The sequence below is a fragment of the Prionailurus viverrinus genome, unplaced genomic scaffold, assembly GCF_022837055.1.
Source record: "Prionailurus viverrinus isolate Anna unplaced genomic scaffold, UM_Priviv_1.0 scaffold_35, whole genome shotgun sequence".
NCBI lineage: Eukaryota > Metazoa > Chordata > Mammalia > Carnivora > Felidae > Prionailurus > Prionailurus viverrinus.
In genome coordinates this window covers 4,163,441-4,234,488 of record NW_025927605.1, presented here as the reverse complement: position 1 = coordinate 4,234,488, position 71,048 = coordinate 4,163,441, and the positions used below count along the sequence as shown (strand labels likewise).

Genomic DNA, 71,048 nt, shown 5'->3' with positions numbered 1-71,048 from the left:
CTGGAATTCCTCACCTGCTGACACTTTTTTTTTTTTTTTTTTTTACAGGGGGCAGGGTTGGAGGGAGAGGAGGCAGTGGAGAAGGGGAGGGAAGAAGCAAGGAAGCAGTAAGGAAATTTGGAGAGAAGGTGGGAGAACTGGGGGGGGGTGCCCTTCAGGCAGTAGGCAGGGCTGTTGAACCCTGCAGTCACTGTGATATCAAGTGTTTTATCCAGTGATATCATTCAGATCCCACTGAGCTCTCAGTCCACACCAAACCCTTCCCAGTTCTGATAATTTCATCCTCACAGAAGACCTGAGGTAGGTATTCCTGGTATCCCCATCTGGCACTGAGGAAACTGAAGCACAGCGAGATTGGTAATTTTCCCAGAGTCACACGGTCAGCTAGTAGTGGAGTTGGGCTTTGAATCCTTCCATCTCCAGAAACCACACTCCTAACCCCTCTTTTGTTCTTCCCTTTAGTCTTTGTGTATGTCTCCCTTGTAACATCTTGTGAGCGATGTCTTGCGATGTTCATACTATATTCCCAAAAATAGAGGCCCAGAGAGGTTAAGCCACTTGCGTGGGGCCACACAGCTTCTAAGAGACCGATCTGAGATTGGAATGGAACTCTCACGACTGCATCCCATTACATTTCTGATGAACCCACTGTGTATAGGGACCTCCATGGGGCAGGATGGGAATCCTTACTTTCCCATATCTTGCGGATCATCCAGTTCTGTTGTTTCTATCCCTCTAACATCGCAGAACTGGCCCCACATCTGCCCTGACATAAGGGCATTTGACTTATTGGCCTCTGATGAAAATTGTTATCCCTGCCACATCCCGCATCCCTGTTCCTCCTTGTCTGGTTTGGTGACGCTTACCCACCTTTCAAAACCCAACCGAAATGCCCCTCTGACCCATGCTCACTATTCTTTTCTTTGAGCTTCCCAAGTGCCTCACGCTTGCCCCATCAGCTTTGTATCTCGCTCTGTCTCAGTGGCTTGTTGACATATGTGTCTCTCACTCCACGAGACTTGTCATGCCCCAATTCGCCCATCAGTGATAGCCGATGGAAAGAAGGTGCCAAACCAAGAGGAGAGATTCCTCCAACAGCCCCCTCAGGCTGTACCATTCCCACCCCCACCCCCACCCAGCCAGGCCCCCAAAAGGCCGGGAGGCGTTGGCCCTGAGTTCCTTCAATACCCCTCTGCCACCATTTCAGGTCAAGCTATGAGAGAGAAGTCTCTGATGGGCTCATTTTTTTCTTCTCTGCTTTGGAGAATTCTGAGGTCTTAAGTTTCCTCCCTCGAAGGTGGGGAGGATGCTTGGAGTGGGGGGTGCTCATTCAAATCGTGAATCAAAGACCAGTTCAGTCCTGCTTCAGTGTTTTCATTTTGTGTAACAGAAACTCTGTCTCCTCACCCACCTCTTGCTCCCTGCTGGGCAGATGAAGAGAGAAAAACAGATCCTCTGTGGCCCACACGCCTTAACCAACCGTCCAGAGTCCGTTCTGAGCAACGCTTCTCTCAGTGGCTTCCCTTCTTACCAGCATTTCAGGCTTGGCCGTTGGGGCTCTCTCTTGAGTTGAGTGAGGCAGGCAAGAACATCCCTTTCTCCTAAACCAGAGGTTGCCCTCCTTCCCCGCATCAAAGCCTGTGAGACTAGCTCCCCAAACCTAGGTTGGGGAGGGGTGGGGGACCCTCAGTGGTGGACTAGAGAGCTGGTTCTCACAGGCCCAGGGAGCTAGTTGTGTACAGCCTTCCCTGACTCCTGCTCAGCCCTTTCATCCCTTGAAATTGTCTAAGGCTTGAAATTAACCATGGCGGGAGAATTTACACAATGGAAATTGGCAAGAACTACCAATCAGAGCCCTTCCTCCTAGGGGGGTCGGGGGGTGGGGAGCAGGTTTTCCAACATTTCCCATCACACCACTGGGACCCTGCTTGGTTTCCCTTCACAGAGGTCACACAGAGAGTCAGGGACCGCTTCTTAGGGGGTGATGCCTGCGTTCTGTGATTATGGTAAGTGGTGGGGTCTGGGGAGTGGGATTAGCGAGCAGGCTGCTGGCAGGAGAGGAGGTTGGAAGAGATTTTTAAAAACTAAAATCAACTCAGAGTTCTCGATGTCATTCATTCATTCCACAGATACTTTCTGCTCACACCCCCAAAGCACCTGTGATGGAGAGGTAAAGATCAGACCCCACCTTCCCAGGAGCCCCAGGTGGTGGGGTGGGTGGCTACTTTAACCCCTTTACAGCTGATCGCTCTGTCCGCCCAGGGTTCCGGGCAGGTGTGGGGGAGGTAGAGTAAAGGCAAGAAGCTGTGGTGTGGTGGGAGGAGTATGAGGACAGCACCAGTGAACCTTCACTTTTTAAAGCCAACCTCTTGCGGCTTTGAGGCCGCCGTGGTGCTTCGCTTGCTGGTGAGAATGAACCATCCAGGAACCTGGCCTTTGTAGCCTCAGCCGGGTCTGACTTCACAGCTGAGATTTACAAATGGGGTGTCTGGAGCTGGACGTACCCCTCAAAACCCTCTCAAGAGCTTCGTTCCCTCTAGTTAAGACTGAGGTTAGACCAGAGGACAGGCTTTTTAAAGGGAAGACTCATCTGCCAGGGCAGAAAAAGCAATGAAGTGACGCAGAGGCTGTGCTGGAGGCCTGGGCTCTGACTTCAAACTGAATGGCCCATTGCGGTCCCATCTCCCCTAGCCCACCCAGCCTTTAACCTGCAAGAGGCGGCGGCAAAGCCAGAGAGGTGGGCAGCCGGCTTGCATTTGCACCGCCTATACCACTGGCACAAGGCATCATCTCCTATTCACTCCTCCTCGCAACCCTGAGGTAACAGAGCTTCTGATCCCTGGTTAGCAGGTGATAAAGTGGAAATCAGAGGGAAGACGGGAAGCGGAGGGGCCCAGAGCCCTCTGGGGAGACTTTGTCCCTGATGGAACAGGTCCTAGAGAGCCTCACCCATCACCCCGAGCTGAGATGAGAACAGGTGCCGTCCAGATCACCACCAACCCTAGCCCTGCAGCCTTCTCCCGTCCCTACTGTTCTAGAAAGACACAACCTCACTCTGCCTTGTCTTTCCTGGTACCGATGGTTACCCCCTTCCCCAGGTCTGACAGGTGCATCCACCATGCCTGGGAGAACAGGGTGGCACTCTCTGGGAGCAGACACCAAATTCAGAACCTGATTCCTCAGGAGGCTCCTCCATACCTTCCATCCCCCTCCTCCACCTCCATTCCACAAAGTCAGGCTGGATGTCAGAGTGACCCCAGTACTGCTTTTTCTCACATAGGAGGCTCACTCACCCAGGTCCATGACACTCTCTGGGCGGCTGAAACCACACAGGAAGGCTGTGCCGGGTCTTGAGCTCTCACTGTCTGGGGAGGAAGTGCTTTTAAGTTGTGAGAGCAGCCACCCTCTTCTCTGCCCCTCCTACCCCCGCTCCTCCCTCCAATCCGGCCTCAACCCTATAGTGCTTTCTGGAACCAAGGGGAATGAGAAGGTGACAGTGATAGCCCACTCATTGGTCATAGGATCATGAATCATCAGGTTATTTATATTCAAAAAGCCCCCTGTATAGTCCAACAGACAGATCCCAGCCCAAGGCAGGAGAATACGGGCCAGTTATAGATTTGACACGTGTTTATAGACTGAATCTCACGGGCCAGAGAATCAGAGGTGAATGAGGGGTTATCTCCATCCTTCCTCTGCCCTGCTCAGTGTCACAGGGAACTACATTTCCCAAACAATTTTGCCCCCCAGCTTCTTGGATAGGTTTGGCCAATGGGAGGCATTGAATGAATGAGAGACATTGTCAGAATGTTTCTTTCTTCTTTCTCTTCTCTTCTCTTCCTTTCCTTTTTTTTTCTGACACCTTTATTGAGCTATAACCCACATATAAATTTAAGATTCACTCTTTTTGTTCTTGTAGATTCACAGAGTTGTGCAACCTTTACCACAATCAATTTTAGAACATTTTATATCACTTTCCCCTGCAACCCTCCCCCTATTCATTAGCAATGACTCCCCATCTCCCCTCCACCTTTGCCCCCTGCCCCTGGTAACCGCCAATCTTTCTATCTCTATACATCTGTCTATTGTGGGCATGTCACATAAATAGAATTATATAATATGTGGCCTTTATATCTGGCTTCTTTCACTTAGCATAATATTTTCCGGGTTCATCCATGTTATAGCATGTCTCATTTCCTCATTGCTTCTTATGGCCCAATAATATTCCATCGTATGGATATACCACATTCTGTTTATTCATCATCAGTTGGACACTTGGGTTGTTTCTACTTTTTGTGTTTTATGAATAATGCTGCTATGAACATTCATTTACAAGTTTTTGTGTGGGGCATATGCTCTTATTTCTCTTGGGTACAGACCTAGGAGTGAAATTGTGAGGTCATATGGCAATTCCAGGTTTAACATTTTGAGGAGCTGTCAAACTATTTCCCAAAGTGGCCTCATGATGTTACAGTCTCATAAGTTCTATATGAAGGTTACACATCCTTGACAAAACCTGTTATTGTCTTTTGAATTCTAGTCATCTAGTGGTTATGAAATGGTATCTCACTGTGGTTTTGATATGCATTACCCTAATGGTGTTGATCATTTCTATATTTCTTTGGAGAAATGCCTATTTAAATCATTTGCCCAGTTTTGAATTGGGTTATTTGTTTTTTTATTGTGAGTTGTAATAGTTCTTCATTATTCTGGGTATAAGTCCTTTATCAGACATAGGACTCAAAAATATTTTCTTCCAATCTAGTAGATTGTCTTTTCATGTTCTTTTTTTTTAAGATTATTTATCTACTTTGAGAGAGAGAGAGAGAAAAAGAGAGTATGTGTGTGTGTGTGGGGGGGGGGGACAGGGGAGGGGCAGAGAGAGAGAGAGGAAGAGAGAGAAAATCCCAAGTAGGCTCTGCAATGTCAGAGTGGTGGCTGACACAGGGATCAAACCCATGAACCATGAGATCATGACATGAACCCAAATCAAGAGTTGGATGCTTAACTGACTAAGCCACCCAGGTGCCCCTGTCTTTCACCTCTAACATAAAATTTTTAAATTTTAGGTCCCAATTCATTTATTTTATTTCATCACTTGTGCTTTTGGTATTCTATCTAAAAAACCACTGCCTAATTCAAGTTCAAGATTTAATTTGTTCCTATGTTTTCTTCTGACAGGTCTATACTTCTAGCTCTGACATTTAACTCTGATCCATTTTGAGTTAATTTCTATATATCATGGTCTCCTCTATTCCCAATTTGTTGGAGTTTGTTAAATGCTTTCTCTGTTTCCACCTTGGTTTTTGTTTTTTTTGTCTTTTATTCTATTAAATATGGTGTATTATGTAGGTTGATTTTTGTATGTTGAACCAGCCTTGGATACCTGGGATAAATTATTGGGTTATGGTGTATAATGTTTTTTTTTTTTTTTCAAAAAAAATTTTAAGTTTACTTATTTATTTTGAGAGAGAGAGAGAGAGAGAGAGAGAGAGAGAGAGAGAGAGAGAGAAGGAGAGAGCAGGAGTGCAGTGAGAGAGGAAGAGAGAAAATCCTAAGCAGGCTCCTCGATGTCAGCACAGAACCCACGGTGGGGATTGATCTCATGAACTGGGAGATCTTGACTTGAACTGGGATCAAGAGTGGGATGCTTAACTGACTGAGCCACCCAAGAGCCCCTAATCTTTGTTATATGCTGCTGAATTGGGTGTTAACATTTTGTTGAGGATTTTTGCATATATGTTTATAAGGGATAAAGGTCTGTAGTTCTATTTTCTTGTGATGTTTTTGTGTGGTTTGGGTATCAGGGTAAGTCTAGTTAGAGATCTGTCAATTTTGTAAATCTCTTCAGTATACCAGTTTTTGGTTTTATTGATTTTCCCTACTTGTTTGTATTCTCTATTTCATTTGGTTACATTCTTGCCTTTATTCTTTCTTTCCTTCTACTTGATTCAGGTTTAGTTTGGTCTTCTTTCTCTGATTTTTCAAGGTGAGAGCTAGGTTCTTTATATGAAATATTTCTTCTTTTTTTCCCCAATATAGTCATTTATAGCTATAAATTTCCAAGCACTGACTTAGCTGCATCCCATAGGTTTTGATATGTTGTATTTTCATTAGAAATATTTTCTAATTTCCTTTGTGAGTTCTTTGGTCCATTGATTATTTACAAGTGTGTTATTTAATTTCCACATATCTGTGGATTCTGAAATTTTCCTTCTGTTATTGTTTTCTTTTAATTGTTTTAATGTTTATTTGTTTTTGAGAGAGAGACAGAGCACGAGTGGGGGAGGGGCAGAGAGTGAGAGAGGGAGACACAGAATCCAAAGCAGGCCCCAGGCTCTGAGCTGTCAGCACAGAGCCCAACGTGGGGCTCGAACTCATGAACCATGATATCATGACCTGAGCTGAAGTTGGATGCTCAACTGACTGAGCCACGCAGGTGCCCCATTCCTTCTGTTACTGATTGTGATCAGAGACTATCATTTGTGTGGTCTTAGTTCTTTTATTTTTTTAAAATATTTTTATATGTGTAGTTTTTTTTAATGTTTATTTATTTTGAGAGAGAGCAGGGAAGAGGCAGAGAGAGAGGAAGAGAGAGAATACCAAGCAGGCTCCACACTGTCAGCACAGAGCCCAACACAGGGCTCAAACTCACAAACCATGAGATTGTGACCTGAGCTGAAATCCAGAGTCAGACCTTAACCAACTGAGCCACCCAGGCACCCTGATCTTAATTCTTTAAAATTTGTTGAGATTCATTTTATAGCCTAACATATGGTCTATTTGGAGAATGTTCCATGTGCACCCGAGAAGAATATGTACTCTGCTGTTGTTGGGTGAAGCAGTCTATGGACATCTGTTGGGTTCAGTTGATTTATAGTTGGTCAAGTTTTCTGCTTCCTTATTGATCTACTGCCTAGTTTTTTAATCCGTTATTGAAAGTAGGGTTTTGAAATCTCCGATCATGATTGTTGAATTGAATATTTCTCCCTTTGATTCTGTGTTTGCTTTATGTGTTTTTGGGCTCTGTTTTTTAACTGCATATATGTGTATTTGTTATATCTTCTTGATGGATTGATCCCTATATCATTACTAAATGTTCTTCTTTGTCTCTATAATCAATTTTTGTCTTAAAGTCTGTTTCGTCTGATATTAGTATAGCCTTTCAAACTCATTTGTGGGTGTTGTTTGCATGGTATGGCTTTTTCCATCACTAGGGTGTTTCCTTCTCTGCTTCCAGTGGTGTCCCCAGCAGTGGCTTCATGTCTGTGACCCTAGAGTCCATCAGCCAGCCCCTGCTGCTGTGGTGCCGGCACCTGATGAGTACCCCCACCTTGGCTGCAGCTCCTGCCCTAGTTTCTGGGCTTTGGTAACACTACTTTCTTCCTGTGTCCCTTCAGCCGCAGGGATGCTGGAAACTTTCTACTGTTATTAATCTCTGGGCAGCCTCACCATCCCTTGTTTGACTTCTCAGCTCTTCCATCACCTGGATAACTAGCCCCCCATATTAAATTGATTTTGTTTTAAATATCTAGAGTGGGTCTTGCTTGCTTCAACCCTGACTGATACAAGGTGATTCCTGTCCCCAAAGAGTTTAAGGTATAGAAGAAGTTAAGGTTAGATTATACCCCTGTTCCCTACAGTTATAACCAAAACCAAGCATGAAATGATGCTTTACCTAAGATAACGGGGGAAAAAATCCAACATTTCACCGAGCAGATGGGCAAGTAGATAGAATAGGATTTCTTCTCCCCAGACATATGAACATTCTTTTGGGGTATAGTGCAGTGGGCTTAGCTCCCTGTATGATCTTGGGCAAATTGCCTCCCCTCTCTGGGCCTCAGTTTTCTCAAGTGCAAAGTGAGGAGACTGGGCTGCCTAGAAGATGCCTAAACTTTGGCATCTGAGACTCTGAAGTGCAGGACTTTTTTTTTTATGGCATCCTGCTTATTGCTTAACCACTCCCTGTTATTCCAAATCCCTAAATGGAAGCATGAGAAGACCTCATCGAACTTTTCCTCCAGCCCAAAGGTTTTGGCTACTCTCGTCATTGGCATCTGGAACCCATTTGCTTTTAGGGATACGGGCAATCTCTTGAACCAGGTGGAAAGGATCCTCAGGGGTTATATCTGGGCAGGGTGTTGGTAAGGAATGTCAGGACAACTTCAGTTTGGAATTATTCTGGAAGCTTCCTCCTGGAGCCCTTTTCCATGTGCCAGATGCTTCTAAGAAAAAATAAATTCAGAGGCAGAAGATCTGTGTTCTAGTCTTGCTTCTGCCATAACTTACTATGTGACTTTGCTCAAGTCACTTCCTCTCTCTGGTTCTTGGCTGCCCATCTAAAAAGTTACGGGATTAGACCACATAAGCTCCAGACTTTCTTTTCAGGATATTCCTTGTTATCCTTAGGGATTTTCTTGGTTCTCTCACTGGTATAGGCCACCATGGAAAGTCCACAAGTACACTGGGAAGGACTAGAGAATTTTGTGGCAGATACGCCACGTTTTTGGGGGTAGAGAGATAATGGGCTGCTACTGATTGTGGTCTCCTTAGTAGCTTCTGCCTGATGCTAAGTGGTGGTGCTCGCTTCAAAGCCTTTTCCTCCTCTCACTGTACTGCCAAGCCCCTCCAACTCTGGCTACGTGGATGTGGCATGTTGTGGCCTGGGAGCCTTCAGTTTCAGTTTCTTAGCTGGTCTCTGAGTGAGACGTTGGGGATTCCCTAGTATTTTCGACACTGATTATGAGCTTTCCCTCATAATCCCTCATGCGTGTTAGCATGCAGTCAGTGACTATTTACTGTGAATACACTCTTTATGGGAGGTGCAGTGTAGGAAGAACTCAGTATGACTTTCCAAGTCCCATCCCATCCTTGGACACTCAGGATGGCCCACCTCCTCTGCCCTTTCTTCTCTGCACTTCCATAGCACTTTAGTTTGGTGACACCCAAATTGGTATATATGGCCATGGCACGTGAACTATTTTCTATTCTGGAATAGACTCTATGCTTCTTGAAAACAAAATTGTGCTGGGTACTTTTCTGGGTCGTCTTTGCATTGTCTCAAACAATGCCGTGATTTAAACAACAACAACAACAACAACAACAACAGATTTTTTATGTAGTTTGGTATAATTCAATAGTAGTTCAATAATGGGTCCCACAGTGGTATCCTCCATCATGGAGGGTTCTGTCTCATCACACTTGTTATGGAGCATGAGATGCACGTTGAGCAAGAGACTTGAAGCCAGCTTCTTGAGACTGTTGCCTCTTTCCCTCTGGAGAATCTTAGAAGTCAAAGCAGAGACTCTAGAAGTAAAGCCCCTTACTGATGCTTAGGGGCTCGTGGGAGTGGCCACGATCATGTTCAAGCTGTGCCACGGATGTGCTTAGTCTTATAAACTGAAGGAGAGGTCTCTGAGCTTATGTTCTCCATTTGGAGTGCCATGAATACTCCAAAGTGTCCATACAAAGGACATGTCCATAACAGAAGCAGACACATAGTGCTTGCTTATATCCAGGGCATCTTAGAACCACTAGGTCTTTGGTCTTTTAAAGACTGATTGCCGGGGCACCTGGATGGCTCAGTCAGCTAAGCATCTGACTTCAACTTAGATCATGATCTCATGGTCTGTGAGTTCGAGTCCCACATCAGGCTCTGTGCTGACAGCTCAGAGCCTGGAGCCTGCTTCAGATTCTGTGTCTCCCTCTCTCTCTCTGCCCCTCTCCCACTCGCACTCTGTCTCTCTCTCTCTCAAAAATAAAATAAACACATAAAAAAACTAAAAAAAAAAACTATTGCCTTATAGAAATGGAGGCTGTCCAACACTGAATTCCTAATAAGCGGGTGCCTGATAAACATTTAATTGGTGGCTAAAGCGACTTTCTTAAGATGCCAGCACTTCCTGCACTATTTTCTTGCGAATTCCCTTTTCTCCTCTTAAATTTACTTTGTTGGGAGTTGACTATAGATGGTGGTCTCAGCAGCAGCTTGAATAGGACCTGTATTGTGGCGGAGCAGAGAACACTTTGGTCCCGGGGAATAGGCCCTAAGACATCGGTTTTGGTTCTGCAGTGACTTCGTTTTCATTCATTTTACAAATATTTGACAAGCACGTATGTGTCAGGCATGGCTGTGGAGTCTACAAAAATGAACACCCATGGTCCCTGGCCTTTCCTAGCCCACTTGGGGCACAGTGGATGTAGCAGTCAGCTCAAGCTGACAAAATACCATACATTGGGTGGTTTAAACAATAGAAATTTATTTCCGCACAGTTCTGGAGCCTGGAAGTCCCAGATCAGGGTCCAGGAGAGTCAGCGTCTCTTTCTGGCTTGCAGATGGCTACCTTCTCACTATGTCCTCACATAGCCTTTTCTCAGTGTGTGCAAAGGGGCAGGAAGAGAGGGAGAGGGAGAAGGAGAGAGAAAGTGAGGCCTCTGATATCTCTTCTTATAAGGACATTAATCCTATTGGATCAGGGTCCCACTCTTACGACCTTATTTAACCTTAATTACTGCCTTAGAGGCTCCACCTTCAAATGCAGTCACCTTGGGGTTAGGGCTTCAACATATGGGTTTTGGAGACACACAAACATTTATTCCATAATAGTGGGGAAGATGGAAAAATAGAGAGGCAGTTAACCCATAAGCACTGAAAGTACAAAAATGTGCATGACAAGGCATACATTAAACTCAATATGGGAAGGGAAGAGGTTGCAAATGGAGAGGTATCTAGGAATATGATTGTATTATTCATTATACCTTTATATATTTAAATATTTCAGAATATTTTAAAAATAATGGAAGACAAAATATAGTACAATGTTGTAGGAACGAATGGAGTAGGGGTGGGGCAAGCCCAGGAAGCCACTAGAGCACACAGGAAGGGAATCAGGAAGGCCATGAAAAAAGTGCCATCAAAGAGGAGTCGGAGTGACCCAGGGGAAGGAAGGAAGGTAGTGGTGAGTGATCAGTAGCGAGTGCCAAGTCCAGAAGTGTTGCCCAGCAGACCTTGAACAGGTTGCTTACTTTCTCAGCATCTCTCAGTTGGGGAGTTCAGGACACAGGGAGAGCCACACTGTTTAACTTGGCCTTCTTGCAGGGAACACGTAGCCTGTGGGTCAGGTTTCTGGTCTTTGTTACCTGAGCGATGGGTAAGTTGTGTTCGGCATGTGAAACATCTTTTGCTTTCGCTGTATCTTTGGAGCGAATGAATCTCTCTCTGCTGTTGTGATGTGTCAATAGATGGTGTGCAAAGCATTTCCTAGAGTTGGCTGTTCCTCACGACTCTGCTTGTCCATTCGTCCATCCATCCATTCACCTGGCATCCATTTACTGAGCCCCTACTCAGCCAGGTGTTGAGTCAAGTGCTAGGACTTGAAGGCCCGATAAACCATAGTCAACTAATGACCAAAGAGCATGCCAACTAATGGGAAGTAATCAGTCTCTGCATATGCATGGAGCTTGCATATTTCTAAGCACATTCTTATATCTTATCCATGTAACCTCCAGGGCTACTCTGTTCGCTACGTTTCAGTTTTCTGATTAAGGAAACTGAGACTTCCAAGAGAGAAAGTGACTTGACCTTTGATTCTAAGCTAAGGGGCTTTTCCCATCATGCCAGACTGACGCTAGGCATGACCTGACATACATGAAAGACAGGTCCTGGCTGTCCCCCTCCTTGCCTGGAAAAGATGCCCTCACACTACACTTTCTGCACCCTGTCCTATTCTCCGAGGATGTGCGTACTGCTTTTGGGGAAGTCCTGCCCATGAGCAAAGGTTTCTAAGAAGGAGCAGGGGGCAGGATCTGCAAGAAACTTTTGTATTCGGTTCAACCACCCATATATATGTAAGAATATACCTTAGCTGAGTTGTCTCTGTCTGCAAAGCCCTGAACGTGGTCTTGCTGTTTCTTACCAATTCTCGGACCCACCTTGTATCCTTTTGATGAACTCCTTTTTTGGAATCAATTGGTTAGAGTTGTGCTTTCCAGTTAAGAAGGTAGGCTGCTTGACTTTGTAAAGAGTGATATACTATCTACTGATCTGATCCATCAAGTTTTCTCAAGTGAAACGTGGTTCGTGTGCTAATTCTGACAACAGACTGGGAAAATACTGATTTTTCAAGATTAGTTTTAAAATTTTTTTTTTTCAACGTTTATTTATTTTTGGGACAGAGAGAGACAGAGCATGAACGGGGGAGGGGCAGAGAGAGAGGGAGACATAGAATCGGAAACAGGCTCCAGGCTCTGAGCCATCAGCCCAGAGCCTGACGCGGGGCTCGAACTCCCGGACCGCGAGATCGTGACCTGGCTGAAGTCGGACGCTTAACCGACTGCGCCACCCAGGCGCCCCTCAAGATTAGTTTTTAAAGGCCTAGGTTAGACTAACCAGTCTACTCAGGTATATTATACAGGACATGCAGACTAGATGATATTGGCTGAGTACAAAATCCGGAAGAAATTAAAATATACCAAAGGCATGTCTGAAAACAGTATTTAAAAGTCTGGATTTTCCCTCTTCGCTGAAATCTCAAAAATGTTAATAAAAACACATTTATCTTTGTCAAGCTGAGGCGTCAGCTGAAACATGAGACCACAAGACAAGGTGGGAAGAGTTCAGGAGCAGTAAAGACTGAGCAGGAGTGTGGTAGGAAACATGGTCACTGTAGGCAACCCTGACGGGCAGTATAGTTGAAAGTTCCTAAGAGAGTAAATCTTAAGAGGTCTTATCACCAGAAAAATTTTTTTTCATTTCTTTTTGTATCTACGAGATGATAGATGTTAACAAACTGTGGCAATCATTTCACAATATGTGTAAATCAAAGTCATTGTGCTGTGTACCTTGAACTTAATACAGTGTTTGTTATGTCCATTATGTCTCAGTAAAAGTGGAAAACGTAAAAAATAAAAATAAATAAATACAAAGGAATAACTTAGCTTACCATAAACTCACCCCCCCGCCCCCATTACTATCAGAAAGAACAGGGTGAGTCTTGAAAAGGGCAAGAAAGAACAGAGATCTTCTCTAGAAAGTCTGATCTGGAGAGACCTACCAGAAGGAAGCATGCCCAGAGTCCCTTGGAGGGAGCCAGATCTGCAGAAACTCAGTCCTGCCTTTCCTGCAGCTGGAGCCCTGGTCAAAGCACCAATTTCCTGACTCTCCCAAGTGTCCTCTGGCTTCCAGTCCCTCTGGGCAAGTAGATCAAGTCCACGATCATATCTCTTAGCCCTCCCCCAGCTCCAATCCCTGTTTTAGTTTACTTGGGAACAATCTACTCCCATGTGAAGCCAAGCAGAGTGGGCCTCTGTCAGTGCTGGGTAACTTGGTTAGTTAGATTTAGGGCTCCAACCAGACAGGGACACCCCAAATTTGAGAAACGTTCTGCTTTGAACTTACCTAGAATTTTGTAACCCCAAAATCTAAAGAAGCAGCTCTCTTAATTCCAGCATGTGTGTGTGTGTGTGTGTGTGTGTTGGTTGGTCAGTGTTACAGATTACATTTGGAGAGCAGCTATAATCTTTTTAGGGTTTAGGGCCTTTTAAGGTCTGTATCAGGCCTTGGACCACCACGAAGGGCAGGAGCAAGAGGTATGAGGTGAAGAGCTGTCAGGCTGCAGGAGGAAGGAGGCGGCTGTCCAGGAGGAAGAAAGGGAAGGAGGGCCAGGCACAGGCTAGCAGGAGGCGTCAGGTCACCCTGACACCTGTTGCCACGGCCCGGTGGCGGTTTCCTGCTGCTTGTCGGGACACGCGTGCACGGAGAACACAATGGGTTTGCCTTAACAAGAAGATGCTTCCTGTTTTGCCACCTGGGTTCAGTGTCGAGAGGAAGAGTTTATAGGTCTGTGTTTTTCACGTCGCCAAGCTCTGTGAGGGAAGGAGTGGGGGCAGGTGAGAATGGGGGTCTGAGGAAAGGTGAAAGGGAAAGCAAGGGAGCAGTTGTTCTAGAATTGCTCAGAGAAACCTCCTGCCGTTCTAGTTTCAGCCCGTGGGGAGAAGGGATGGCCACACTATGCCAACTGTCCCAACAGCTCCGTGCCAGAGCCCCTGTGTGTGGTGGAGGGCTGCCCAGAATCCCCTTGGCTCTTTTTGTTCCTTAGTGAGAACCTGGTGATGACTTCTGCAGTGACCTTTATCTCGGGGAGGTGGTGAGGGCGACTGGAAACTCGGGCTAAAATAGCCTCTGTGGTGAAAGCAGGGGCCGGAAATGGTGAGGTTGATCTTAAGGCAAGTGATGGGTGAGAAATCCACAGTGCCAACTCCCCACCCCCCAGACCGAGCCCACCATTAGGCTAATCCTACATATTTCACAATGGAGTCTGTACATGTTAGTTAGTTAATTAATCAAGTAAGGTGTGCGAGAGGGTAAGCTTCATTTCTACTCTCAGACTCTTACAACTTTCCATAAAGTCTTCATCGTTACCTCAGACATGGCAGAAAATAATAAATGATCCACCTCTGTGCATGACACACTGAATTTTAATGTCCACCTCCTCTCGGGGAAGGGAGGTCACACTACACACTTTTGGAGACACCCCAAAGGTTTTCTGGCACTTTGGTACAGAGAGGATTTGGTCCGAGTCCTTGCTGGCTTAGGATACTTGAAGGTGCGTAAAGTTTGGTTGCTCAACCTCCCTGGGCTGCAGTGGGGCAGAAGGTGGACAAGGAGGTGGTCTGGAGCAGATAGGTAGACCATGGATGCAGGCTCGAGTTCTCGTTGACAGAGGTAGTTGATCCTGGGTGGCTGATGGGGCGGCTGAGGGCAGCCTGAGGGCTCAGGCTGGGTAAATGCTGCTTTGGTTGCCTTCGTCTGCCCAATCCACCAGCTCACTGCTCTGGAACCATAGCTGGATCTCCGTCTGGGCCCCCTCCATGGAGTCACTGGTGTGGCTGATGTGGATGCTGAAGTCCCCTCTGATGGTGTCGGGGGCAGTCTCTGCTGAGTCACTGTGTCCTATCAGGGCCCTTGAGGACCAGACCACGTCGAGGCCTTCCCAGACCATGGCTGCCACCAGCCGGAGCTCCCGCAGCTGAGGAGGGCTCATTAGATGGGCTTCGTCTGCAGGTCACGACCGTGCTTGGCAAGGACTCTGGTGCCTGTAGCATCTTCATCCCCACCCGGCTTGAAGCCCCTCTTCTCAAAGCACAGGATCACATCGCCAACAAGCCACTGCTGCATCCCATCTGACTTCACCGCAGTCAGGGTCCACTCCTGGGTCCAGGAGGACCCTCCAGAATTGGGGCATATGAACAGGCTCAGGCCCAGGGCCTAGAGCCACTCAGCAGTCCCACGGCACATTCTAAGAAGCTGCCCGTGATCTCTCACCTGCGGGCTGCTGGCTCAGTGCCTGGAGTTTGTACATGTTAGTTATTAGAAAGCCCAGTGTCTTTATGCTTGTTTAGCTCAAGACCATCTGTTGTGGTGGGAGAGTTTGGAGTTCCAGTCTCAGCCTGGCCCGCCAAGTTTCCAGGAGCCCCTCTCTTGCTTCCTCCTCTGGGGGCTGAACCAGATGATCCTGGATGTCCTCTCTGGCCTCACGGTTGGGGATTCCATTGATCATCTGCAGGAGGGGCTGTGGCATTCAGAGAAGCTCCGTTTAAGCACATTTCGGAAACCCTAGTAGAGCATTGGTGAGAAAGAAAACACAGGAGGAGTCTTGAAACCATCCTTCTCACACAATTGTTTAGGGAGACCGTGTCTGCTTTGTTCTCCTCTTGTGCATGCAAAGCCCTTCTCAACACAGCTCATTCACCAGCCCTGGCCTCAGTCTCCAACCCCAACCTGTACCCAGCCTTTCTGGGCCAACTTTGAGTTCTCCCAAAGCACTATGCACTTCTCAAGGGGAGAAGTCTCTTTCTTCCCCTGTTAGACTCTAACTTGTTATTTAAGACCCAACTCAAACAGGCCTCAGCTCCTGAGGAATTTCTGATGTCTCAAGCCCACAGCACACCATTTGCACCTGATGCCCACACCATGCTGTTCACACTGCTGTGATGGCACCCTCAGTCTAATATGTGATGGCATGCCTCAGTCCTAGGCATGTATGCATCTTTCTCCATCAGGGTACAACTAAGTGGCACCTTATTTATTTCTTAGATGTTTATTTCACAGCACCTGGCATATTTTTGGTGTTCAACTAGTGGATGTTAAGTCACACCGAAGGGTTTTTCTGTTGAATTGACCCCAAATAGGATTCACCTAGAGCTCATGAAATAGTGGCCACTCTGGTACAACAGGGAGGATTTGGGTGGAGGAGGGAAGCTTAATGTGCCTATCTCTACGTAATTGCATGGCCACCTGCCCCTGCTCCTTACAGGTTAGCATCAGCTTTGGCTTCTGAGTAAAACTCATAGGGTCTGTACTCTGGGAAGGCTGGTAAGGCAGGGCCATTAATTTCAAGGATCTTACCTACCGTTTGAGGAAGGAAGGGAGCTAATACTTATTGAGACTCTGCGGCATGCCAGACCCTGCATCACCTCCTTCGATCTCACAAGAATCCTGCGAGGTAAGTATTCTGCTGCCCATTCTGCAGATGAGGAAACAGAAACTCAGAGAAGTTAAGGACTTTCCCAAAGGGGACTCACAGCCAGTAGCCGAGAGCAAGGAATGGAACTCCCCCATCCATCCTCTTTCCCCTTTACACTCCACCACCGAAAGCCCCAGAGTGGACCGCCTCTACTGCCAACACGTCAGCAAAAATGTAAGCCCCTTACTGTCTGGGTGTTCACACCTACTCACTTCGAAATCTGTCTTCATTGCATTTCTGATTGGCAGAGAGTAGGTCACGTGCTCATGTCCTAGCTTCAAGGGAGCCTGGGAGTTTGAGTTCTTGACTTCTTCCTGGGGAGGCAGGACCTTAACAAGGGAATTTCCTCCAGAAAAGAAAGGCTATCCGTAAGATGATGGGCATCTACGAATGTGACAGATGTTCGTGACACTGACTCATGCTAAATGTCACACTGAAGGAAGTTATTTTGGGTGCCTGAACATATTTCTCTTTCAAATCCTGCTCCTTTCTTAAAATGTGGTTTGACGAAAGAACTTTTATTACATAATTTTTTGGGATATAATTTGCGTAGAGTAAAGTTCACCTAGTTTAGTGCCCACGTCTAGGGGTTTTTATAAACGCATACAGTTGTGTAACCACTGCCACAAGTGAGACACAGTATGTAACAGTTTCATCATCCCCTATAGCTCTCAGAGCAAAGATTTTTTAAGCAGAGAACAAAAATAGAGCTGAAGAGATTCTATGTGTAACTATCAACATAGGCACATCAGAATCTCCCCCTCCTTGGCTCCTGCCCTGGGGGTAGAGAAAGACAAAGATTACTGCAAATAGACTGAAATGGTCAAAAGTATAATTTCCTTTCAAATGTCAGGTTTAGGGCTTAACAAGAGAAGAAGGATGAGGGTAACTGTCGTGGTGCCAGCTCACTGCATGAATTCCTGCTTAGTAGGACAGGCACACAGTGCCTTGACCTCGTGCAGTGCTTTCCGCAGATCCGGGTAGAGGAAGGCCCATTTCTGGCCTTCTGATGGCCCTCCTCCCTGTCGGGCAAATGAGGGGCATGTGGTGGGTCTGTGTCCCCACTTCCGCGTCATGCTCCAGGTCACAGCATCCAGAAACTCCCAGGTTTACGAGGTGGCCAAAGGCTGGCAGTATGTGTAGGTGGTGGTGTAGACATAGCTTAGATGTGCAGGCAGGGGCGGAGAAAGAGAAAAGGGGAGTGGACTGCAGGCCTGCGCTGAGGGCTGGGAGGGAATCTCTCCATGGAGTCTGAGAACTCTAAATTTGAACACGGCCTTTTAGGTCATTATAAAATACATTTTTCATTATGGAAACATAGATTTTCAAACTAGGATAGAACCTATGTTATTTAACAGTTTATTGGCTTGATCTATAACATAAATATCTGGGCATGTGGTATGTAGGCCTCCATTGCTTGGTACTCTTGCCTGGGCCCTGCAGATGTTTGAGGCAGGCCTAAAGGAATCCATTCAGTTTCCTCAGAGATAGTTACCAAAGCTTCCCGTGGGCCCTGCTCCCTGGTGGTAGCCTTGTTCCCCTCTCCCGGGGAGGTAAGAGAGGAAGAGAACGAGCAGTTTTTAGACATCAACTATGTGCTGGGATCTGACCTGGGCCCAACTACCTTGACAAGTGGGTATATCATTGCCAATTTATAGATAAGGTAATGGAGGCTTAGTGACATGTCAGTGCCTCCAGGGTGCAAGCCGGGATTCCAGCCTGCATACAGCTGCGGTGCCCCATGTTACTAGAGAGTTGTACCTCGCTTCTGTTCTCCTTAACACCAGGATTTGTATGGGGCAAGCAGTCAGTCACTTGGATGGGTTGGAATCAGGCCTGTGCCACTGCTTTGAGGGGGGGAGGAAAAAAAAAAACCTTATGTTTCCAGAACCTTCCCTGGTTGACCCTATTTTTGTTCCCAAGCATAAAAGGGCAAGGTACAGGTAGCTAGGGCAGAGAGAGTGCAAACACTCAGGTCAAGGAGGTACGTGGGAGTTGGCTGTGAACAAGAGAAAAGAAGGGAGGCGGGAAGGGTTTGGCACAAAAACCCTGGGTTTCGAGTCATTCCTGATTTCAAATCCAGGTTCCACTACGAACTGATTGATTTTGACAGTCATGTAACTACCTGGAACCTCGATTTCAATACCTGCGAAGGTACGATCGCTCACAGAGTTTCCTCTGTCTCTGGAAGGACGACACGAAACAGAACCAGGAAGGTACTGGCCTGAAGCAGGTTCTCCACAGAGCTCAGTCCCCCACAACTCCTTCCCCCTTGTTGACTGAATCACTGAACTCATTTTGGCATCTTGTAGGTTTCTACAGCTGAGAAATCTAAAAATAAACTTGAATATGGTGGGTTTAGCCTTGAGGTCACTGGCAGGCACTTCTGCGTAAATAGCAGAAGTGAAAAAAAAAAAAAGGCCATTTCATTTCTAGTATTTGGAACCTGAGTAAAAGAACTCCTATCATGTGGGCAACTCATAGTAGAGGGGCGGGGGTGGTGAGGGGGCAGGTTTGGTATTTTTTCTTTGTTGTTTTTGTTTTTGTTCTGTGTTGATGTGTGGGACTCTCCAGGGACATGTATCACAGAGCTATAAGGAGAAGGGGCAGGTGGGAAATTTCATTCTGTTCCTGACGTTATAGGACAGATCTGAGGAAAGGGGGAGTGTAGGTCAATGGATGGAAAAGGGGATCTCACATTCAAAGGTCCTGTGGCTGTCATGCCCTTCATACCTCTGGCTTCAGGTCACGGTTGGGCAAGTTTCTTAATTCCTTTTTCGTGAGCTTCTGAAGAAAGGCCATCTTTGGGGACTTGCCTTATTCCTGAAATGCCAGTATGTCTGAGACTTTAAAGTTTAAAGTGTGTGTGTGTGTGTGTGTGTGTGTGCCACAGAGACTCATAAAAAGAGAAAGCGAGAGGCTGGCTTACTTGGCCATTGCCCACATTGATGGGAGTTACAGGTTCTTCATCTCATTGTTATTTTTAACAAAATGCTTTCCCACCCCTCAAATCTAATGGTCATGATTCCTACAATCCATTTTTATAGGCTCAGTGAGATGAAGTGAATTCTCCCATGGTCTTAAGTGGAAGAGCCAGGACTTGGACTGGCTGCCTTCCTCTTTACACGGGGCTGGCATAGGCCATCCCAAGAAGAGTGTACAGGGTGGGCTCGGGGCCTGAGGCCCGGGGAATCCAAGTCACTCAGACTTTTGCCCTGCGACCTGGAATGCTCTGACTCACTTTCAAAATGGACACAATGACATTATATGTCAGTGTTGCTTTAAAAAAAAAAAAAGGAGTGAATAATCCAAATAAAAACATACCATACCATGCTTGATAGTGCATTGATCTAGAATTCTCTGAAGGTGACTGTGGACAACCAAGTCATCTCCTATTCCCATTGCAAATAGCTGGAGGGAAGGGATTTAAGTGTCAACGAGAGGCTGTGGGATGATGGATCTAAGGGGGAGCTTCCTGATTGCAGGGAGTTGTGAGAGCCACCGAAGCATGGAAGTGACACCTTTCCAGTCCCTGAGCCTCCAGCACCTTTTGGTGTTTGCCAAATACCATCACCTCTCACCACCTGTTGGTGCCTGTATTCATCCCTCTCGAGCCAGCTCAAATGCATCCCAACCCCCACACCAGACTTCCCCACATCATCATGAAGAATTTCGAGCCTTTCTTCCCTGCTCCGCAGCATGGCTTTCCTACCTGTATTTAGCATCCATGTTCTCCTTGACTTAAAGCCAAGCCCTTGAATTCCTCCCTGCCCTGAGTGTTCAGAGGGCAGGTAGGTGTTCCATTCATCCTTATCTCCAATACCTAAGGCAGTACTGGCACATAGTCAGTCCTCATTAAAGGGATGCCAAACTTCACTGTGAGTCGCCTGTGGGTGGTTTTTTTTTTTTTTCAACCTGGTTAAATTTGAGAACTCAATCCCCAGTGCTAGCATGCTTAAAAATAAGTACCCTCATGCTCTGTTGGTAAGAATGTAAACAGGTTCGACAGGAGAGCCATTTGAATTACTTTGAATCTGGTATGCCTCTTGACTGTATTGTTTTCTTTTCTCTTTCCTTCCCCCCCCTCCATCTTCCTAAGGGGTTAGTGAATGGCTTTTCATAAAGATATTGCTATTGTTATGTTCCTAGCGATTTTTTTTAAACAATAGCAAAAATGGGACCAATATTCATATGGATTTGGATAAAAAAGTTGTGGTTTATACATGTGATAGAATACCAGGTAGCCATGACAATCGGTACATGAATGGGTATTAACCAAGTAAGCAAAGTGACAAAAATCCATCACAAAATAGGAAGCATGGTATGGCCCCAATTTTGAACAAAACATAAGGCTATATCCACGGGAAAGTGGGAGGATTTACATCCAAATGTTTTAATTCTTTTTTGAGGTGGTGGGATTTTAGGGGATTTTAACTTTCTCCTTTTTATTTTTCTGAATTTTCTCCATTTCCTACATGTTCCTATTACATTCAGAGCACGGCAAAACATCTTCAAGTGCTTGAGTTGATCCCCTAAGTAAACGCCTTGGTCCTCGAATTCTGAATACTGCAGAAACGAAATCAAATGTAGGAAGTTAGGGTTGGAGGGGCTGCTGCAAGTTGTCTGGGCCAAGAGGTTCTCAGACTTGGCTGCATATTAGAGTTGCCCGTGGAGCCTTCAAAACTCTGCTGCTTGGTCCACACCCTCTGCCAATAAATCAGAATCACCTGGGGGTGCATCCGGGCATCAGAGTGTTACATTTGTCCATACGGTTCTAATGTGCCGCTTTGAGAGCCACTTCTGTTGAGTCGCACTGTCCCACGTGGCAGCCACCAGCCTCATGTAGCTATTTAAATTTAATTAAGTAAAACTGAAAATCCGTTCTTTAGTCACACTAGCCATGTTTTCTTTAATTAAAATTTTTTTTTTTAGTATTTATTTTTGAGAGAGAGGGAGAGTCAGAGCGTGAGCAGGGGAAGGGCAGAGAGAGGGAGAATTTGAAGCAGACCCCAGGGCTCTGAGTTGTCAGCACAGAACCTAACACGGGGTTCAAACCCACGACCCATGAGATCATGACCTGGGCTGAAGTTGGACGTTTAACCCACTGAACCACCTAGGCGCCCCACACCAGCCACATTTTAAGTGCTCAGTAGCCACATGTGGTTAGAGGCTACCATATTAGACAGCACAGCTCTACAGCTATCCTTCAGTTTTCAGGACAGGAGATCAGAAAGGCCTCTTTCTTGGAGGCCTGATGCTCATGGAAAGAGAAAGTCCCTATCCTTGCCTGCTCCAGGGCTGCCTGGGCCATCAATAATCCTGTGCCTAGAAAGTTCCTTATGCTTTCTTGTGTCTACCCCATCCTCCACCTTGAGCATGGGGAAACTTTATGCCACATGTTTATTTTCAAGGGCTCGACAGGCCCAGGCCCTTCCGACCTGTTCAGCCGGGTCAGGCCCAGCAGGCGAGCTGTTTACATGGAATCCAAGTGCTCAGCGGAGAGTAGAACAGGGCTGTGTTTTCCACGGCTGCTGAGAAAGGTGAGTGAGCCGAAGCAGAATAACAAAAAGCCACTTCAAAAACATGCCAGAAAAAGTCAGAAAGCAGACACAATCAGAGGTTTGAGAGACACACACTCCCCCCACCCCCCCTCCAAACCCTGAAAGAGAGCAAAAACAAGTCACGGGGGAGCCTCTAGCCCTGATAGTTTCGAGACGGTCGCGGTTGCTGACTTGAGAACGGGCCTGTCCCAGCAGTTCTGTGAGGGGCCGGGAGCTGAGACTGTGGGGGCTCAGAAACTTCACCTGAGTTCTGAGAACATTGTGGCCTGGGAGGTGGGACAGTCCCTGAGCACTTGAAGCTCTGGGAAGACAGAGATGTGTGGGAATGGCAGGGCCAGGCTGTCTGGGTAAGAGTGTTTTAACCCAGATACTGGTAATCTGTTAGGAAGCAGAATCCCACATGGTCCTGAGCTTTGGGAACTTACCACCTGGGAGGGTGAGGTCCCCATGGACATAGTTCATTGTGGAATTCAAAGCTTAAGGCCACCTATGTCCAGGAAGCCCTCCTTTAGGACCTGACATGAGGACCCAACCACAGAGACACCAAATCAGAAAGGGAAACCTCATTCTCCCCTCCCCACTCCCATTTTCCAAACTACTGTAGGCCAGTGAAGTACAGTGAAGGGAGCCTTGGAGTTGGAGACTTGGGCTCAAGTCGCAAGCACTGTCATTCCCTTGCCATGTGAGTTGGGTAGATCAGTTTACCTCTTGGACCTGAGCTTCTTGACCTGTAAATTGTAGGGTTGGTGTCGCCCAATAGTTCTCAACCCAGGTTACGTATTGGAAAAACCTGGTGAGATTTGAGCCATTCTGAGATACAGAAATTTTCAAAGCCCCTTAGATGATTCCAGTGTGACCAAGATTGAGAACCACTGGTTTATCCAGTACATCTCAAATGTAGCATAGGAGACCGTAGGAGCCATTGTGTTAAAATTCAGATCCTGATTACATAGGCCTGGCGTAGGTTACGAGAGTCTGCATTTCCAACAAGCTCACAGGGGATGCCCATGGGCCACACTTGGTAGTAGCAAGTCTATCTTTAAAAAAAAAATTTTTTTTTTTTAACATTTATTCATTTTTGAGAGAGAGAGAGACAGAGCATGAGCAGGGGAGGGGCAGAGAGAGAGGGAGACACAGAATCCAAAGCAGGATCCAGGCTCCAAGCTGTCAGCACAGAGCCCAATGTGGGGCTCGAACTCATGAACTGTGAGATCATGACCTGAGCCGAAGTCGGACGCTCAACCGACCAAGCCACCCAGGAGCCCTGCAAGTCTATCTTTAATATCCACTTGTCTCTACCAGCGCTTCAATCTATGTTGTATTTTGGGAACTGGCACGGGTTGCCTATTTCTGCCAATAGACACCATCACTTCTAGGTTCTTTCTTTTCTCTCCCTCTCTCACAAGAATCAATGAAATTCTCACTTTTCATTTGAATTCTGACAGATTTGAGTCAAACACGTCTCTTCCCTTCAAGGGCAGAAGATGAAAGATAAAGCCAGGTGGTGATGTGAGTTCCAGGGGGCGGGCAGAGTCCATTTTGCTGGGGCAGGGGCAGCAGGTGGAAAGATACCAGGTAGCTGATAATAACAGGCATTGAGACCCCACTCCTGCTGGGCACTGTTCAAGTGCTTTTTACAAGTTGTCTCACTTACTCTTCACAACAATTTTACGATAAGTACTGATAGGGCCCTTGTTTATACACGAGGAAGCTGAAGCTTAAAGAGAAGCAGAGACTTTTCCTAGCAAGGAGCAGTCTGGGAGTTGAACTTAGGTGTCTGTGTTGACTACTAGTCCATGTAGAGCAGGGGTAGTATTTCAGCTCCATGCCTGGACAGACCTAACCAAACGCAACCAGACCTGATCAGACTTGACCAGACTCAACTAGACCTGACCAGATCTGACCAGACCTGACTAGATCCAACCAGATCTAATCAGACTCGGACCTGACCAGATCTGACCAGAGTCAATTAGACCCAGCCTCTTGGCATCAAGTTGTTGGCAGGGAGAGGGTTGGGAAGGGGTTTGCATAAGTCTAGTCTACCTAAGCAACCTCTCCACTCACCTTCCATACCTCCCCAACCAGAAAAGGGGAGGTGGTAACAGTTTTCCACCCCCTGCTGCTGGGGCCAGGCCTCAGGGCCCTTGCGTGGAGTTTGGCACCTAGATTCACACCTTCCCCCCCCCCCCCCCCCCCCCCCCGCTTGGCTGCCTGTCCCTGCATAATTCTCTGCTGCCTGGATATTTTTCTTTTTTTAATTTATTAAAAAAAATTTTTTTTTCAACGTTTAGTTTATTTATTTTTGGGACAGGGAGAGACAGAGCATGAACGGGGGAGGGGCAGAGAGAGAGGGAGACACAGAATCGGAAACAGGCTCCAGGCTCCGAGCCATCAGCCCAGAGCCCGACGCGGGGCTCGAACTCATGGACCGCGAGATCGTGACCTGGCTGAAGTCGGACGCTTAACCGACTGCGCCACCCAGGCGCCCCGTTATTTTTCTACTTGTATCATCTTCTTTTCTCCAGGGGAACAGGCAGTGTGTTCAGCTTTGTGACTGTTTTATCTTCCTTTTGTAGGCTTGTCCCTTCCTAGGAGCCCAGAGTAAGGCTTACCCCCAGCCCACTCCCAATAGTGCCACAGAGAAGATCATCTGGGCAACCAACATTACTGCACACTCTAAATGTCTCAGATTCTACTGGGTTCTTAGCCAAAATGGCAGCCAATAGCCCAACCCAATAGTTTTTCCAACTTGATTCAACCCAGGCTTGTCTTACTTCCTGATATCAGGGATATGGGACTGGAGTGGGGGTGAGGGGGTGAGAAAGAAAAAAGGGAGACTTTCTTATTGCCCTAGTAGGTCTTGAGACGTTGGAGACAAGGACTTTGTCTTTTCATTTTTGTATCCCCAGTATAGAACATGGTGCCGGGGAGATAAATGTATAATGTTTGTCAGATAAACGAATGAAGGTGATAAGGGGGCCTCATTGCACCAAATGACTGGCAGCACTGATAGCTTGTCCTGCTTGACAGGAGAATCACCTGGCATAGACAGAGCTTGCGAAGGCCCCGGAACCACGTGGGCACAGTTACTGAGAAATCTCTCTCTTTCACCACATCTTCTCAGATTCTGCAGAAGCTCAGGAAAGTGAGGTTTCCTTACAGAGCCCCAGCCCCTTGATACACTGGGTGCATTGCAGAATGCTAACATTGAGAGCAATTAGGAGAGGCCAGGCACTACTTAGGCAGCCCTGGGATTATAGGATGAGGGAATGAGGGGACCCCTCTCTTCTTTACCTTCTGCAGAAGGGGATCATAATATTCTCAAAACTGGGTTTGGATATCTAAACTTGGAGGCTGGGATGAAAAAGGTAGCGTGTTCAATCCACATGGAAGAAATTTTCTCTGCAGATAGTTTTTCTGCTACCAAGAAAGAAAGAAAGAAAGAACAAAAGAGAGAAAGAAAGAAAATAAAGAGAAAGAGAGAAAGAAAGGAAAGAAAGAGAGAGAAAGAAAGAAAATAAAGACCCAAAGAAAAGAAAAAAGGAAGAAAGAAGGAAAGAAAGAACAAAAGAGAGAGAGAGAGAGAGAAAGAAAAGAAGGAAAGAAAGGAAGGAAGGAAGAAAAAAGGAAAATACAGAGAAATCAGATACATGCCAAGGTGCTAAATGTGGATATGAATCTAAAGTGACTTTGCATTGGCCCCAGCCAGGGAAATGTTCCCATTTATTCGGTTTGTGCAAGAAAATGTTCTCAAGTCAACTCCTTAAGACTCTGTCTTGTGTCTTGAGCCTTACAAGAAATAAGCCAATGAGAAGTATGCCCCCACTGTTCAGGTACCTGTTCTGGTAGGAGTGGGTCCAGCAAGAGGGGCAGAAGTTAGGAGAGGGTCCCTAACCAGACCCTCTGGATTCACATGGGTGCTACTGTTGGGATCACGTTATTGCTGTAGAGCCAACTCTTTTCCTCTGGTTTTCCTGGGGGACTGTGAGGTTAATTCACTTATACCATCTTCTCTGAAAGCATCATCCTGTCCAGGGGCATGAAAACTGGTGATTGGTGCTATTTCTATCCCCTCCTTCAATAAATAGCTGGTTTCTTTATTTAAATTTTTTAAAAATTTTATTTATTTTTGATAGAGAGAGACAGAACACAAGTGGGGGAGGGGCAGAGAGAGAAGGAGACACAGAATCAAAGCAGGCTCCAGGCTCTGAGCTGTCAGCACAGAGCCCGATGTGGGGCTCAAACTCACAAATTACAAGATCATGACCTGAGCCAAAGTCAGACGCTCAACCAGCTGAGCCACCCAGGCGCCCCTGCTTTTCTTTATTTTAATTGCCAGGGTTAGAGTTTTTGATTGTGTGGAACCATGAGGTGGGCCTGGGAGAATGGATTAACATTTCTTTCATTTAACGAAACATCTCTCCTGGAGTGTCCATCTACTCCCATGACTTTTATCTGTATGTTGCTGACTTTTAAACCTATGTCTTTGTTTTGACCTCTCTCCTTAATATTAAGCTTACATTTCTTCTTCTTTTTTTAAGTTTATTTATTTATTCTGAGAGAGAGAGAGAGAGATTGAGCAGGGGGATGGGCAGAGAGAGAGGGAGAGAGAGAATCCTGAGCAGGCTCTGCACGGTCAGCAGAGTCCGATGTGGGCCTCAAACTCTGAACCGTGAGATCATGACCTGAGCTGAAACCAAGAGCCGGTTGCTCAACCAACTGAGCCACCCAGGTGCCCCTAAAGTCACCTTTCTAACAAAAGAAAAAAGAAAAGAGAGAGAGAAAGAATGGAAATTGCACGTAAATGATTGCTGTTAGCTTGCGGAAGTCATTCTGCAATACACAGTCAGTGACTCCATTTCCAGGTGCAGAGACTGAGGCCACGAGACTGGCTAGATTTGCCTAAAATCTCAATAGAAAATTCGTGGCAGTGCCTCTGTTCTGAGATTCACCTGCATCAGAAACAAACCAGGTTCCCCAAAGAGGGGGAAAAAAAGGAAGAAAATTCATGGCAGAATTGGGAGCAGGGCTTCCCCACTCAAAGCCCTGGGTAGAGCCTTAAAATCAGGGCAATGGAATTGATGCGTGTCATCTTGAGTCCCTATTATTAGGCACAGTCTGCCTTCCCCAGGGAAGGGAGCTCTCCTTTGTCTTCCTCTCCCCTGCACCTCCCAGCCCAGTGGAGGGCACATGCTGGGGGGCTCAAGGGGGATGTAGGGAGTTGAAGCTGGTGGTTAAATCTGACTCATGAAACTCAGTCGTAAACAGCATTAAGTGAGGCAGCCTGACCCCTCCCCCTCCTTTCCACTCAACTCTGTCCAAGAGGCTTAGCTCAAATCACCCCATTTGTAAGAAGACCTTCCAGAAGAACTTAGTCTCTGGTGTTTGAAACAGTTCCTGCCCGTTCCCCTCATTGAACACCTTCTCGATGTGCTAATTTATGTGGGGAAGGGGGAGTGTGGCATATTGGTTTCAAGCGTGGGCCGTGGCTATGAAACCCGTGGTTAAGCCCCAACTCCACCACTTTCCAGTCCTGTGATCTCAGGCAACCCCTCTGAGCCTCAGTTTCCTTATCTATAAAATAGGTCAAGTCATAATTCCTCCCTTCTAGGCTTTGTTGCGAGGATTATTTGGGACAAGTCACACGGCCTGTGCAGTGCGTTGCCAGGCACTCGGTACATTCTGGCTGCTATTGTCACAAGTTTCCACAACGAAATGTGTTGTTCTTCCACCTTCTTGGAGGATGGTTACCTGTCCTGTGAACGGGGGGGGGGGGGGGGGGGCGGAAATAATACGCAATCTTAGTGGATCGTCATGACAACGAAACCAGAGGATACAAATGCTGTGTGAACTTTCTAGGTTTGGGTGTGACGTGTGACTGCCCCCAAGGTTACACAGCTGGCACCAAGTGGCGCCCTCCTGGAACCGCCACACCCTCCCCCAGCGGGGACACACACCTACACGCAGACACAAACGGGCCCAGGGCCACAGCCGCACCCCCCTGGGAAAGCAGAAAGCTCTCGGCGGTCTGACCCCTACTGGCGGCCTGGGGAAGTTGTTCTTTCGTCCGGGGATCCGAGCCGGCCCTGGCTGCGGGGAAGCAGAGGGAGTGAGGCGTGGGCCTCGCTAGCCCTCAAGAAGCTTCCGGCCTGGCCTGGCCTAGCCCGGGAGAAGTGTCAACAAGTGTGACTCTAAATGAGGCCAGAGGACACAAAAGTGGTGGCGACAGAAAGGTGGAAAGAGGGGCAGTTTGGGGGTGAGAGGAGGTTTGGGGGCAGGGCTGGCATTTGAGCTGGTCTTTGGAAGATCGGTAGTGTGTTAAGTTAGTTGGGCTGCTAATTTGATCTTAATTCCCTCTTTAAAAATTTTTTTCTCAGGGCGCCTGGGTGGCTCAGTTGGTTGGGCAACCGACTTTGGCTCAGGTCATGATCTCACAGTCCATGAGTTCGAGCCGCGCATCGGGCTCTGTGCTGACAGCTTGGACCCTGTTTCAGATTCTGTGTCTCCCTCTCTCTCTGACCCTCCCCCATTCATGCTCTGTCTCTCTATGTCTCAGAAATAAATAAACGTCAAATAAAAAAAAAATTTTTTTTCTTAATGTTTATTTATCTTTGAGAGAGAGAGAGAGAGAGAGAGAGAGAGAGCATGAGCAGGGGAGGGGCAGACACAGAATCCGAAGCAGGCTCCAGGCTCTGAATCATTAGCACAGAGCCCGATGTAGGTCTTAAACCCATGATCTATGAGATCATGACCTGAGCCAAAATCAGATGCTTAACAGACTGAGCCACCTGGGCACCCCTGACCTTAATCCCCTCTTTAAAGGTCCTGTCTCCAAATCCATTCTGAGGTAGTAGAGATTAGGACTTCAACATATTAACTTGGGGAAGGGCACAACGCAGCCAATAGCAAGTGGGATGTTTGCTTATTACATTCGTTCAATTGCAAAAGTAAAATGTGAAATGCTGAGAAGTATGGAAAGGAAATAAACCACTAAGAGATGACCATATCTGCTCAATCTTTTTTTTTTTTTTTCCTAAGTAGGCTTCACACCCAGCCCAGAGCCCAAACTCGGGGCTCCAACTCACAACCATGAGATTACGACCTGGGCCGAAACCAAGAGTTGGACGCTTCACTGACTGAACCACCCAGGCACGTGTCTGTCCAATCTTTTTTTTTTAAATAAAAGAAGGGATGCCTGGGGGGCTCAGTTAAGTGTCTGACTTTGGCTCAGGTCATGATCTCACAGTTTGTGGGTTTGAGCCCCGTGTCGGGCTCTGTGCTGCTGGCTTAGAGCCTGGAGTCTGCCTTGGATTCTGTGTGTCCCTGTCTCTCTACCCCTCCCCAGCTCGAGTTCTGTCTCTCTCTCTCTCTCTAAAAAATAAATACACACTAAAAAACTAAAAAAAAAAAAAAAAGAATATATGCCTTTCAAAAATAGGTATATAACACCTGTTGTTTTGTAATTGCTATTTTCATTTAACAAATACATCATGAACTTTCCTCCTTGTAATTAACTATTCTTTCACAACGTCACTTTAAATGGCTGTATATTGGGGCACCTGGGTGGCTCACTTCGTTAAGTGTCTGGCTCTTGATTTCTGCTCAGGTCATGATCTCGTGGTTCATGAGTTCGAGCCCCAAGTTGGGGGACTGACAGTGCAGAGCCTGCTTGGGATTCTCTCTCTTCCCCCTGTCTCTCCCCTCCCCTACTTGCTTTTTTCCCTCTCTTTCAAAAATAAGTAAATAAACTTAAAAATAAATGAAAAAACAAATCTATGTCTAAAAAAATAAATGGCTGCATATTGGTTCATTATAAGGATGTATCCACTGTATTCAAGCAGTGGGAGGTGGGATTTTGATCGGCCAAGCCGGGGTAGAGAAGTAGATTTGTGGGAGGGAATGATATGAGCTCCAAGAGCATAGTGTTGGTTACATTTCAGCAGAGTGGAACTAGCCAGAAGAGTTCCCAGAATCAGGTAGATTACACTTACATGTATGTGTAATTTTTTTGGGTGGGGTAGACTGTGGATGTGACAGTGCTATTTCTTCTGAGAATTCCTGAGGGGTCCCGAGAATTGAGACAGCTGTACAATTTGTGTCTGACTAATCAGGATCTCAATGACACCCCATAAGGCAACCGAAATTCAATATTTGACTCTACAGGGTGAGACTGAACTTAAACACCTACAAGTTTTTTTTAAATATATTTTTTTTAACGTTTATTTATTTTTGAGACAGAGAGAGACAGAGCATGAACAGGGGAGGGGCAGAGAGAGGGAGACACAGAATCTGAAACAGGCTCCAGGCTCTGAGCTGTCAGCACAGAGCCTGATGCGGGTTTCAAACTCACAGACTGTGAGATCATGACCTGAGCTGAAGTCAGACGCTTAACCGACCAAGCCACCCAGGCGCCCCTAAACACCTACAAGTGTTAATTGAGATGCTTTTTTTTTTATATGAGTGATTCTTAGTGATGAGTGACTATTGTTTTTCCCATTTCTCATTCTCTTCTCTCCCTCCCAACTGTTTATCCTTGATGAGAGAAATCTTTGATAACACGAAGCAAAATGACAGGGACTTAATGATAACAATTTGTTTGTCTTGTTTCACACTGAAGACTCTGAAGGGTCCAAAGGGGAAGTTCAGGGTGGATGAGGAGGGCCTCTTGGGGAGACAGGTGTCAGGAAGCACATCTCCAGGATGCCCACACACTGTGGATTTTAAACAACTCAAAGGGCCATTCAATAGAGAAATAATGCTTAGCCCTGTTAATTTCAACACCTGAGCCTTTTAAATTATGTTATAAAGCCCACAGGCTGTTAGGTTTCATGTTTTTCTATCATGCAAGTGGGAGATGAGGAAATGGGAATGGCTTTGTAGATGATTTGATAGAGAAACTGACAGAAGAGCGTAGAAATACGAAGATGTCAGTTTCTAGATAACAGCCCATTCTCAAGTGAGCAAACCTACAGATGTCTGTGAGGGCTTTTGGTTTTTTTCTTTTTTAATGTTTATTTATTTTGAGAGAGAAAGAGAGGGAAAGAGAGAGACAGAGAGAGACTCCCAAACAGGCTCCACACTGTCAGTGCAGAGCCCTACTTGGGGCTTGAACTCATGAACTGTGAGATCATGACTTGAGCAGAAATCAAGAGTTGGACGCTTAACCAGTTGAGCCATCCAGGTGCCCTGGGGCTTATTTTTTCTTATCTTTCCTTTCCTTTCCTTTCCTTTCCTTTCCTTTCCTTTCCTTCCCCTTCCGCTTCCCCTTCCGCTTTCTTTCCCTTTCTCTCTTTCTTTCTTTCTTTCTTTCTTTCTTGGACATGGCAACCACTTCTAAAGCCTTAGGAATCTTACCAGACCGCTTTGTTGAGTGTATTCATCCAGGGACAAATTTATTCTAACTAAGAGAACAGCGATGGATACCCAAGTCTACACCCTGCCCTGGAGAACAAGATTTATATTTTTGTAAAACTTTTCATCCTAACACCTTGTCAGATCTGATTCTTTGAGTTGGTTTTCTGATGTAGAGTGGCACCTCTCCCTCCTTAGCTGTGTGGGGAGAGAGGCCATTGTTTGCAATCCCTTCTTAGGGACTTATGTTCATGATGATGGCTTGCATTTTGAAGGCAGTTTCATCAGTTAGCATTATAAGAAAAAAAGCAGGCCTGCTGAGCTCAATTTTCCTGGCAAAAATGGGAACAGAATGAAGGACTGACTTACTAACTGTGAAACGCGGAGCATAGCTTGTTTTGTTTACCGACACCATCCTTTGTATTCCCTTTCATGGTGGAAATTCTGACTTTCTTTAAGTAAAGGGATTAGGTTTATACCCTTCCCTAGTGCTGTGGGTATGATAAGGATTGTGTAACTGATGGCTACTTTTAGGAGCTGTTAGCCCCTTGACTTCAGGGAGCCCATAGGAAAAGTGAATCTGGAAGGATGCAGTTCACTCCAAATCTTTAACAAATCCACATCCTGAAAACTCAATTAAGATGATTTGCTCTACTGAGAACAAACTGAGGGTTGATGGGGGTGGGAGGGAGGGGAGGGTGGGTGATGGTTATTGAGGAGGGCACCTTTTGGGATGAGCACTGGGTGTTGTATGGAAACCAATTTGACAATAAATTTCATATATTAAAAAAAAAAAAAAGATGATTTGCTCTAGAGGGGCACCTGGGTGGCTCAGTAGGTTGAGCATCTGTCTTTTGATTTCAGCTCAGGTCATGATCCCAGGGTCATGGGATAGAGCACCGTGTGGGGCTCCATGCTGAAGCATGGAGCCTCCTTGATATCCCCTCTCCCTCTACCCTTTGCCCCCTGCTCTCGAGCTCTCTCTCTAAAAAAAAAAAAAAAAAAAAAAAAAAAAGACTTGCTATAAAAAAGGATTTAACCACTTTGCAACAATTCACCACATGATTACTTTAAATAGACAGTTCTTCTTCTGCATTTTGTATCTTTTTTTCTTTTCCCAAAAATGAATTTTTTTTTTTTTTGAGGCTGCACTGTGTGCCTAGCTCTATAAGAAAACCACATAGGCCAGATCTCTAAGGCAAACAGACGCCCCCTCATACTGTGCAAGCATGTTTTTTGGTGTCTTTGAGCACCCACCTCCAGTGCCTAGTGAGATAGTCATGCCACCCAGGAAAGTGGGAAATGCTGTCTAAGAACAGCACCCACATCCCAGCAGACAGTCATGCTGGGGGGTGGCAACCCCTCTCCAAATGCCTGTAACACAACAAACACGTGGGAGGGCTAACAGACCCCCAGGCAGAAACTGGGTAGCCAGAGGAAGAAAGCTGGGGCAATGCCGGCAAGGTGCCCAGGGCCAGGGTGGCCATAGGGACATTTCCGCATCACTCAATTATGAAAGCTGATTCAATTTAATTCACTTTAAGTAAAACAGGAGGGTCAGTTCTACCCCTGGGTGGAAGACACTGTCTGGGGATGCAGAATGAGATGTGAGAGCCAGGAAGCAAAAGTGTCACCTCCCTTGCCCCTGTCACAGATGACAGAGATGGCCCCATTCTACTCCTGTGTTGCCCTTTGTGAGTCACTTGTCTGTTATCCTTTCTGAGGAACGCAGATTTTCCTGGAAGGAAGCAGGGCATCACCAGTGCCTCGAAGGGCTAAAGTCTAGGGCCTCGGACAAACAAGGAGAAGGAATGAAAGGAAAGGGGTTTTTAAATATTGACTGAGGGGCACCTGGGTGGCTCAGTCAGTTGAGCATTTGACTTTGGCTCAGGTCATGACCCCCAGTTCAAGGTCTCATGATCTCCTGAGTTTGAGCCCCGCATTGGGCTACCGGCTGTCAGTGCAGAGCCTGCTTTAGATCCTCTGTCCCCCTTCTCTCCGTCCCTCCCCTGCTCATGTTCTCACTCTCAAAAACAAATAAGCATTAAAAAACAATGTTGAGTGAGGTAGTCCTTCCAATGAGGTGGCTGCTTCACTGTGAAGCCCTATGGGGACAAAAGTGGTGTAAAGTAGGGTGTCTGTCTTAAGGTCTGGCCATATGCTAGCCCTGTAATCACTTGGCATTCATTCATTCATTCATTCAAAGAACATTTACCCAGCCCCTCTTCTGTAATATACTACCCATCACCAGCCAGGCTCTGAGGTTACCGTGGTGACTCACGTTGGGACCACACCCTTCGGTAGGTAGACATTCACTGGGCTGGGGTGGGGCTAAGGGGAGCATTTAGGCAGCATGTGTCAAGGCCTACACTCTCTCAAAGGCACACTGGGACCACCTTCCAGCCACACCTCCTCACTCTTCACTTCCCCACTATTGAACCCACTGAACATGACCTTCCCTCTTGCTAGTCCTTCATTGTTCTTCCCAGCTTTGCTCACCCCCAGGCCCAGCACAATAGTAAAGGAATAGCACAGATATGTGTTACTATTAATCCCAGTAAATGTAAGAACAGCTCTCAGAGCTTTGTGACATTATCCGTGCTGGTATGGCTACGGGACTGTGACTCCCATTTAGTGGCTGCTCCGTGGTCTGGCTTCCTTGGGAACTTCTTGTGGGAGGGGGAGCAGGCTTGGCAGGATTGAGTATTTCTGGGTTCTCTGTGCCATTGAAATACCACCTGGCCCCCACCGGAGACCAGTGGGTGGTAGGTCCACGGACTCTAGCATAATCCAGAGACAGTGTCTTCACAGAGTTGCCTGAAGACAGTAACAGTGTGGGGATCATTTAGAGGCATCCACATCCAGGCTGGAGGGGCTTTGACAATATGGTGGTGCATTGGACCAGAAGGCATTACCACTCACACAATTTGTTTTGGTCTCGTGATTCTTTTGGGCTTTGCATCTGGAACGTCAGAACCCAGTCACGTGGCTGCCACCAGAAGATACTGTTAAAATGCAACTCGAAATTTATTTTGGTATTTTTATACATCAGCTGCAAATCTTTGCAGGATTTTCCCCTTCCCAGGGTAAAGAGAGAGAAGAGGAAGTGAAAACAGGAGGGGAGAATTTTCTTACAGCGCCTCTTGCCCTGAAGACAACAACCGAAAACCCCCTTGGGTTTGAGCAGAGCCTTGTACTTTTTAGTAGCTTGTGCCCATCCATGGATTGCCTCATCTGGTTCTCAGAGCTTCCCCCAGGTGGGAGGCGGAATTCTGAGCTGCCCCAATTTCCCTCTCATTTGCAGATAGGAGGCACTCCTGGGGTTGGAGGCGAGGGCTGGACACTGGCTATTTCTGGAAAAGGAGGTAATTCTTCAGAGCTATTCAGCTGGGGTTTCTGAGTTTCTTCAGGAAAGCTCATCCGTACTGGATGGAGAAAGGTCTGTGTGAACAGGGATCCCAGCCGACTATCCTCTGGGTGGAGCCATTCGGCCATGGAAGACAGAGGAGCTGTGCTCCCCAGCCCCGAGGCACTATCTGCTCATTACTCTCAGCTCTGGGACTCTCCTGGATGCTGGGGATCCCCCACCCCAAAGCCCAGGGACTTTGAGAGCTCCTAATTGCAGTATCTGCTCCCAAGAGAGGGCTGACTTCCCCAGAGTCTAGTAGGCATGCATCCAAACTTTCTGGTTGCTTTGGCAGACTTCACTGACAACTTGATATATGCAACAGGCTGATGGGAAGGTGGGGAGAATAAAGAGCCAAGGGATGAAGCCCCTGCTTTCCAGGAGATTTCAGTCTCCTAGTGCGGACAGACTTGCACACAAACACAAGGGTTAAATAGAGGAGTTGGGGTGGGGAAGGGAGGGAGTGCTAGAGATGACTGAGGCAGCCTGATGTTGGAACCCCGAGGCCACATCCCAGGACAGAGTCTCTGGATCCAGTGGCCCCTGCTCCTGGGACCACATACTCTGGGCTGAAAATCAGCAGTGCATGATAGGCCAAGTGTGAAATTCCAAAGCAGCCAGCGTGTTTGCAGTTCAGATGGTCCCATTCCTATTTCTCCTTGGGAGCACTCCCTCGTATAGCTTAGTTGAACTGAGAATAAGGGTCTGGGACATGGAGGATGGACAGGGAGCTTGCTGGGGAGGGCACATCATGGCGGCCCTCTCCTGCCTCCCGTGGGTTTTGGCTTGTTTGGGGTTTGGGGGCTTGGGGCTGGAGAAGCTGGGGATCAGGGTTTCTGGGAGGGAAGGGTTTATTCTTCCCTTTGTTTGACAGATATCAAAATACAGGGCTACTGGGCATGCCCACTGGACTACAAACCAATGTGCCCCAACGGGGAAGCATGAAGATCATCGTGCAGGGGGCCCTCTGCCCCTCCACACTCCAAGGTTTGCTGTGTCCCTCCTCCGAGCTCCTCTGGCTCAGGGGCCAAGAATGTGACCCCAGCTTGAGGCATTCAGTGCATCTCTCTCCTCTGGTTTCAAGATTCCACCCCCTTGGGCCTGCGCCCAGGTCCCCCTTATCTCGGAGTGTACCCTATCACCCGGCTATCTATTAAGCTGTCAGTAAGTATTGGATGAACACGTAAAAAACGATCCATCACTGGCTCCTCGGCTCCCATCTTCTTTTCTGGAGAAGAGGCAGTCTGTTTTTGTCTGTGTCAGAGGAAGAGGCTGGGGACAAGGCTGGGAAGGAAATTTCGTAGCAAATCCTCCCCCTGGATCTGAGAGAGCTGAAATCTCATCAGGGTCAGGATCCAGACTCAGGAGACACCCAGCCAGGGCCACTGGGAGTAACAGAGCACTTTGCTCGTCTGACACAGGAGAAAGAGGGCAGAAATGTTTGCGATCTGGCCCTGGCATTGCAGGAATTTGCCTGGCCTAGGGGCTTGGAATGGAGGTCAGTTGGTTTTCAGGTGAGGCCAGGAAGGTTCTACCCAGGTGGATTCCAGTTTCTTCTGTCTTTCTAGGGTACAGCAAGTGGGGTGAATGGCAAGGGGCAGAGGTGCTAGGCGACCTCTCAGGGTGGCCACCTTGGCCCCCAGAACCATGTTTGCAAATGGATAAACTCTGGTACAGAGTTGACTCAACAACGGTTCAAATTTCCTACCAGCTAATACTTACTTCCTTGTCCACAATCCAGGCCAGACCTTGGGGGTGGGGGAGGCCTTGGGTCCTGGGATAGGCCCTGGGTGGAGAACATAATGTGATAGGGCTTTGCTGGTTTCCCTGCAGCATTGAAACCGGATGAACAGGACGCATCCTGTTTAAAGTTTACATAAACGATCCTAAGCCTTTTCGGAAGTTCCACGGAGAGGGGGTGGGGGGATCCGAGGGGATGTGTGAGGGGCTAGCACTGGACCCACCTCTGAGCCCCAGAGCCGGGCCCTCAGCAGCTGGGAACCTGTCCTGGTGGCCTCCTTGGTCGTCCACACACACCCCAGCCCTGCGGGACCCCGAGGCTCAGTCTGGCCTCACTGTTGAATCAGAAGCTTCCATCTCTTCGTTTTGCTGGCAACTTGGGTTTGTTATCCTCCCAAGACCATGTGTTGGAAGGACACCAGCCTCTTGTTACATCTCCCAGCCTGCCTGGGGGCAGCTGGGCAGAGCCGATGTCTTCACTCCGGGCCTGGGTGTTCCGACGCCAGCTCTGGCACCAGTTAGGGTGGGAAGATCAACAAAATAATTAACCCCATGAGTTAAAAGGAGAATTAATTCTGCTGTGCAAACTTTTGTTTCTTCTCTTCCTGGGGAACTTCAGATGCGTTCATCTAGGACTGTCCTTTCTTTTGTAACTGGTCTATTTCATAGCAGTCATGGGTTTTTGTTTTTTCTTTTGACTTCATTTTTCATTAACGTGTAGGACATGTGAACTTTATAACATTAAAGATATTTGTCCTTGTTTGTTATAAAATAATGTAACTTTATTAAACCCAGTCTTCAAAAGAGAAGAATAAAAGGTCACCCCTGATCTCACCACAAACACACTGGATCCAATTTCCCTTCCAGTCCTTGTCCAGACAGGTATTTAATTGTGCATGATATAATCCCAATATACATTTACCTTCTGAAAGAATCTAATCTGAGAGCGCATGCATGCTCCCATGTCGCTACATGATCTTTCCCATCATGGATAACACACAAAATACCTCCTGTGGTTAGAGATTTGATTGCTTCTTTCACACTTCCACCAAGGTGTTCACCTGTCTTTTCTGGGCTCTGTCAATTCCTGGAGGCCAGGTAGAGAAGGTGGGCTAGCTTTGGGGATCTGGCAGGACTCAGGCGACTCCAGCTGTCCCTCATATGCTCCCCCAACGCAGGCTCTGGGCCTGATTCCTGCCAAGCGGTTCTTGCTGTACTCAGGCGCCCATAAGGAGCTCCTCACTGCTCGGTAGGGTAAGGGCATTTCCAGGGCATATTTGGGCAAAGTTTTTCATCCATGCTGGTATTCACCCACTGGACTCTGACCTTGTGTATAGACAACTCCTCTACCAGGTGAAAGGCAGGGGCCAGGTCATACTGGATCTTTATTACTGGTGCTTTGGAACGTTCTTGGCATATACTAGGTGTTAAATAGTTGTTGAGGGAACAACACTTGAAAGAATGATTCACAGCTCACCAAGAAAAACAGAAATGACCAACCCCAGCTCTTTCCCCAGGCTGCTGCAGAATCTGACACATTTCTTTGCTTCAGGGCCGAAGGGTTTTGACTCAGGGAAAAGGGCTCTTTTATTCAATAGCTCACTTCCAACCCCCAGATAGCTCCTGCCCCTCTCTCCTTGGAATTCTGGTCCATCCATGCTCTCTCCTCCTCATTCCCTGATCTCAACCAAAAAGTGAAGATGGTTTAATAACTCAGGATCTCTACCCCTTACACCCGGCTTTAGATCCCCTTTTAGTTAATAGGGTGGCCAGCTTGTCTCAGCTTGCCTGGGACTTTCCCAGTTTTAGCACTGAAAGTCCCTCCTCCGTCCCAGATAAATGTGTGAACTTGAGGGTTTTGTCCCAGCTTCCTGCATCCAGTTCTTGGCAATGTCCTGTAGAGGGTGCCGGAGGCACAGCCTGGGAGACAGGCACCCAGGTGGATGGAGCATTTGCCTCCCAGGTGCGAGGCAATATCTCCAGGACACCGTCAGACTAGGGATTCTGTCTCTGGCCAGTGTCTCAGGAAACAGCCCATCTCCTCCCCCTCCGGCAGGGAGCTCACACCTGTTGGCAGAAGAGGGCGTTACCTCATGAGACAAGCCTGGTGTTAAGAGCCTTCTCTGTTTCTTGACCCCGAGAAGGGAAATCATGTATAAATATATTGCACTTCGTCTCAGGCTATCAAACTATCCAGTGTGTTCTAGCTGACAGCAGCTCTAACGCCCCTGACAGCAGGATACTCCAACTTGTGTTGACTAGAACAACTTGGACCACAGCAGAACAAATCAGCTTGCTTCTTTTTAAGTGTGTCAATTAACTATCCACCTGTCCTTGGTCTACAGACCAATCTCGGGAAGTGGGAAATCATAAAATTTACTTTCAAAGTCGGTAGGGTGGGGGGGGGGGTGTGTGTGCGGTGTGGATAAAGATGAGATAATCTTGCTGCAAGAGAGGAGACCCAGGCAGATCCTGCTTTGGGCCTTCACCTGGCTGTAACCAACAGTGAGTCAGCTATTCTGATAAGCACAAATTTCCCGCTGCTTCAACACATGAGTCCTCTGCTTCGGTGCATGACACCAAGTGCTGAAGTGTTGGTGTGCTCAACTGGGTTGCGAAGTGTTTGGAAACAGATATTATGGTGGCGGGATCCTGTACCAATTCTTGCATTTGCTCACTTTTTGTCATGAAGCTACACGCTTCGGTGATCATTACAGTTCAGTGAGAAGCCTAGGAGAACTGTTTTGCAAGGAGGGCCTGGCTGAAAACACCAACAAAATGATTAATGATTTTCTTCTCCATATCACCCTGGGAAATTGGTACTGCAGTCATTTTGTCCCCATTGTGCAGACGACAAAACGGAAATGGCGTCACTGGACTTGAACTTGGAATTGCACAAAAGCAACGTTCTTGACACCACTCTTCACAGCCTCTCTTCGAGTGGTGGATCTCACCCTATACAGGTTGGATTTCACTGGTTTTGCTTCTGGAGAGCACATCAAACTCTAGGTTCCTGGATACCGGTCACAACCGGTTTTGGGTTTCTGATGACAACTCATGGTGCTAGCCTCTGCTGTTTAGCGGGGAGAAGTAGGAAGGTTTCTTTGCAAGGAAAGTGATCCTGGTCTAAATAAATTGGCAGGTGAAGGATGTCAAGCTTTTGGCAAAGTTCAGTCCAGCTGGGCTTGCACAGGTTTTTGAAGGTCCTGAAGATCTGAAGGAGGGAGAAGCTGTAGAGAACAATTCTAGGCCTGGCTCCCAGATGGTTGGCTCCCGGATGAGTCAGTCGCTCAGTTCTCTTCTTTGGGCCTCAGTTTCCCCTTTTGGAAAATGAGGGGATTAAACTAAATTGGTGGTTCTCAAAGCTTTGATGTGCTGGATTCCTAGGCTTCCACTTGGCAGGCTTTAATTGGGTAGGATTAGGTGGGGCCCAGGCAGCCTCCCTGGGGAAATTTTGATGCCCATTAATTTGAGAATCATCCATTTGGACCATGACTGACATTTGATTTGAAAGCTAATGTCCCAGGATATGTGGAGTGTTTTTGGAGGAGGAGGAAGACCCATCCAAAGCTCACACACAGGAAGAGGTGGGTAAAGTTTACAGAGTAAGTAACTGCATGGCAGCCATCTGATATTGGTACTTCCTGAAATGTCTGAGACTCAACCAGGAAGGTCTTTTCAAAGGGTTCCCAAAGCTCACAGACTGACAGGAAACCACAACAGGGGTAAAATGCAAACACAACACACCCTATCAGACATGGGAGTCATTCTCCATGCCGCATGATAACTTGTATCATCAAAGTTTACAAGTCATTAGTTTTAAATCGGTGCATTTTTGTTGTTTATTTTGGTGGTACGGAGAACTCTGAAGGAAAGAAGATGACGATTCAAAAGGGAATATGTTTTACGCATACAACTCCCAGTGTAAGAACACTGACCTCCAAGTAGATTGTTTTGTCTTCAAGTCTTTTGGGTTATTGGTCTGCAGTGATGAAATCCTAGGACACAACTTCAATCTCCATATCATTTTAGTACCTTGTGCTACAGCCTGAGGCTGTTTTTTTCTCCAAGGAAAATGGTTTGTAGGGGTTGATTAACTTTGGCTTAAGATTATAAATACAGATTTCATTGGTAAAGTGATCTATTCTAATATTAACTTTAGGAAATTAGAAAATAAGACTCAAAAGTATGAAAAGCACAGAGACATATGGTAAGTGCTCAACAGATGTTGTTTTTTTTTTTTTTTCAACGTTTTAAATTTATTTTTGGGACAGAGAGAGACAGAGCATGAACGGGGGAGGGGCAGAGAGAGAGGGAGACACAGAATCGGAAACAGGCTCCAGGCTCTGAGCCATCAGCCCAGAGCCTGATGCGGGGCTCGAACTCCCGGACCGCGAGATCGTGACCTGGCTGAAGTCAGACGCTTAACCGACTGCACCACCCAGGCGCCCCAGATGTTGGTTTTTAATATTAGGTGATCACAGGGTCAGCTTTCACTACTTTGTCCTTGAATTACAAACTGCTGTTGACCCAGGGATAGTTTCCTGGGATTCCAGGTAGCAGGAAGTATACCTTCCTTTTATTGCAGCCTTCCCCAAAGATCTTTATCCAGTCTACTACATGGGAGCCTTCAGATGATTTTGGATGATGTGCAGTTCTTTTGAACTCGCGACTTGCGAGATCATGACCTGAGCTGAAGTCAGATGCTCAACCAACTGAGCCACCCGGGTGGCCCTCTGCAGATCTTTTAAATAATGTTCTTTAAAATAATGTGATTTAAGTATAAACACAACCAGCAAAATATCTGTATTTAAGATTATTTTCGTTTTATGACAAAAGATAATGGTTTCACATTTATGCTGATATAAAGTTTCCTTCTAAAATAAATGATTCAAGGGGAATGAGTAAGTTGATTCAGAGAAAGCTATTAAGTAATAATGGTACAGGTGGTACCTAGAAATGGTAGTTGTGGTGATGTATGCAAATGATTGAGCTTTGAGAAGTACCGTGTTAGTGAATCGAGCCCCCTTGCTCCCCGTTTTGGTCCATATGAAACTATTAATCAACACTCATTGTACGGAGTTTGCATCTATACCATAGTTATAAAAATTTTATGCCAGACAGGACCTTAAGGGCATCATCGAACAGCCCTCCTTATTTCAGACAGGTGGTTTCTGAGGTCTCGACATGTGCCTTGATGAAGTGCAGTACACGGCGGAGGAACTATGACTTTACCCTATTAGAGAGAACATTAGTGCTTTCTAGCAGTTCAGACCTGAAGAGTAGAAAAGACATAGTCCTTTACCCACAGTTCATCAAGAGACACTGGACGGGAGAAACTGTGTCCTATGGCAGGATCTCAAGGGGCACTGGTCTTGACATATTTGAAGGTGTTTTACTCAGGAGAAGATTACATTTATTCTCTTCGATTTCCAGGTGTGGGAGCAGGACAAGAGGGTTGACATTATAAGAAGGCAGATTTTGAAGCTCAATGAGGAGAAATACTTTTGAGTTAGCTAAACAAGGAAAGCTCTGTCTTCGGAGTGGATGGGTCCCCCAAGACCAGAGATCATTTATTTTAGCAGCGCGTGACAACTCTAGGGAATACGGGGAAGGGGATGCTCTCTGTCCTAAGGCTGGGTGAGACCTAAGGTCTTTGCCACTTTTGAATGTCAAGGAGTCTGGGGCAGTCTTTCCTTCCTTTCAAATGGCTCAACATAGGAAGCCATTATCTGCAATTGTCTCAGTTTTATGTAAAAAGCAATTAAATCGTTGGGGAATTTCCCCTCCCTGCACAATACTTTACCTGATACATGCAAAAAAAAAAAATAAATAATAATAAGAAACTTTTTGGTGCTAAATGAGAAAACATGTGAACGTAAACCTGTTGGTTTAACTCTTTCCTGCAGTGTATTTTCTTTTTTTTTTTTAATTAAAAACATTTTCTTTAATATTTATTTTTGAGAGAGAGAGAGAGAGTGTGACCGGGCAAGGGGCAGAGAGAGAGAGAGGGAGACACAGAATCCAAAGCAGTCTCCAGGTATAAGAGACTCTTAAAAAATGAGAAAAAACTGAGGGCTGATGGGGGGTGGGAGGGAGGGGAGGGTGGGTGATGGGTATCGAAGAGGGCATCTTTTGGGATGAGCACTGGGTGTTGTATGGAAACCAATTTGACAATAAATTTCGTATATTAAAAAAAAAAAACCTACACAATAGATCTGAAAAAAAAAAAAAAAAACAAAAAAAAAACCCCAAAAACCCAAAGCAGGCTCCAGGCTCTGAGCTGTCAGCACAGAGCCTGATGCAGGGCTCAAACTCACAAACTGTGAGATAGTGACCTGAGCTGAACTACCCAGGCGCCCCGCCTGCAATGTATTTTCAAAATCAGTGGTTAAATACTTGATAGTTTGGGATTTGCATTTGAATCAGGGTTTTATTTAACAATATGCAGTAATTATTAGAGAAGTATATAGATCAGCCTGATAAATCGAAGGTTCTATCATTTCACACTCAGAAAGCTGCTATTTCGAGCTTATACTTGGACTATAAAATGCAAAATTACTAGGTTGAACCAGTTGAACTTGTCATTTTGTAGACAAAAACCTACATTGACAATTTCATATGGTTCAACCTAATACTAAAGACATTTATAAATATAGGTTTATAGTTTCTAATACATTTAGACATTGTTTTCTACTAAATTCAGAATTTTCCTTCCCATACTGATCAAAGAAGCACTATCACAGCAAGCCAAATTATAATTCAGCATGATTTCTTCTAAAAAGCCTCCTTTTAACAAATTCCTTTTAACTTGTTTTGCACAGTGGATTTTTCATTCACAAAGACGTTAAGCCCTTTACTGTGCAAATCATTAAGAAGCCAATTATTGTTCCAGCAAGGTGTGCCCAGTGGTCAGAAACAAGATAAAACCCCTGCGTATGCTGAAACCAGGTGGGGAGACCATGTGTGGTAGTGCTTGGGGGGAAGAGGGGGATTATTCATGAAACGAGGATTTAACAAAGCATAATCCCAGCTTCCTTGCCTGTTCACGTGAGAAACCAAAGCTTCAATTGAACTGCAGGCAGTGGGAGTTTCACACTGTCAGCACCAACTGTCTGAAACCCCAAACTGGTATCTAAATGTGAAGGACCAAAACTAAAAATTTAGAGCAACTTAGTCAAATGTCAGATTTCCCTTTTCAAATATACAAAGTATTTTATCTTTTCCATAGGACATTCTACTATGTTAAAATGGGATAGCTCCTAGTAACTTTCTCCCAAAGTTCTCTTTTACAGAATGATGTTCGTGTACTGTAGGAGAGCCATTTAAAAATACATGCTTGTTGACAGACAGGGTAAAAAATGAAATTTGAAACTCCTGTAAGAAAACTGGGGGACTGTGGGGGATTCCCCCTCCCATTTTTTTTTTTGTTGTTAAAAATTAATGAAAATATAAGCCCTTAAATTCTACGCATTCATACTCAAAATAAATGCACTAAAGGTCATGGCTCTTTGGAGCAGGAAGACACTGAGACAAAGTAGTTCAATCTATTTTACAGTTGAAATAGGCTGAGAGTTTATGTGACTTGACCAGTGCCTATGGGAATATGGAAAACAAAAAGAAAATCAAAGACCTCAGCTCTATCCCACATTGTCAAAGAAACATTGGAACATCTCCAGCATTGGTGACTTCTACACACATCGTTCTGACAAGTGGGAGTTTTAATTCAATCTTCCCTGCCCTGTGGTTAAAAGCAGTCACATCGGATCTGACTGAATTCATTCTCCAGCCAATTGGCCTAGCATGGTGTGGGCAGGCATATGTAGATAGGCTTGTTTTTCAGGGCTGAATCCAGCCTGGCAAAAGGCACTGATTCTGTCATCTTAAGACTTCAAAACCATGGTGAATGACCCGAATCTTGCTCTGGCATGCTTCTCCATGCATATATTTAACTTCTCTGCCCAGTTTTGATGGAGGGAATACACCAAGGCAGTTATCCAGTTTGTTGGGTAGGAGATGCCTACAGGTGTTGGCCTTACGATGTCCGACACCCAGAAACTGATCTATTTGACGGGTTGGTTCTTCAATTCACAAACAGAAGAAAGATCCCATGTGCTATTTAGAAAAAGAGATCGAGGGTTGTTCCCACCCAGTATCAAGCTTCCTTTCCCCTCTCATTCTCTGGCGCCTGAGTGAGTGGAGTCAGCCGTGGTTACTATGTGCTGTGAGCTCAACAGCAGGAAATTATAAAAAACACCACTATGAATAAAGTCCTGTCCGTATGGAGTTTTCTCCATGTAAGTTGAGGGCTTATTTATTTACCCACTTTTTCAAAGGTAATTTAAATGTAGAGGGGCGCCTGGGTGGCTCAGTCCCTTGAGTGTCCAAATTCAGCTCAGGTCATGACCTCACGTCCGTGAGCTCGAGCCCCGTGTCGGCCTCTGTGCTGACAGCTCAGAGCCTGGAGCCTGCTCTGGATTCTGTGTCTCCGTCTCTCTCTGCCCCTCCCCTGCTTGCACACTCTCTCTCTCAAAAATAAGTAAATGTTAAAAAACTTCTTTTAATGTAGAAACATACTTCCTTTTAGAGTCAAAGACCAACCTTTATATGTGGCATGACTATAAGGAGATGGATTTTTCTAAGTGTCTCGTACAAATGAACTTACTACAGCAGTTTACAGACATCGTTGGGTGATAGAAGGACCCTGAAGATGCAAATCTATAATGGCTGTGTGAGGCCACTCCCTGATGTCACAGTAACAAAGTATTTGCTTTGCATAAAAATAGTGCATTAAAAACACAGAGACATTTTTTTCCACTTATTTATTACATTTGGACCTTTAAGAAACATATACCATCAGATATACCACTATTCAGTAAAAATCTACTCTAGTTTTTGGGACGCATACGTGTCACAAACTATCTTTCTTCTAGTCTCCAAGACTTCACTAAGAATTTATCAAAAAGGTAGACTCTGATCTATGGGATCCTGAGCCTTGAGGTTTTGAACGTTTTGATTATTGTAGAACAATTCCAAGTGGATGAACTTAATTCCCAGCTGTTTTCCTTCTGGAAATGGGCTAATCATTTTGAAGTTGTCTAGTCCACCGCAAGACTATTCAATTCCTTAAGCTTTGTGATCTATTCTGTCTTTGGAAAACTTGGTAAAAAAGTAATTTTTTTTTTTCTGTACAATAAGGATGAATTTATCAGAACACACCCAATATTAATCATAACAAAAAGCAGTATACGTAATGTGTATGTGCCATGTTGACTTTAATGACTACTTCAGAAGCTGGTAACTACTCTACCTATGGAAACTATTTCTGGATCAATACGACCCAAGCTCAGTTGCAGTCAACTCCTTAACACAACTCTTGGTATGTGACATTGATTAAAAATAAAAAAGGGTAAGTGAACAAATACATACTCATACATGATAACGTTTTCAAGAAGCTACTCTTTGTGGAAGGCTACAGGAAAGGGGACTTTCAGGAGACTGTTGACAGGGACCGGGAGGTTTAAAGCTATGGCTTTGGTAAGCACCCCAGTGAGCTATAGGAAGGCATTCGTAAGAGTCGGATTGTGCAGCATCAAAGGAGAACTCTCTAAAAGAGGTGGGTGTTTTCTCAATTAATTTAAATTCTGAGGCTTTCAGTAGTCGAGGGCTAGAAATAAGACCCAAAGAAAAGAACCATCTTCACAACGGCTTAAGAAAGGTGACTGTGCCATTCGGCTCATGATGCTAAATGGTCCAAAAGCATTTGGTGGTGTGATATGGACAAGAAAAATATTAATACACAAACCACATAACACCATTAAAACTCAAAAAACATCTTTTTTTCATTTAAAAAAGTATTTAGAACACATAAAACAAGGCAACATTTATTCTTTCTTCTCGTCTTCCGGTGTGGGGTCTGCTGGTGGTTCCTCCACGGTTGCACTGTTGCTCTCTGAGCCAGTGTTACTATCACTGGTCCCTTCCTCAGCCATACTGTCCACCCCCTCTTGCCCGCTCTCCTTGTCCTCAGGAGTAGATGTGCCTTCTTCACCATTCTGTTGGCTCTCCGTCGCTTCTTCAAGGTGTGTCTCCTCTGTAACCACACATCTGTCACTGTTAGTTCCAAGACACAAATTCATTCTTCTAATTATGCTGACAGTCTAGAGCTGTACCGTCCAACATGGTAGCCACTCACCATGAGTAATATTAAGAGCCAGCATGACTGAGGAACTGTTAGCATCCCTGAAACAATTTGGGTTTGCAAATCTACTTTTTAGCTGTAAATTTACAAAAGCTAAATACAGATCAAGTATTTCTGATGAAAATTTAGCTTCTAAATTTAGATGTGCTACAGGTATAAAATACACATCAGATTTGGAAAACTTAGTATGAAAAAGGAATGTAAAAAAGTAATACTTAAAAAAATATTGATTACATGTTAAAATCTTGTTCAAGACATACTGGGTTAAACAAATAAATATATTATTAATATTAATTCATTTGTTCTGCTTTACTTGTAAAACATGCCGTTAGAAAATTTATAATTACACAGCGACTTACATTTTATTTCCATTGGACAATGCTGTTCTGGAGTGCTTTGGATTTAATTAGTAAGAAAGCAGGTGTGGAAATGATAAAAGGGCGATATTTTAGGTACTTTGTTAAATGTCATGCTGGGTTGTTTTCTGTACGAAATTAAGAGCACGAAGTTTTCGCTCTAATATTCTCAATTTCGTCTTTTTCTTTAGCTAGAAGGATAAAATCTAAGTAAATACTATACAGACATGCTCTACTCATAGACAGAACAGAGGCAAAGGACAGAGTGTTCTGTCTACTTGCAAAATAAGCAAAGAATCATACTCCATACCCTAATTCTCAAGCTCCTGCTTTAACCACAAAAATGTGCTCATGCTCCAAATTTGTTAAGATAAAAAATATGTTCAAAGCAGAAAAAGAGTCAGATAATGAAACTTAAAAATCTGACTATCTGAAATGCTAATCTGCTGAATTAGATCTTGTAGAAACATCTGGTAAAGAGATCTATATTCCATGAAATGTTTTCCTGATGTCAAATCAGAAACTGTCAGCTGAATACCAAGTATGAAGACTGTCCCTCCCCCTTCTGCAGTGATGGTCCAGGGAGCCTTTAGCTGTATCTCCCATGATACTTTGAGCTCAGTCCTGTTTGCACAGGGCACAGGACAGGGTCAAAGTAGTACCTAAGGTGAAGCGATCTCAAAATTTCAAGTAATTGGTTTAATCAATATTTTATGTGAGTTTGACATGTTATTTTGTGCTTTGAGAAATGCTTTTAAACAGGAAAACCAGTAGGCTTGGAAGTAAGAACTTTTCTCAGATGGGGTCAACAAGCCTTTTCCGTAAAGGCTAGACAGTCAAGTATTTCAGGTTTTGTGGGCCAGGCAGTCTCTGCAAACACTCAACTACACTGTGGTGGCCCCAAAGCATCCAGACAACATGTAAGGCTATATTCCAAAGAAGTTTATTTATGACAATAGGCGGTGGGAAAGGATTTGGCCTGCAGGTGTCCCTTGCAGGTGTCCCTGATCCTTAAAAGCAACAACCACAAATCACATTTTAGCAATAAAGGCTAAAATACTGACTGCCAACACTACATCAAATCCAATACTAAATGATTTTATATACATTTCCTTATTTATCCTTGGGCACTCCTTCTCAGAGGCTGGCACCAGAGTACTTACACGAAGAACCTGTGATTAAATAATTTGTCCAGTCATATGCTAGCAGGTGGTGAAAGAGTTCAGACCCAGATCTGTCTGACTCCAGGGCCAGGATCCTAACCTTTGTATCATTATACTTTATATTCCCAAGCTAGAAAATGATGCCTCGATCTGGGCAAATACCTGAGACCTCAAATAGCCAGACTAAACACCAATGCCCCACTGCTGTTTTGTGTTGACACCAACATTTTAGCTGAATCTAGGACAGAGATTAAGATTTGCAGAGAAATGTGTAGATCACTCAGAGAATAACCCTGACATTCACTTTGCTGTTAACTGGCAGCTCACCTGTCTCCATTGGGACACTCTCGTCATCCTTCTTGTCCTCGGTCTTACTGGCAGCTTGCTCTTCCTCAGGAACCATGCTGCTCTGACTGCGTTCAGCTTGCTCCGCTGCCTCTTTTTCTCTTTCCTCCTGCCTTTTGCGAGCCTGTTCCTCTGCCTGTGCAATTTCAGCGGCAATTTTTTCCATATCCACTTCCACTTTCAAACCGCACAACTAACAGAAAGAGAGAAAACTCTCTTAGTAATGTTCTTTTCTTACAATCTCTGAACCAGAGAAATTTTATTTCAAAAGGGGGCTTTCTTGGCTAGGAACTATGTACACGTATACAGGAAGGGAAAAAATATGGTTCTAGGTCTGCTCTGAAACTCTGTGTCTACAGGAAAAGAAAGCAGCCATGTAACCCCAAGGACTGCAGAATGGTTGGGGAGGCGATGCTGAAAGTACTGGGTTATATACAAGGCTTCCATTTTTTATCTCAAGCTACCTAACATTAGATGTACTTGTTTTAATACAAAGTACACACTGTAACTAAATTTAATGAAAACATTTAATGAATAAATCTCAATAAAATGAAAACAAACTCATGATTCCAGGAGTTTAAATTAAAACACCAAAGGGTCCAGAGTCTACGGACTTAACACGTGTGTGTTTTTATATTTTAAACCTACTGCAATTTTGCCAGAAAATGGGAATAATTTCATAAAACAAAGATCTTACTGGTTATAGCAGAGTTAATTCTATTTGAAAGTGAGTAACATTCAATAAAAACACTATTTTAGAAAAAAGAATGAGAAAAAAAATAACAGACAGTGATAAAAAGTACAGTGAACACATTAAATTGATACCCTTTTAAGTTCATTGTTAAATGAATCTGTGCTTTCCAGGAATTTCCTCTTCTTTTCCTGGTGTCTCTCCTCTATTTGAAGAAGTTCAGCTTCTAGTTTTCGCTGAAAGACACAGGATCCAGCTTTCTTATTACTGAATTACTTTCTCAAAAGCAAATGTCAAACACAGGAAATACATCTCATTTTGTAGCGGTATATACTTTTTAAAAAAAATGCTGGGGCGCCTGGGTGGCGCAGTCGGTTAAGCGTCCGACTTCAGCCAGGTCACGATCTCGCGGTCCGGGAGTTCGAGCCCCGCGTCGGGCTCTGGGCTGATGGCTCAGAGCCTGGAGCCTGTTTCCGATTCTGTGTCTCCCTCTCTCTCTGCCCCTCCCCTGTTCATGCTCTGTCTCTGTCCCAAAAATAAATAAACGTTGAAAAAAAAAAAATAAAAAAAAAAAAGTTTATTTATTTTTGAGTGAGAGAGAAAAACGGAACCAGCAGGGGAGGGGCAGAGAGAGGTGGAGACACAGAAGCTGAATCAGGCTACAGGCTCTGAGCCGTCAGCACAGAGCCCAACGTGGGGCTCGAACTCACGAACCATGAGATCACATGACCTGAGCTAAAGTCGGACATTTAACTGACTGAGCCACCCAGGCACCCCTGTAGTAGTCTACACTTTTTAACAGTGTGACAAAAGTTTTGAATTTTTTATTTAAATCATTTATTACACAATGTGTCTAACTAAGATCTTAAAGCAAAAAATGCAGTATAGAGGAATGATTACAATTAACAAGTAGCTGTTAAAGAATATTGTTTCAGGCTTAATTTCTTCAGAAAAAAATATTTAGTTAAGCAGTAAAGGTTGATAGGATGTCTTAAAATTGTGAATGGACATACTTTCCATCACAAGGGTCTTTGGTACAGTTTTAACAACTTATTAAATCCCTGGGAAACCTCCATTTCCTCTAGCTCTTCTCCGAATCAGGAACAGATTACAACGAACACAGAAATACTTAACAGGCACACCGCTGCATGGTATAGAATCACGCCACTGGGGGCCTGTGACACAGGCCCAACTTATTATAACAAACGGTTTGTGACTTTACCTGATGAACCATTAAGGACTGGACCTGTCGTTTGAGGACCTGCATTCTAGCTGTTGTGACAACTGACCGAACGTCTGGCACCACACTCTCACTAAGGATTTCACTGATGAGGCGGTGGTTTCTCTGGAAACGGGCGGTGGCTGTATGCTTCATTGAAAAGCCATCATCATAATCTGGAATAAGCAAGATGTTCGGGAAATGAGGTCACCAGTAACCATAAACAGGGGAGAGTAACAATGTTAATGCTTTATTACCAAGGAGCCATGGCCCTCACTGGTCTAACAACGGGGCCTAACAAGGGCATCGTAGGAGCACCGGGGCAGTCACGTGATAAAAGTCATACAGAGGACATAACATGTTCACTGGCCAAGGTATTGGTTTTTCTCACAAAATCTTTAAGTGATGATATGTGTCTAGAAGGATTTGGTTGAAACACAAATGAGATAAAGCCATGTGTCTTCTGGCCTGGAAATCCATCAACGGGAAGGCTGCATGTTACAGCAAAAGTGAAATGCTGCTGAATGGTTCACTTTCTTGGTAGTAATTTAAGGCATTTACACCTAATGACAACATCTGAAATGGGCAGTGTCTTTGTCCCTGTTTAATTTTAATAGTAAAGTAATGAAAATGCCCACCGCAGAGAAAACATTATCTCTAGCAACACTGTTTCCCAGACCAGCATACACATTTCATTCGATTAAAAAACCATTAAAGCCCGAAAGTAATTTTATAGGAAAAGAATGTTTAATACCAAATTTTACTTTTATTAATCCACATACAAATATAGTTGTTGCCAGTCTGTAAAGCTATTACTTTGTTGTCATTCACTCAAGTTCATATATAGAATGGATCAGGCTTATATGCTTATTTTTAATAGCTATGAAACAGTATTTCCTTCTTCTCAACCCTTGCTCTATCACCTCCATGATTTTGGACATACCTGATAATAATCTGTACTATTTTTATTTAACATATTTATTTAAATTAACTCACTTAAAAAAAAAAGCTCCCTCTAAAGCAATACACATTAAAATAGAAGTTCCTCTCCGACCCACCTAAACTGTCTTAGTGGCCCACCAAAGGTGGAGGGACCATGGTTTAGGATACTTTGCTAGAGGCCCGAATTGTGTGGCTCTATCATAGTTTAGCACCTCCATTATCATTTGGTAATCAAGTAGTTCCTAAAATGCCCATCATCAAAATACCACTGCTACAAACTGCTGTGCAAATTACTTTTTGTCTCCTTTCGAGTAATTTTAGGACATATACTTCTAAAATTAAAACTACTGAAAGAAAGAATACTATTTAAAAAGATTGTGACCTTTTCTATTTGTTAAGGAAGTTTTCCATATTCACACTTGAGATTATACATGGTATATTCATGCTACCTCTAAATTATATATATGTATTTGCTTTTTGATGTTTTCTTTCATTACTTGGAGCCAGTGTTGACCACTGGAGGGGAAATCAAGTCTTAGCAATCTAGACTTGTCTTTCCTGCCACTTCTAGTTGTCTAATTTGGGTTTTTTGGGGGGAAGGAGTAGGCTTATATTTTCTGGTTATTTTCTAATTTCCAGCTATTTACTTGATCTCATGAATATTCTCTAAATGCCATTTAAAAAACCTTTCACTGCTTTGTGTGGAAACTGTGTATGCCTTCTCTGTAACAGAAGCTGGCAGCTGCTGTGCTCACAGGGACCACCCTTCTCTTGGCCTGATGCTCATCCTCATCTCCCAAACCTTCCTCTTTCTACTCGGTTCGGGGGCATAAGTCTAAGGTCTAAAGTTATTCTTATCCTGGCATCTTTATTTTCACCTTACTTTCTTACCAGCAGCTTTAAGTTCCTATCTTAAACTTACAAAACATAATGGGCCAAAGTCTGAGGAACAGAGATCTTTTGAAGACTGTTTCTGAATGAATCTCTGCAATCCTGCTCGATGTTCATGCAGCCACCTTTCACCTAACAAAAACTGTTAATTGTTTCTACTTGTGGCTTCCGTGTACTCTTATACTGAACCCTCACCATCCTTTCAATTATTTGTGGACTGGATCTTCTTCTATTTTTTAGTTCAGTATGTTTTTCTTGCATTAATCATCCAATCTGAGTAATTTTTGGTCTGTGTTTGCTAGTGTGTCCTAAGCACTGCTGACTCTGTTAAACAGAGTTTAACACTAGGCATTGTTCCTAGTCTGTATTCTACTCTATTATTATTAATTACAGTATTCTATTCTACTCTGTATTTATGTGAATATCTATCAATATCCCAGTCCATTCTTTTAAAAAACCATTGTTTTTCCTCTCCTTCTGGGTATATGTTTATTCATTGTGTTTAGGTGACATTATTGCTTCCTCCCTCAATGTTATTTTTAAAGTTCTTACAAGCTTCCTCTTTGTTACCACTATAGGATCTTAAATTATTTTCTTGATGTTTTTGTTACTTGTAGCTAGAGCTGCTGGCCTTTTCCACATCACAGCCACACAGGGAGAAAATGTTATTTGTACAGCAGGCTTGATTCGTGGAGGAGAATGCTCATAGCTGCAGGAGGCCAACTCTGAGGCTCCTTGCAGTGTCAGACCCTGCCTGGCTGTGGAGAACCCGGGATTAATCTGTACGCCTGCAACCTAGTCACAGATTGCCCATCAGGAAGCTCTGCTATCTGTATGTGTATACAGTTGTACATGTGCATAAAATCTGTATGTGTTCCCTCACGTGTCACCATGAGTTACGTTGGATTTCTGAATTAAATGGCAAACAAATTTGTAATACTTCTACCCACTCAGTAACCTTCTCCCTTAAGAGCCTTTAATTCAGCAAGCTTAAGGAACCAATAAGAAAACAGGACATAACAAGAAGGCATTCAGCTCTTTAAAAGCAGGTAAGGCAAAATTCTGACTCAAAAACCTTTCCTGCATTCTGAGTATAAAGATTCTGATAAACAATAAATAGTTTTTGCTCTTTTCTGCACTAACAAAGATATCTTTTTCTTGTGGGAAATTCATACACAGATCTTAAAATAATGAATGAAAATACTGAAATGGCACTTACATATGCTTTGTTTTCCATTTAGGATAGGAAATAAAAACAAACTTAAAAGATTCCTTGTAATTTTACTTCTCAGAGAATGCATAAACAAAACCCCACTTTTTTTTTTTTTTTTACCATCTGGATCTTCAGCAGGCTGAATGCTCATGTAAGGTTCTCCTTTCTCCATGCGAGACTGTCTCTGTCGACTTTCTTCCTCTAAAGCAGCTTCTGCACGACTTTTTGCATTTATATAAGCAAGGTATGCAGGGGAATTATGATAGGCCTTCATAGATTCATTGTACTCTATCTGAAATTCAAATGTTTTTCAGTTTTATAATTCACATATTACAGGTTATATGAATACCTTTATCTCATTCGAATATCAAAAGATAAAATGATTTCCTTTTTACAGACAAGGAGTCTGAAGCGTAGAAAAATTAAGGGACTTGACCCAGGCAGACAGACAGTGCAGCCTTAGCTGATTAGATCTTTTGTTTCTTTTCTATACAACAAGCAAATGTGTATGCATTTTATATTGTCTCCATCCCGCTGTGGTCCCCATTCTACCTTTTCTGCTTCGTATTCGTTTAAATATTCTTGTTTTTCTTCATCAGTGAGATCTCGCCACATGCCACCAATAATCTTGCCAATCTCCCACAACTTTAGGTCGGGGTTGGAAGCTTTTACTTGGTCCCAGACCTTAAAAAGGAAACATGAAATTTCAGTATTGATGCCTAAAAATATAGACCTTTAACAATACTTTTTGATACAGAAACTTTTAAACATGAACAAAAGCAGAGGGAATTAATTGTACTAAACTCCTGTGTTCTGATCAGCCCGCTGCAACAATTATCAATAGCTGGCCAATCTCATTTCATCTATACTCTGCTGGATTAATACACAGCAGATCTCAGACATCTCCGATCACTGTTAACAGTTCAGATGAACTAACCCAGTAACAGTCTCTGTCTCTTTAAAGGTTCACAGAATTTAGAAGGAAAGTGGTTAATCTGCTAACACAACAGACCTTATCTTCAAATACATGTACAGTAATTATGACCCCAAATTTCTAAATAGTGGCGAATATGCTAAATGCTCTTGTCATTAATAAAGACACTGGCTGTGTTTGTTATTTGAAGAGAATATAGGTTTGTCACCAAATGCAACTAAACAGAACAAAATAAAAACATGAGGGAAAATTTAAGAAATGCAAAGAAAATAAAAATTACCGTAAGCTTACACTGTTTGGAGACAACTACTGCCTTCTGGGCTTTTTTTCCTTCAAACTAACATATAGCTGCCACTGTTTTAATAAAAAATATGACACAAATAAATAGATGTAGTCCTGTATTCCTTTTTTCACTTCACCCTTTTCTCATGTCACTGAATTTCTCCAAAAGACTATATATTGGCTACATAACATTACCTTCTGGATTTAAACCATTTTTATTTAATCATGTTATTCTTGTTGGATTTTAGTCCTGGAATTCTGAAATCGGAACTAAGTTCTTTAAAAACTGCAATTCCTTATCCTTCCCTCTGTGCACAGAAAAACTGGCTAAGCCATTATGAAATGTGATGGAAAGCAAACAAGCAAAGACAGCAGTCCTCACACCCCTCTGGCTCCTGGGCACCTACCTTTCTGCTGTACCTCATGTAGGGCATCAGCGGCTTATCTGGTGGCTTTGGGGGTTTTGGAATCGTAATACCAGAGGAGGCCTACAAAAGAGTTAAATATATTCATTATTCAATCGCAAGTAGTTCACCAGCAAAATGAAAAGAGAGTCCCTTAACAAATTCTAATGCGCCTTTCTTCTACTCGTCCATGGATACAAGATTCTTATATTTTCTCCACTGAAAATAGCTATCACTGCAAATTCAGAAATGTTCACATCAAAAGAAAATAAAGAAAATGACTTTAGGCACAAAATTTTAAAATATTTTACTTATCAGTTTATTGCTACTGCTTTGACAACCTGGCTGTAAGAACAAAGTATTACATAATAATCCATACATCAAAAATATAGAGTTACATATCACATGTCTCATGTTAGGACATTACCTAGCACCCTTTTGTTGTGCTTAATTTACCATTACACATACAGTCAACACTTGATTATCTGCCCGAGTCTGGGCTCCTTCAGCACTTACCACACTCACAGTCTGAGGGGGGGCTTTGTATCTACTCGGACAGTTTCAGGAATACACTGCACCCCCACATGAATGACACCCCTACAAAAACTACCTCCTAGGTTCAAAAACAGAAAAAAAAACAACAACCCTTATTTCCTTTATCAGGACTACACATTTTATTTTTCTTAAGGTTCTGTCTGTATCTAGTGGTTTTTATAGAGGGGATCCAAAAGCGTAAACTAAAGTCATGCCTTTTCTTGTCCTGAGTCTAATAACAGTGCCGGAGTAAATAAATTATCAGGAACAGAGAAATGGCAGACACAGGGCCCAATTAAGTTATTTCTGAGGCCTTACCTTATATTGATTTAAAAATTTTTGGGTTGGTGGGAACAAAGAAAAATGAAAACAAGAGGGAAGACAAAATATTTTTTTTTTTTTTAATTTTTTTTTTCAACGTTTATTTATTTTTGGGACAGAGAGAGACAGAGCATGAACGGGGGAGGGGCAGAGAGAGAGGGAGACACAGAATCGGAAGCAGGCTCCAGGCTCTGAGCCATCAGCCCAGAGCCCGATGCAGGGCTCGAACTCACGGACCGCGAGATCGTGACCTGGCTGAAGTCGGACGCTTAACCGACTGCGCCACCCAGGCGCCCCAAAATATTTTTAAAAAAGGTAAAGAAAAAGGTGAGCTAGAGAAGAAAAAGGTGAGTTAGAGAAAAAAACAAAGCAAAGAAAATGAGAGATTGGTTCATTCTATGGGCTAATATCTAGGCAAGAGATACCAAAGAGCTTCTAGTGAGCACCCCAGATAACTCCAATCCAAGAGTGTTTCTTTCTGAACTTAGTTTCATTTTAACATATATGACTACATTTGATGTAGGACCCAGAATAAATTAATCATGGCCAAATCATATATTTCCCCCCAGTTTCTAGGAGACAACTGATATTGATTCTCCTTGCCAGGCTGGGGGGAGGGGGAAGAGGTGCTGGCTTCACTCTAATTATCAAAAGACAGAGACTTGCAACTCCTTATAAAGAGACTTAGTGACATTTTGTTCCCTTGCCCTTCAGTTGTTATGATAAAACCCTGGACAAACGCCTCTTTTGAGGTGGGACATCAATTACAACCTTATTTTTTGTCCAAGGCTCAGAGATTAGTGTATCTGTGCCCCAATTCCACTGCTTTCAAACAACGCTTCCTCCTCCAAGGAGGGTCTTTCTCCATCCTTATGTATTTTTCAGTAACTCTGCTCCTTCATACATGAAATTGTTAGAAAGCATATCACCTTTGAGGCAGGATTTCCACTCTTCTTTCCACTCCTCCTATACATTTATACAATAATTCATGCTGGTGCCCATGCAGACAGACCCTGTTTTGTTTTGTTTTAGCCAGCAGCGGGCAATGGAGGTGAGCCACAAGGGATAGAAACTGTAAACAGAAGTGATCTGAACAGCCAGTAAGAGAAGATCTGTCTCCAAGTCTGCAGCAGTTTCAACGAGGGGTGAGGGAACTCCTACAAGGCTAAACTTAAATCATGGGTTCAGAGCAAGACACACAAAGGTCTCATTTTTCATTCATAAAGTTATTAGAAAGCATCTCCAACATAAATCTTCAGAATTCCATGAAGTGGGTTACAAATAAAGTTGGAATTATGCCAATAACTGAAGTTGGTAGACCGCCACTCACAGATTTTTTTAAAGAGATAAAGAATTCTAAAAGGTCTGTTTAAATATATCGAATTAAAACACTTTAAAAACAAATTCTAGTAATATTTGCTCTGATTACTTTTCAGAGAACCACATTTGGTAATATTAATGGATTTGCTTATTTCTCCTCCTTTCTTCCAAAGGAAGGTACCTAAATCGTCTACATACTGAGGCTGTATTTTCATTACACCGATAGTCAATTTATAAATACAAACAAAAGAAACCCAAAACAAGAATCACAAAGTTAAATTCCAGCAGGTTTTCAGGACACTGAAGATTTATATCACTAAACATCCCTAATTTATTTGCCATCTCAGCAGACTTCTACAATGCCTTAAACATTACTCTTAAAGAAAAAACACACAAAAAACCAGTCTGCACTTAAGACACTTTAACCTTGTTTTGAGAAGAGTCCATTAGAAACACCCCCTGCTTTCCTGTAGTCCTCTAGCTTGAGGAGTGAAAAGCTGCTGGCCCCTTTACCAAATGGCCCAGTGGTTATGCTTTTGGAGGGTTTTTTCACGTGTTTCTATCAAGAAAGCTACCTCTAACCGCAACTGTCCACCTTTACATTTTCTAACTGGCAATGAGTTGGGGAAAGTAACTGTGTGACTATGCTTGTCACAACTGTGCTCACATGAGAGTAATTCCTGGGAATCACCATAATTTTATGAAATTTATTTTGGCCACTCAAGAGATTTTATTGTTGTTTCTTCCAATTCCCTGCTTTCTCTGTCAGGGTCTCATTTAAGGGTTTCCTTCTAGGATGGAATTTCCATTGCAGCACAGAAATAAGCGGTGTTTAACATCTTGTCTCTACCTGGTTTCACACCTGTACTTAAGAGCACGCTAATCACCTTCGGGAAGAAGGACTGACTAGGAATGGATTCCATCTCACAGCTGTCACTGGTGCTCCAAGAGGTTTCAACACACTGCATATAGTCTCAAAACCATTCAAGTGCATGAGAATCACCAGGGAAACCAGATGTTCTGTAGAGCCTAAAGGAAGCTACTTGATGGGGTTTCACAGAATCATTCCTTCAAATCACTGACTTAAGACTATTTGCATACAATAATACCAACTAAGAGCCAAAAAGGGGGGGGGGGGAAGGTAACACATAATTGGGGTCATTTGAAAATAAAACACTTTTATCATGGTCAAAATCAGATCTGTTAAGTCATAACAAAGCTTAAGTTAGATATACAAAAAAGGTGTATGAAACTTCAGGCATAACTAATTTTCTTAGACAGCGATTCAGTGACCTAAAGGAGAGATGACTAAAAGTTGAAGGGGCTGGGGTTAACACAGGCTGAAATCCTTCAGTTTCTAGGCCCTTCAGGTTAAGTCTAGCCAGCAGTTTGATTACCCTTCAATCTGGTGTTGAGAGGACAATGATACCAAGATAACCACCACAAAGAAGCAAGATACTAAATTTTCTATGCCCAACAACCCTCCTGCACTAATCGACCCGGAAACTAGTGCCCAATGCAAATGCTGGGTTCTAACATCTCCAAGAGGGAATGAGAAACAGATCATTGACTCACAGGCCCTGAGACAGCGAGTGACCTTTCCTTTTCCTACTGAATGATCTCTATTTATTAACAGAGAATTCCCACAGATATATCCAAGTTAGGAACAAAATGCTTATACAAACTGAAATACAAATGATTCTAATATTACACTTATCACCATTTCTATACCATTAACATAGATAATCAAGAGCTGACTGTATAGAGCTATTAAAATGTAATCATTCTCTTGTTCACTCCCCATGAATAATTTTCTGCATTAACATGAATGATCCAAAATTGATTCTGCTCCTTGTTTAAATTAAATGTTCTTTATCATTGGATAACCTTGCCACCCATTATACCTGTGAAACACGTTTAGGCCAGGGAAAAACACGTATCGATGCACATAAAAACTGTATGCATTGTGAAATGCATACATACACACACTTGTCAAAATTCTTTCCAGATACCATGGAATATGCATGGCACATAAAAATTGATATGCTTATGAAGTACAAATTATGCAGAAACAATGAAAAATTTAGACAAACAAAACTATCCAGTTAAGCAATATGCTTACCAAGATAGACATACAGTTTGATAGTTACAAGCTTTCTGCTCTAGCTTGACTACAGGGTGAGAGGGCTCTTTTGAAGTCACATTAATTCAATTATTTATGAATACAGCAAACAAAAACCAAGTATTAAAAATTTTACAGCCATTATGGGTTGTAAAAATTCTCACCAATGCCACATTCCAATGTATGTAGGTATTTGGCTTTTGGATTTATTTTTATTTGCTTTTGGTAAATCATTTTCACATTTATCTTTCTTTGGTACTTAAGCTTCTTTGACTGTAGTTTAAGATGATTCTAAAATGAAAATGTGAAGTACATTACCCAATTTGGGTGTCTTAAGTTGATCATTTAAATGAAACATCGTCAGTTTCAGAAATCATACCCTTGTCCTACGGATTATAAATGCACTTCAAAATGGTCTGGCACATTCAACTTGCATTCTGCAATTCTTTGAAGTGATATGAAAATGTTTTTCTCTTTTTAACTGGAGAGAAATGAATCTCAGAAAGTCAGCTCTTAAATCCAAAAGACAAACAATTATGTGTAGCAGTTCAAACTGGTGGGCCACCGAAAAAAGCTCAGGTCCGTAAGCCTGGCTTTTATTAAGAAACTGAGTCCTTGAGCTTGACGTCAATGACCTTAAATGAAAGATACTCTTTATCTCAAAAAGGGTATTTTAGCTGTAATAAATTCTAGGTTTGTCTACATATAGTATAAGCAGTGCCCAGGGCTTTATCTCTACCAACCACCAAACAGAATGGATTCTTCTTTTCTTCTATATACATATCCAGATCTCACTACTTTTTTTTTCCAGTGTACAATCGTACAACGAATGTTTAAAATACTGAAAAAGCCAGGTTAAAAAAATTGTTTTAGATGGCTGTGCTGATGACTCAAAAGGACCTAACTCTGGAGGCATTTCTGGTCAAATCCAGTTGTTTGCCGGATGCTGTAATAGTTGATTCTCCTACCGTGACCCGGCTGTTGGTGCCCGGGTTCCCTCCCAGCCTGTAGTTGTTGTAGGCGAGATGACTGTATGGATTGTATCCCACAAACCCTGGTGTGCTGGGCATTTGCTGATGGAAACAAATGAGACAAAAACACGAATGAGAAATGAGCTCAAACGAGGAAAACACAGAAATGAAAAATGATCTGCATATGGCATGCAAAAGCAACCTGAATTTAAACAAGCAATGATGTGTTGTAACTGTTCTTTTTCTTTCATTGAGAAACCAGTCTGCAAGTGTTTTTTTTTTCTTTCTTTCTTTCTTCCTTCCCTTTTTTCCTCTTTGCGGGGGGGCCAGTGGTGTTTGTTGTGAGAATGTGTGTGCTTTTTCTGAAATAAGCAACACACTGAGGTGTGTCAAACACTCAGGATTACTTTATGTTCAATAATATGATATAACAACTTAGCAATACATGTCTGAGATAGGAAGGCTTGAAGTGTGATAAACTAGAAGTCTGAAAACACTTTACATGCAAAACAAAATGTGATTTATTTGACAGTTATGTAGATGCTGCCAATGTATTTATCTATTAAAAACAAATAAAAACAAGAAATGGACTGTTTTCAAAGACAGTTTTAAATCATTCTATATAATGTGAGAAATGAAAAGATACTCAAATCAGGAAGCCAGAGTTGTCAATAGAAAAGAACATATGTGGGATTCAATGGATGTCACATACATGATTTCAAAACAAAGACTTGTAAGAAATGCATGGATTTAATTCTGGGGTGCTATCTGATCTTTTCAACCCAGTCTTTCTTTTTTAGACTTTCTCTTCCATCTCTTCTTTGATCCATCACCCAGAGGTCAATCATGAACACTTTCTGCATTTAGTTTTAATGCAAACTACTTTTCTAGTCGACAGACTTGAACTCTCCTTTTTCATCTAGTTTCCTGATAGCTCTGACCCTTTCAAAACACAACTGCTCACTGCAGCAATGGAATTTTTCTTTTTGAATTGTATGTTGATGTAATCACAAACGGGCTCTTAGACAGTAGTGCCCTCATGGTTAAAACAATGACATCCGATGTTCATGAGAATCAAGGTAGAATGCATAAAAAGGATGTAGCAAAGAGAAACCAAAAGTAGGGTATTTAACCTAATGAAACTCAATCAAAACAACTAATTTAATTTTAACATGCAATTAACAATATTAGTCTTCACGTGTAGAATGTAAAATACACTTAACACACCCCAACTAAGCTGAAGCTGTTATAAACACAATTTTCTAAAACATGCCACTACACATATCCTAAGTGTCCAAAAGAAAGATATTCAAGCAGATATTACATTTGCAACTCTTTAGGAGAACAACTGAGCAATTCTAGTCTGTATAGGTATAAAAGACGCAAATTAAGCATATTTAAGTAGGCAAAACACAGATGAAGTATCAAAGGCACAAAAGAAGTGTATGTTACTTGGAGTGGTACATTTGGGTGGTGGTGGTATTGGTGGTGGTATTCGTGGTGGTGGTGGTGGTGATGGTAAATAGGTAATGGAAAAAAAAGAAAAGGAAGGAGGATAATTCATTTAATATCCATTCTGTTGGAGGTCCTAATCCCTAGTCTTCTGTATTTTATGTGTCAATGTGAAATTACAATGGTACAGAAATAGGACTAAAGAAAGGCCAAAAAAAAAAAAAAAAATCCCTTTCTACATTTGAGAAGTCATAAGGGGACACTTGGTTTTCGAGCTATTTTTGTTATCTCAAAAAATCAAGTTTTTGTCTTCAAGAGATTATACAGTGTCAGAGGCAATATTTACGTCAAAATGACATCTTCAAAGGTTGCATAAAGAATGAGAATCACTTCAACATTATGAGGCAATAATGTAAGAAAATTAAGTAAGGGAATTAAAAAAAATGAAAACTAAAACATTACAATTATACCATTTCCAAAACTGAAGTACATGGTTAGCTCTTTGAGGTCAGGAATCTCAACTGTTCAACTCCACCTGTATAACCACTAGCAGAGTGCCAAGGAGATGGTCATAAGAAATGTTCTTTGATTTAAGAAAGAAAACAAACCAAACACAGGACTTTAAGAGTACTGGAAGTAACTTCTGAAATTGTATGTTACATAAATTGAAATGAGAACATGAGATACGGTATCTCTTTTAAGAAGTATCTTAGGAAAAACAAATTGTTGATAAACATAACTAAAGCATACATCTGAGGGTTAGTAAGAAGAGTCATGGAGTGGAGAAAAAATTACACAAGGACCTAATTAGTAGACTAGCCTGAAATTTTGGGGCTAAGGGGTAAGGAAGGAGGGCTGGTAGCTGTTAAAGAATTGCTTTTGTAGGCTATGGTCAATGTTAACAGTGTTTTGTTTTGTTTTGTTTTGTTAAGAAAAAAACAAACAAAAAAACCCAACAAGGAATCCATTTCAGCAAGGCCTGAACAGTTCCTGTTATGTCTGTTTTGTGGATTGAATGATTATTTTACATGCTGTCCAAGCTGGGCCAGAACTTGTTGGGTGAAAAACCTAGTTCACAAGTATTTAGAAACTTTGAAACATTCAACAGGCAGGATCTGACCCACGGATAATGAAATCCTTACTTAAACAGCTTGAAAAATAAACATACACAATGAGTGTTATTATAGAACTGGAAGCTTTACTATTTGATTTAATATGAAAATTATATATAAACAAGGAGAGAAAAATGTAACCACTTGAAGGTTAGGTTTAAAAATAATAACAAATGGAGAATGAGTATTCACTCAATATTAACTTTTAAGAGTCTTGACAGAGATTAACTAGAAAGAGGTGTTAAACTTATCATTTATTTCCCATTAAAAAAAGAACTGAGCATAGGAGGTTGGAATTTCAGCAGTATGTTTCTTTTAATGTTGGGGTTGGTTCAAGGTAAGATGCAAAGAGTTATTTTATTTAGTAGGAAGTGCTGTTTTTTGGCTGAATTTTTCATCCTGTTGCTGTGATGACTGAGTGACTGTCACTGGAAGACATCTGGGTTTTTGTATCAAGGCCAGACTTGGCTATTACATTAACAAGAAAATTAAAACTTACTGTTGCAGGAGCTGGGGTGGGAGGTGGGGCATAAGATGGTCTTTCTGTTTGAAAGAAAATAAATAACTTCTTGTAAACAACTGAGATATAATACTATGCAACAAAACTACCAATGGTCCTGTTTTGAAGAAAAAAAATGAGAGTATTTTGGAATTCCCATTTGCTAGGGCATTAGTCTCTTATTAATAGATTGATAAATATAAAAAATGAAACTTACTTGACATTTTGGAAGGTTAAGTTCTCAGTTCCTTAAGAATGAATCTGAGACACTAAAATAAAAAAAGAAAAAAAAAAAAAGAAAAAAAAAAAGAGAATCAAAACTCAGCAAGCATAAGAGATGTTTCCCTAAAGAATAGGGTAGTTTAAATTGGTACTTCTTAGTAAAATTACACTATCTTCTAATAATCCAATTTTCTGCATGAAACTAGTTCTTATAGGTCATTTGGCTCATCAGAATTAAACAACTAAAACAAATTACTGGGGATATTAGCATTAATATTAGACATAGACTTCCAAGTTTCTTATGATATTGGGCCACCTCTTGCATGGAAAAGATATTGCTAATGCCATGTGAACATTTAATTAAACTGATAAAAATACAATGACAATAAAATGTGATGTATTATCAGGGCCCACCCCAACAAGGCCTACCAGATACTGACAGATCACTGATGAACAGCAGCTTTACCTTCCTCTTAGAATAACAACTTCTATTAAAACAAGGCAGCATTTTATTCCTGGAGGCAACGCAAAAGGTAACTGGTATGATCATGAGCTTTACGTTCTCTAATGGTGGCAAATAACTTTATCTCTCCTGGGAATAACTTTGAGAGTCTACCTGAGAAACTCTTATTAACCCTTCAAAGCCCATTTCAAAATATTATCTCCACAGTGGAAGATAATGATAAATTATCTTCATGATAAATTTCATGATAAATTACCCGGGAAGAATGAATTGCTTCCTCATCTGTACTCCTATCCAATTTACAGATCTATAATATTGTTCATTACATTGTATCATACCTGTTAATATGGCTAGATTGTGGAATAGAGACCATCTAACTCCTTATTGCAGTCCCAGCACCTAGCTCAATTCTTAATACATTTTGTCCTAATATTACCAGCTCAGAACAAGACCATACCCGCGTGAGCTTGTTCCTCACATCAAAATACATCACACACGATGTGTACAAAGAGACAAGCATTCATTTTTAAAAAAGAAGCAAATAACTTCTATGACTACTGGAATACTTTCATGGAACATTACGTGAAAACAAGCATGATGCTTTTGCTTCTATTCTACATTTTAAGGGAATTCCCTGGAGCATAAGGAATAAGAGGACTGTGTGGAAAGAAATTTTTCAATGGCCCAACCTGGGTCTCTCCCTCTTAAGGAAGGGGCAGAAACCATGGACTCCGGTGCAGATAGATTTCCTTGCGCTCACAATAGGGAGTGGGTGGGGTGTGGGTGGAGGGACTGTCAACATCCAGAAGGCCTTGCTGCGGGGATCCCTGACAATAATTGGCAAAGCTCCCTGGTACATCACACTTTATTGCTAATATTGTTAAATTATTGCTCTCGTCTGCTACTATAAATTCTAAGCGTGAGCTTGTACATTTGTCTGCCACTGGATCCATCCCCCGTGCCTGGCATAAAATACTAGCTATTTGTTGAACACTTTATACGGGGCAGGCTTATCACTTATTTCGGTTCATGGTCACAACTACCCTACGAGGTATGTATTGATAACCCACTTTACACAGGAATAATGGGAGTCTCGGCGAGTTTAAGTAACTTGTCTAAAGCCACACAGCCAGGAAGTGCCAGAGCCGGGTTTCAAACCCAGGCCAAACTGTTTCAGAGCTCTCGCTCTCCACTCTAAGCCACAAGTTCCTCGGTCGTTGCCGAAACACAGGGAAACCACCTTCCTGGGGGGGAGGGACCAAGGGCTTGGCTCGCCCCAGGGTTTCCCCTGAGGTCGTTTCCTTTAGGTTGTTGTGGAGAAGGCACTTCACCAGCAACTCCACTAAAGAAGGGAATGCATGGGTGCCTTGACCAGTTTGGCGGGGCTAGTGGCAGGGGCAAATCTTGCCGCCGAGGAGGGGCCCGAGATAGAACTCCCTCCCGGCTCCGGCTCCGCTAGGCCTCAAGGAGGCCGCAACCGGCCCCCAGCTCCGGCCCCGCGGCCCAGCCTGAACCTCAGCAACCCCCGGGAACTCGAGGTCCAGCCAAGCAGGGACACCGCGACTCGCCACCCTCCCGACCCGATCGGGCCCAGTCGGAAACACTCACCCGCGGGCAGAAAAAGCGCCCGTAGCTCCGGCCTCGTTTTCCTTTGTCCCGCGCACGCCCCGCCCCTCGCGTCCGGAGCGTCCGCACTCGCACTTTCCACACTCTTCTTAATTGCTTTCCAGCCCTCACCCGACTCTTTTGCAAAAGGAAACCTCCAGGTGAGGACGCGGTGGTGTTTGGCCCAGTCAGGGATTTTTTTTCAGGCCACAAACGTTCCTCAAACCCCCCGAATGTGGGCACTCTCCAGGCCTGGCGCCGATTCGTCACGGCGAAGTGGGCGGAGGGGCCCGGCGGCGGCCGAGGCCCGGTCGGCGACCGCGCGGAGCCCGAACGGCGGCAGGTGGCGTGGCGGGAAGCGTGGGTCTCGGCTTCCACGAGCGGGGCCGAAAGACGGCGGGGCTCGTGCCGAAAAGAGAGGCCCAGAACCACTACGGCCGCGCGGGCCAGGCCCCCACCGCGCTCGCGGCGGTGGGGGGGAGTAGTGGTTGTTTTTTCCGGGTTCTTCCTTGCTCTTTCTCTCGGAACAAGAGTATATACTTCAGCGAGCCGAGGGGTGGAGGCGAGGACGACTCGGTTCGCGGAGTTTCGGTCCCCACGGGCGCCTCGCAGGGCTTCCTGCTTTAACGGCTGGGCAATAACCCTTGACCAAAAGCAACACGGACCTTTTCAGTTTTTCCAAGCGCGAGTGGAGTCGAATTGCCAGGTTTCCGAGCCGGGGCCCAGAGATGTAAATCCCCTCGCCCGAGGTTGTGCGCCCTTGCGGCGCCGGGATGCCACCCGTCTCTGCCCAGTGCTGCGTTGCCTTATCCCCACTCTCAGCTTAAACACCTCTGTCCTTCCGGATCCTGCTCAGATTCTTATTGTGGTGCCCTCCTGGAACTTTCCCCCAATAGTCCTTCCTCTGAATTCCCACAGTAGTTGGGTAACTTTATGATACTCTGTACCCACTCTCTTGTATCAGACTGTGTTTGCCATCTCAAGCGTATTGTGGGCCTTGAGAGCAAAGGTTCAGTCATCTTCCGTTGATCATCTTTCTATTTCCAGTGCTTACTTAGGGCTTGGCTCATTGTTAGATGCTCAATAAATGTGCACTGAGGCAGCTTTTTGGTCTAGTCCAGGGCTCTTTCCACCAAACCGTGAGTACGTTGGTTTACCGGGTAGTGCCCTGTTCCTTGGGTATATAAACACCTGACCCATGCTGTGGGCCGCTGTGAAGGGAGAAGGATCTGTAATTACTTGAAAACACTGTTGACATTTGACTGAATTTTTGGGTTGCTCTTAGCCACCATCCTGGGCATGCCAGCAGAGATGAGGACATTTCTAGAAGTCTGCAAAGCCAGGCATAAGTGACATTTTGTCTAATTCTTCCACTCTCAATATTTTCATAGTCATAAATGGAGATAAGTGAAATTGAAGGGGACGACTAAAAGAGAGGTCATCAAAGGATGACAGGTAGTCTGAGTGATGCTTGAGATAATGTACAGCTGACTTTGAAGGAGGGAGATTAGGGGGATGGGTTAGAGGTGCCCTCCCCCCCCTCCCCCAGTAGAAAATCCAGCTGTAACTTTTGATTCCCCCCAAACTTACCTATTAATAGCCTACTTCTGATTGGAAGCCTTACTGATAACATGAATAGTTGATTAACGTATTTTGTGCCTTGTATTATACACTATATTCTTTTTAAAAATTTTTAATGTTTATTTTATTTTTATTTTTGAGACAGACACAGAGCATGAGCGGGGGAGGGGCAGAGAGAGGAGACAGAATCCAAAACAGGCTCCAGGCTCTGAGCTGCCAGCACACTACCCCTCCTGGGGCTCGAACTCCTCAACCTGGAGATCATGACCTGAGCCGAAGTTGGACGCTAAACCGATTGAGCCACCGGGTGCCCCAATACATACTATATTCTTAACAGTAATACCTAACTTTGTCTTTTTTTTTTTTTTTTTTTTTGGCATTTCTAGGCTATGCAGTTCCTCTGCAAGTTTTTTCAAATAGTTGCAAATCTCCAAAAATTTTACCAATATATTTATTGAAAAAAAGTCCACGTGTAAGTGGACGTGTGCAGTTCAAACCCATGTTGCTCAAGGGTCAATTGTACTTGAAACCACCTTTTTAATATAAAAGCATCTAAGACATATAAAAGATTAATGTAAGATACATGAAAGCCTCAGCAAGAATCTCAGTACCTTCTTTCTCTGGTTTTGTCCAGCACCTCCAGCTTGGTTTCTTCCCTGCACTTGGGGTTATGGTGGGGGGATTGGGCAAGTGTGGTGCTGGGGCAGGTGTTCCTCTGTGTCATTTCCAGGCAGTCCTGCAGGTGCCGGATGTTACACTGTAGTGGGAAAGAGGTGGCACAAAAATGGCGGAAAAAGAAAAGGGGATCTGAGTGGAGTAGTGACATTGATACACTTTCCCACCTCCTGGTCTTTGCTTAAATGTCATCTTCTCAGTGGGTCTTTTCAGACCTATTTAAAATTGCAACTCATTTCCCAATCTCTATCCATGGTCTGTGCTTTGCTTTGTTTTGTTTTTCTGTAGCTCTTATCACCACCTGGCATACTATGTATTTATTTTGTTGCCTTTTTCTTCCCATCAGAATGAAAGCTCTTTGAGGGTGGGGACTTTTCATATCCGGAACAGTGTATGGTACATCCACGTGCTCGAAGTTTGTGGAGTGAATAAATAGTTACCTCCTTTTCTCTGCTTGGCTCTTTTTCCATTCCCAAAGATTTGCAAAATTAAGAAAGGAAGAATACAGACAGAATATAATGGACCAAAAAATCTATTCCCTAGTCCTGAAGAAATTAAGACTGAAGAGTGAAATATTCACCAAGATTGACTCTACTTACACTGTGTTGTGTCTCCCCCTCCCCCCCCCCCCCCAAGGCAAACTCAGGTATGATCTTGTATGTACTAGGGTGTTTATTGGAACAACAGGCCAGGCTTTTGGAATGGTGACTATTCCTGGAAAATATGAGATGCATAATTAATATGACTATTGAAACTATTGTAACTATAAAGGGTGTTGGGAACCCTTACAGAAACCTAGTGGTAAACCCCAGAGATAGTCTTAGGCCCAAGTAGTTTAATTTTCTTTCTGGCAGCAAGATCCAGGAACTTGGTCTGCTTTCCTCTCTGACACGTACCCATACTTTCTCAAACAGGGAAGCCAAAACTAGTAAGTGATTAAGCTGGATTTAAGCCCAGGTCTCTTTGATTTCTTTGCACAGTGCTGTAGGAAGAAGCTGGGGAAGGAGACAGAATGAGGGATAGGAAGAGAGCCGTGGCTGGGAAGGAAGAAGGAAAAGGAGAAAATGGGAGAACAAGGGAAAAATCTACAGTCCTTAGATACTTAGGTAGTCCAAGAATAGGCCCTAATGAGGTCTATCAACCCTTTAAAATTATATGCAATTTTTTGTACTTTTTTTTCCCCCAGGTACAGTGTTAGTAGTTCAACAGATTCTCAAAGATCTGTGACTCCAGAAAGATTTTGAACCAATCGTTGAACCATGCAGTTTGTAGTATTTTCTAATGAAGCTATTTTAAATGGTTGTTTTCTTTTTTTTTTTTTAAGTTTTCTTTTTATTTTGAGAGACAGAGACCGTGAGGGGGGGGGGGTGCAGAGAGAGGGAGAGAGTGAGAATCCCAAAAGGGCTCTGTGCAAAGCCTGAGCCAAAACCAAGAGTCGGACACTTAATAGACTGAGCCACCCAGGCACCCCTGGAATTTTTTTTTCTTAAAATAGGGAAAGAGAAGACAGAGTTCTCCCAGGCCAAATAGCTTATAAAAGTCTGGTGATAGGCAAAATGGTGAAATAGGTTAATTTTCTCAGCTGTGTCTGTGAAAGCAGAAGTTATGGGTATTCAGTTTCTATCACTAGAAATAGTTGTGAAATCTTGAAGCCCGGTAGATTCCAGGACAGAGTAATTTCACAGCGTGTTGTAGAATTTGACAAAGTATGGTTTGTTTTTAAAAGCTTCTGCATTGCCTACAAGATACCTTGAGGATTTGGGACATGAGCTTTGACACGTGGTATGGAAAAGGATGAAAATAGGATGGTCGTGGAGAATCTGAAGGTATGGTCTGGCATCCACAGACCTTGTTTGAGGATCTGGGGAAGATACCAGCAAAGGACTACTGCAGGCCCAATCTGAGCTGCCCCCTGTTTTTGTAGTTTATTAGGACACAACCATGCCCATTTGTTTCCATATTATTTATAGTTGCTTTCAGCTACAAAAGCAGAATGGTATAGTTCCTACAGGGATCATATGGCCTGGAAAGCCTAAAATATTAGCTACCTGGGCTTTTACTGAGAAAGTTGGCCAACCTTGGCCTAGGGTCTAAGTGTGTGAAGGAAACCGGAAGAGGCTTGTACTGATTTGCACACATACCTTCCTTCAAAATCTGTAGTATGTCCATTAATATTGCAGTCGGTGTGTCCATGCTGATCATCATTTATAGCCACAGAAGCAGATTCTGCCCTGTGTACAAACTTTCCTTTGATTTTATGTGTTGATCATTTGAATGATGTGTCTATACATTTAACTAAAGTTTCATTTTGGCCCGTGTCCCATAATACATTTCTTTTTTTTTTTTTTTTTTTTTTTTTTTTTTTTTTTCTTTTCTTTTTAAAATTTACATCCAAGTTAGTTAGCATATAGTGCAACAATTATTTCAGGGGTAGATTCCTTAATGCCCTTTACCCATTTAGCCCATGCCTCCTCCCACAACCCCTCCAGTAACCTTTGCTTGTTCCTCATACTTGAGTCTCTTATGTTTTGTCCCCCTCTCTGTTTTTATATTATTTTTGCTTTCCTTCCCTTGTGTTCATCTGTTCTGTGTCTTAAAGTCCTCATATGAGTGAAGTAATATATTTGTCTTTCTCTGACTAATTTTGCTTAGCATAATACCCTCTAGTTCCATCCACGGAGTTGCAGATGGCAAGATTCCATTTTTTATTGCCGAGTAATACTCCACTGTATATATATACACCATATCTTCTTTATCCATTTGTCCATCCATGAACATTTGGACTCTTCCCATATTTTGGCTATTGTTGACAGTGCTGCTATAAACATTGGGGTGCATGTGCCCCTTCAAAACAGCATACCTGTCTCCCTTGGATAAATCCCTAGTAGTGCAATTGCTGGGTCATAGGGCAGTTCTATTTTTAACTTTTTGAGGAACCTCCATACTGTT

The 71,048-nt window shown here is 43.8% G+C and overlaps 3 protein-coding genes across 5 annotated transcripts in view; all 3 read right to left on the bottom strand.

The window, feature by feature from the left end:
• CCR7 (C-C motif chemokine receptor 7) overlaps positions 1-3,365 on the bottom strand; it is a 13,573-nt gene extending 10,208 nt beyond the window's left edge. Inside the window, exon 1 of one of the 3 annotated variants that reach the window (XM_047846027.1) lies at positions 3,294-3,365. Coding sequence is in view for 1 of the 3 variants with exons in the window: in XM_047846025.1 (XP_047701981.1) it covers positions 3,294-3,303 (10 nt within the window). In the remaining 2 variants the exon portion in view is untranslated. The remainder of the gene's footprint in view (positions 1-3,293) is intronic. The other 2 variants (XM_047846025.1, XM_047846026.1) reach the window with 2 other exon arrangements.
• Positions 3,366-14,771: 11,406 nt separating this feature from the next.
• Positions 14,772-16,387, bottom strand: LOC125158691 (nucleoside diphosphate kinase, mitochondrial-like). The gene is made up of 3 exons (XM_047846022.1): positions 16,295-16,387; positions 15,115-15,265; positions 14,772-15,001 (listed from the first exon to the last, which is right to left on the bottom strand). Exons 1-3 carry the CDS (start codon positions 16,385-16,387, stop codon positions 14,772-14,774), a joined length of 474 nt encoding a protein of 157 aa, XP_047701978.1.
• Positions 16,388-46,398: 30,011 nt separating this feature from the next.
• SMARCE1 (SWI/SNF related, matrix associated, actin dependent regulator of chromatin, subfamily e, member 1) lies at positions 46,399-66,074 on the bottom strand. Its single transcript, XM_047845712.1, has 11 exons — positions 65,847-66,074; positions 63,771-63,822; positions 63,554-63,597; positions 60,488-60,592; positions 55,226-55,306; positions 54,155-54,286; positions 53,723-53,894; positions 50,560-50,732; positions 49,472-49,573; positions 48,629-48,839; positions 46,399-46,674 (listed from the first exon to the last, which is right to left on the bottom strand). The coding sequence occupies exons 2-11, from the start codon at positions 63,775-63,777 to the stop codon at positions 46,466-46,468; spliced, it is 1,236 nt and encodes a 411-aa protein (XP_047701668.1). The 5' UTR covers positions 63,778-63,822; positions 65,847-66,074; the 3' UTR covers positions 46,399-46,465.
• Positions 66,075-71,048: the final 4,974 nt, after the last annotated feature.

Bases quoted from the DNA above. Each gene is read 5' to 3' on its own strand.
- LOC125158691 (XM_047846022.1), bottom strand. From the start codon at position 16,387: ATGGCCCTGCCTTACCAGCCTTCCCAGAGTACAGACCCTATGAGTTTT. The intron at 15,266-16,294 runs GTGGCCATGCAA...GAGTGGCTCTAG, and splicing joins CCTGTAAGGAGCAGGGGCAG to GCCCTGGGCCTGAGCCTGTT. The intron at 15,002-15,114 runs GTGGGGATGAAG...GGCTGGTGGCAG, and splicing joins GAAGAGGGGCTTCAAGCCGG to CCATGGTCTGGGAAGGCCTC.
- SMARCE1 (XM_047845712.1), bottom strand. The intron at 55,307-60,487 runs GTAGGAGAATCA...ACTCTTTTGTAG, and splicing joins GCACCAACAGCCGGGTCACG to GCCTCCTCTGGTATTACGAT. The intron at 50,733-53,722 runs GTAAAAAAAAAA...TGCTTATTCCAG, and splicing joins GCCTGCTGAAGATCCAGATG to ATTATGATGATGGCTTTTCA.